This window comes from Triticum aestivum, chromosome 2D, assembly GCF_018294505.1.
Source record: "Triticum aestivum cultivar Chinese Spring chromosome 2D, IWGSC CS RefSeq v2.1, whole genome shotgun sequence".
Classification (NCBI taxonomy): domain Eukaryota; kingdom Viridiplantae; phylum Streptophyta; class Magnoliopsida; order Poales; family Poaceae; genus Triticum; species Triticum aestivum.
The window spans coordinates 404,527,746-404,599,834 of NC_057799.1; the positions used below are offsets into that span (position 1 = coordinate 404,527,746).

Consider the following 72,089-nt stretch of genomic DNA (forward strand, 5'->3'; position numbering starts at 1 on the left):
GAAGAAAAGTTTTTGCCTACAGTTTTTCTAGACTACAGGAGTATGGTTGCACATGATTTCATTGTTAAGAACAAGAAAAAGGAGCTTAACTATAGTTTGTTATTTGATAAAAATCACCCTGAGACTATTACTTTGCCTGCTCCTTCCTTGTTTGACTTATCTGCAGGCAAGTACCTAGTTCCGCTGGAGGCCATTCACGCCTACCGGAACCCCACCTCAGCTACAGAGCCAGATCCGGAACCACAATTTGTTCCTTCACGCCAGTTTGTTTACCAGTGCGATCCGGAGGAGATGGCCAGCCAGTGGCAACCTGAGGCTTCATCTCAGTACGACCCCAACTACAACTTTGGATATCCGCCAGGCCAGCCGTGGCAGTAGACCAACTTAGGCCAAAAGCCTAAGCTTGGGGGAGTACGTATTTCTCACCGACATTACATTCATGTTCACACACTCATGCTAGTTGTCGGTGCTCATACTTTTTCATTGTAATATCCATGCTAGTTTATTTTCCTTTTTGTGCTTTCTTCTTGTGTGTTTGAAAAACCTTAAGAAAACAAAAAAAGTTAGTTGTAGCTTTTAGCTAGTTTACTTTCTTGCTGTAGTAGTATTAATTAAAAGAAAACCCAAAAAGATTTCCTGTTCTTCTTTTGCTTGTTGGGAGCTTTCCCGTGTAAATAGTTTTACTTCTTTTCTTTGGGGGTCGATAGGAGAAGACCATGATAAAAATGTTGGAGTGGCTCTTATATGCATTATTGTTGATTTAACCAAGAGCCCATACTGCCTTGTCTTCTCCTGTTTATTGAATGCTCGCAGATTCCAGCTTAGTCCAATGCACGTGCACTATTATTATTATTCACATCGTTCGGTCGTGCAAGTGAAAGGCAATAATGACGATATATGATGGATTGATTGAGATGGGAGAAGCTGGTATGAACTCGACCTCTCTTGTTTTTGTAAATATGATTAGTTCATCGTTCCCGATTCAGCCTATTATGAATAAACATGTTGCAATGACAATTAGAGATTATAGTTACTTATGCCATGCTTAATTAGCTAGGAGTTTATAATGGTTTACCTTGCGTGCCAACATGCTATTAAAATGGTTGTGATGTGGTATGATAGGGTGGTATCCTCCTTTGAATGATTCGAGAGACTTGACTTGGCACATGTTCACACATGTAGTTGAAACAAAATCAACATAGCCTTCACAATATTTATGTTCATGGTGGATTATATCCTACTCATGCTTGCACTCAATGTTTATTAATTTTAATGCATGTTCATGACTGTTGTCGCTCTCTAGTTGGCCGCTTCCCAGTCTTTTGCTAGCCTTCACTTGTACTAAGCGGGAATACTGCTTGTGCATCCAATCCCTTAAACTCCAAAGTTATTCCATATGAGTCCACTATACCTTCCTATATATGCGGTATCTACCTGCCGTTCCAAGTAAATGTGTATGTTCCAAACTCTAAACCTTGAAATGAAATTCTGTTTTGCATGCTCGAATAGCTCATGTATCAACTAGGGCTGTCTGTATCTTCCATGCTAGACGGGTTATTCTTAAGAGGAGTGGACTCCGCTCCTCACTCACGAGAAAATGGCTGGTCACCGGGATGCCCAGTCCCATGCTTTATGCAAATCAAATTGAAATAATTGCAAACAAAAGTCCCCTAGGGCTGTTGTTAGTTGGAGGCACTCGTTGTTTCGAGCAAGCCATGGATTGATGCTTGTTGGTGGAGGGGGAGTATAAACTTTACCATTCTGTTTGGGAACCGCCTATAATGTGAGTAGCATGGAAGATATCGCCATCTCTTGGTTGTTATGTTGACAATGAAAGTATGCCGCTCAAAATATTATTTATCTCTTCTTTAAAATCGAGCTCTGGCACCTCTACAAATCCCTGCTTCCCTCTGCGAAGGGCCTATCTATTTACTTTTATGTTGAGTCATCACCCTCTTATTAAAAAGCACCAGCTGGAGAGCACCGCTGTCATTTGCATCCATTACTATTAATTTATATTGGGTATGACTATGACTGGATCTCTTTTACCATGAATTCAATGTTTAGTCAGTCCTTGATCTTTAAAGGTGCTCTGCATTTATGTTTTGCGGTCTCAGAAAGGGCTAGTGAGATACCATCTTGTTATATCATATCATGATTGTTTTGAGAAAGTGTTGTCATCCGAGATTTATTATTATTGCTCGCTAGTTGATTATGCCATAGACATGAGTAAACATGAGACCTAAGTGTTATTGTGAATATGGTTAGTTCATAATCTTTGCTGAAAACTTGAATGCTGGCTTTACATATTTACAACAACAAGAGCAAACAGAGTTTGTAATTTTTTTTCTTTATCTTTCAATTTATCAACTGAATTGCTCGAGGACAAGCAAAGGTTTAAGCTTTGGGGAGTTGATACGTCTCCGTCGTATCTACTTTTCCAAACACTTTTGCCCTTGTTTTGGACCCTAACTTGCATGATTTGAACGGAACTAACCCGGACTGACGCTGTTTTCAGCAGAATTGCTATGGTGTTATTTTTGTGCAGAAACAAAAGTTCTCGGAATGACCTGAAACTTCACGAAGATTATTTTTGGAAATAATAAAAAATACCGGCGAAAGAATCAAGGCCAGGGGCCCACTGAAGGAGTCCTGGACTAAGGGGTCCTCGGGCCTCCGGCCTGTTATCCATGGGCCAGACTGATGGGCTGCGAAGACACGAAGACCGAAGACCGAAGACTATACCCGTGTCCGGATTGGACTCTACTTGGCGTGGAAGGCAAGCTAGGCGACCTATTATGAAGATTCCCTCCTATGTAACCGACCTCATGTAACCCTAGATCTCTCCGGTGTCTATATAAATCAGAGAGCATAGTCCGGATAGGACAGATTCATTACCATATACTCATAGGCTAGACTTCTAGGGTTTAGCCATTACGATCTCGTGGTAGATCAACTCTTGTAACACTCATATTCATCAAGATCAATCAAGCAGGAAGTAGGGTATTACCTCCATAGAGAGGGCCTGAACCTGGGTAAACATTGTGTCCCCCGTCTCCTGTTACCATCGATCCTAGACGCACAGTTCGGGACCCCCTACCCGAGATCCGCCGGTTTTGACACCGACATTGGTGCTTTCATTGAGAGTTCCACTGTGCCGTCGCCAAGAGGGTTGATGGCTCGCCTTGTTGTCAAGGATAATATCATCTCCGGAGGAGCCCTGGCCCCAGGCCAGACCCTCCGACTCGGCGGCTTCGTCATGACCGCCGGCTCGGCCCTTAAGCCAACGATGACCTCTCAAGTCATCGAAAATCGCCTCCACGTTGATCCCGAATACTCCGCTCGCATGGATCCAAGGGAGTTATCGTCGTTGAACGAACTCCTGGATCACATGGCCGCCTTGGGGGTCGCTACAGACTACGATCGGGTCGAGCTTAAACCCGACCAGAGAGAAATTAAAACTCCACCGACCACCCATCAGATAGCGGTAGTCGAGGAGCGGAGCAACTCTTCCACTATATTGAAGACGAACTATGTTCGGATCGCCGATCTCGAAGAGCCAGATATTTTTCGGCAGAAGAGCATGTCTCTTCCTCCGAACATAGAGTTGGATGACGAGCCTAAAAAATCAGTCGATATCCCGGAGCCCGAACTGCCCGGCCCGGTAGACGTCCAAACTCCGGATCCAAAATCGGGTCAGGGTTTGGATTCAATTCCACCCACCCACCCGGACATATATGCTCTCAGGAGCATCAAACAACAGTCTCAGGAAACGGTCCACCACTTCTGGGCCAGATTCCTCCTTGCTAAAAACAAGGTAAAAGACTGCCGCGACGAAGACGCGATAACAGCATTCTCCAACAACTGCGCGGACGAAGGTATCCTTAACACCATCAATCGCCGCCGCATACCAAAGTTCGCTGACCTAGCGACTATCGTACAAAAGTACAGCGCGATGGGAAGCGTCTGGAAAACTTAGGCAGCTTGCTGGGAACCATCCCGGCTCCCCCTACAGACAAAAAGGACGCGCCCCCGTGGCTCGCCCAGCCGAACAGTCAAAAAACATAAACCTATTACATTGCACGGCACCGTTCTGGAGGGATGGCTCAGTGGCCCATGCAAAATACACACGACGCCGGATACCGTGGCAACCCACAGCCTTAGAGCATGTTGGATACTTCGGCAGGTAGCCAAGAGCGGCGAGGACATCCTTACCAAGGACACCCCAGAACAACACCCTCCAGAAAACGATGACAATAGAGTATTGGCAGTCTTCGAGACATTCGCTTCAAACAATAAGCGTAAAAGGGCCATGCGCGATCTCGCCGAAGTTTGCCAGGTCGTTGCAATTGACCCCTGTAACGACACGGCCATAACCTTCAACGCCAGTGACGAACCTAAATACAGAATAGTCCGAGCGCCAGCTGCCCTAGTCCTCAGTCCCATCGTGGACAACTTTCGACTCACAAAAGTCCTCATGGACAGCGGCAGCGGACTAAACCTCATTTACGAGGACACACTCCACAAGATGGAAATAGACAGGAGCCGCATCGAGAAAAGCAGCACAACCTTTCGAGGTATCATTCCTAGCCGGGAAGCTCGGTGTGCAGGAAAAATTACACTGGATGTGGTGTTCGGCACGCTGGAGAATTATCGGTCCGAAGAAATAACTTTCCAGGTGGCCCCTTTCAACAGTGGGTACCACGCCCTGCTAGGGCGAGAGGCCTTCATGCGCTTTCAAGCCATACCTCATTATGGGTATATGAAGCTAAAAATTCCCGGGCCTAATGGAATAATCACCCTAGTCAGCGATCCAGACATAGCCCTCCGCGCCGAGAATAAAACCGCATCCTTGGCCCTCGAGGCATTGTCTGAGGCCCTTGCGGCCGAAGAACTAAGCGCACTACGCTCCACCGTGGATAAGGACGATGTGATCCTGGACAAACGACCCAAATGCACTTCCTTCAAGCCAGCAGAAGAAATAGTCAAATTTCAGGTCCATCCAACAGACCCGAAGAAGACAGCGTCTATCGGAGCACAACTCAGCCCTGCAGTCGACGCCGCACTACGAGACTTCCTGCGCGAAAACTGGGATATATTCGCCTGGCATCCTTCCGATATGCCAGGAATCCCGCGCGAGGGCCAAACATAGCCTCAACATACTAAAGGGATATAAGCCGGTCAAGCAAACTCTGCGGCGCTTTTCCGAACCCAAACGACAAGCTATGGGGGAGGAGCTAGCCAAACTCATCGAGGCCGGATTCATCAAAGACATTAAACATCCGGACTGGCTGGCAAACTTGGTAATGGTACCAAAGAAGGATAAATCCTGGCGCCTATGCGTCGATTTTAAAGACCTTAACAAGGCTTGCCCTAAGGATCCCTTCCCTCTTCCCCGCATTGATCAAATCATTGACGCTACCACAGGTCACGACTCGCTGTGCTTCCTTGATGCATATTCCGGATACCATCAAATCAAAATGAAGGAGTCCGATCAAGCCGCAACAGCATTCATTACACCATACGGGCCGTTTTGCTTCAACACCATGCCTTTCGGGCACAAGAACGCCGGCGCCACCTACCAGCGCATGATCCAAACATGCCTCGAGAAACAGATCGGCAAAACAGTGGAGGCCTACGTGGATGACGTCGTCATCAAAACTAGACACGTCGAAATCAAAACTAGACACGTCGAAACACTAATAGACGACTTGCATCTCACATTCGACAACCTCCGCACATACGACATCAAGCTTAACCCAGAAAAGTGCGTCGTCGGCGTCCCCGCCGGTAAACTATTGGGCTTCATCATTTCCAATAGAGGAATTGAAGCAAATCCAGCCAAAATCCGAGCTCTGTCACAACTGGCTACGCCAACCGAACTCAAGCAGGTCCAAAAACTCACTGGGTGCATGGCAGCTTTAAGCCGCTTCATCTCCAGGTTGGGAGAAAAGGCGCTGCCGCTCTATTGCCTTCTAGGCGCACCGGTAACTTCGAGTGGACAGACGCGGCGACGGCCGGACTGGAAGAAATAAAAGCCCTTCTGGAAAGCAACCCAAGCCTGGCCGCGCCAAACGCCGGCGAACAAATGCTCTTATACATATCAGCAACACACCAGGTGGTGAGCACTGTACTCGTCGTCGAACGAGAACAGGACGGACACAAATTCCCGCTCCAGAAGCCGGCATACTACGTATCCACCGTCCTCACACCATGCAAATCCCGGTACCCTCATTATCAAAAAATAGCATATGCAGTCTTCATGGCATCTCGAAAATTGCGGCACTACTTTCAGGAGTGCTCTATCACGATGGCCTCCGAAGTGCCCCTCAATGATATAATTAACAACCGGGATGCAATGGGCCGGATTGCCAAATGGGCCATTGAGCTCCTGCCATTCGACATCATGTACAAACCACGTAGAGCCATCAAATCCCAGGTACTGGCCGACTTCGTCGCCGAATGGACAGAAGCCGAACTCCCTAAAGAGTACGGCGTGTATTCCAACTGGGTGATGCATTTTGACGGCTCCAAGATGTTGGCAGGGCTAGGGGCGGGCGTCGTATTAACGTCCCCCACAAGAGATATCGTCCAGTACGTACTCCAAATATTATACATAGACTCCAACAACGCAGCCGAATACGAGGCCTTGCTACATGGCCTCTGGATGGCCGTATTAATGGGCATACAACGCCTGGAGGTGCGCGGGGACTCAAACCTCGCAATATCCCAAATCAATGGAGACTTTGATGCCAAAGATCCAAAGATGGCAGCTTATCGCAATGCCGTTTTGAAGGTGTCGGCTCGGTTCGAGGGACTCGAATTTCATCACATCGCCCGCGAAAGTAACCAGGCGGCAGACGTCCTTGCTCGCATCGACGCTAAGCGCGACCCCGTCCCACCTAACATCTTCCTCGAAAGGCTCTTTAAGCCATCCGTGGAATGGCAAGGGGGAGATAGCAACGACAATCCCGCTCCGAACACAAACACAGATAACGAACACGCCGATATCATCGGAGGCTCAACCACCAAAGTAACACCATCGACCCACCTCATCATGGCAGTAATTGCCCCTTGGACCGAACCATTCTTGGCCTACTTTAATAGGAAGGAGCTCCCAGAAGATCAGAACGAGGCTCGCCGCATAGTCCGGCGCTCGAAGGCCTATAAAGTTCACGAAGGAGAGCTCTACAAGAAAAGCACTACCGGAGTCCTTCAAAGGTGTATCTCCGAGGAGGAGGGGCGGCAACTCTTGGCAGAAATTCACGCCGGTCCCGGTGGGCACCATGCCGCAGCCCGGGCACTTGTCAGCAAGGCCTTCCGTACAGGATTTTACTGGCCTACGGCCCGGGCAGACGCACAGGACCTTGTCCAACGCTGTGTCGGATGCCAACTCTTCGCCAACCAAAGCCATATGCCCCCAACCGCTCTACAAACAATCCCCATTACATGGCCCTTTGCAGTCTAGTGCTTGGACATGGTCGGACCCCTTAAAGGGGGAAGCCATAAGAAAAAATATCTGTTGGTCATGGTGGACAAATTTACCAAGTGGTTAGAGGCTAGACCAGTTAAAACGGCCGAGTCCAGACCGGTGATTGCATTTATATCCGATGTGGTACACCGTCACAACATCATCACCGATAACGGTTCGAATTTCATAGCTGATGAGGTGAAAACCTGGTGTGCTAATCTGGGCATTAAGCTCGATTACGCCTCTGTCTACCACCCGCAAACAAACGGTCAAGTCGAGCGAGCTGATGGTCTTATTATGAGCGGCATCAAACCCAGACTAGTGCGGTCTTTGAAAGAATCAGACAAGCACTGGGTCGAGGAGCTCGACTCCGTACTCTGGGGGCTGCGGACCACGCCCAACCGTACTACCGAATACACACCTTTCTTCATGGTGTACGGTGCAGAGGCTGTATTGCCCTGCGATATTATACACGACTCACCTCGAAAGCGTATGTACGAAGAGAAAGAGGCCGAGTTGGATCGGCAGGACAGCCTAGATGCCCTGGAGGAGGAGCGCGATGTCGCCAAAGCCCGTTCAGCATTTTATCAATAGCATGCTCGAAGATATCAAAGCAGAGAAGTACGGGCCAAGACTTACAACGTTGGCGAACTCGTTCTACGCTTGCCGGAGAAGAAAAAGGACAAACTCAAGCCCAAATGGGAGGGTCCCTTCATAATTGACGAAGTTCTTACCGGAGGAGCATACTGTCTTCGTGACGCATCAGACAATCGCCTAGAGCCGAACCCATGGAATGCGGCCAGACTCCGAAGGTTCTATGCCTAGCGCCGAACCCTTTGTTAGTCTCCTTCTCCCTTACAGTTTCCATAACTCTTTCGCCCTTTTTTCACATTTTTTTGCTCTAAAGCTATCATTCGGCTTGACCGAATACTGCTCACGTACACATTTTTACAAACGTACGTTCATTATACCTGGGGGCTTCTTTTAACAGAAGCTTGTTAATATTACTTGCCGAGCATTAAGCTCATCACACATACGCGTGTTCCCCGTATGTCTTTTCTTCACCATTATATGCATCGATATGACTTAAGTTTTTGCCAAGCTGGGTTGCCTGGCTCCTGTGCTTACCCCTACGTTCCCGATTGTTCGGCTAGGTGGTAAAGGGAGCACCTCTGCGATTGTTACTGCCGGGTCATCCGGATGTGTATCTTAGACTGGGTGAAGCCGAAAGCTAGCGTTCTTAAGGGAATATTTGGTCGGTGGATGGAAAATACCTTTTTGCACTCACTCTATTGTGAACCCCCAGAAGCTATACACTCTGTGATTTTCACATCACAATTCTGACATGTCTACTAATGCATGCATACCCAGGGAAAGGAACCCTTAACGGAACTATTCTCCCTGGAAGATGTTTCTTACAATCTCAATGTAATATAACAGAACTAGCCAGATACAACTTGTCTGTTCAAGCAACTATGACCCCTACGCTTAGTTTTCCACGCGTACCCCAGCCTATTCGGCCGTGACGGTATTCGGAAACACTCCGCACCTTCGGGTCCGGAGGTTGAAGCGAAAAGGTCTGCCATGACAAATGATATACAATTCAGCTAGAATTCCACACGGTGAGGAAAGTACATAGTCACTTGGACTCAAACACTTCCTCCTATATACCGTCCAACATGCGATCTAACTTACAATCCTGTTGGGAATATTTGGCGGCCAACTCTACTTGGTCATACACTAAACTAACGGGAATTTCTTCCCCATTCGGCCCTACCGGTCCGACCCGAGCCATGTGATTAGGATCAAGCTTGGTATACCGAGTCTTCACCATGGCCCAAGCCTCTCGCGCACCCTATCGACAGGCCGATATCTTCCATAGTCGGATACGCCGCTGCGCTCCTTTGAACCGCTCTACAAGCTCCTCCATACTTCTTGGAGGGGAGGCGGATGGCCATAGAGCCTTGGCAACACTCCGCATCGCCAGCCGCGCCTGTTCGTGCACTTGCGACAACTTTTGCAGCAGATCACTCGATGATCCGGACACCTCCTCTTCAGGACGGCCCGTCAATATACCTGCGATCATAGCTATATCAGTTTCTCCTCTCGCCGAACTACTCTCAACATAGTTCAGACACATACTGAATATGCTGCCCCGCAACTGCTTGTTCTCCTTCACGGAATCGGCTAGCTGGGCCCGCACATCTTTCAGCTCTTCGCCTAGCTGGGTCTTGCAATCCTGGAGTTGGTTTTTCTCAATAATGGCCTGCTTCAGCACACGATCGCCTGTAGCTTGTAGCCTTTTGGCTTCTTGCTCATTCGCTTGCGCGACTTCCAACGCCTCTTTGAGTCCCCCTGACCATTATGTCACGGTATAGGCAAGAATGTTAGTATTCGAGGCATATAAGTATATTTTCTCGTTGGAGGGGAATATTACCAGGTGACGCCTTGTTGGACTTTTCCATTTCGGCGGTAGCAGCATTTAGCTGCGTCTGACATTGTTCCAGCTCTTGGGATAGCAGGTTGTTCTTCTCTGTAAGAACCTGGCCATACAACGGTCCTTAAGTCAGTTGTACCAACTGCTTTCAGTCCCGGGGGCTACTGGCATATGGTTATCCTATTCGGACAAAGAAAACTTACCCGCACATCTGTTAAATACTGCTCCGTGGCTCTACTAAGCCCGTTTCGAGCAGTTCGGATGTACGCATCGTCCGAGCTGAAGGCATTGAATGCCTCTTCCGAAAACTCAGGGTCTCGTAAAACAGCCCTGCAGCGCCGATGGTTCATGGCGCTCTCCACTTCCGAGTTGGTGACGGACATATTCTCCGAACCCTCGGCCGAAGGACAGTCCGGCACTGTTCCTATGTTGGCTCCCGCCTTTCCAACGGGGTCTAAATCCCGGGCACGGGGAGTGCGGCTGGCCGGACCCTCGGATTTAGTCCGGTGAACCTTTTTCCTGGCGTCAAACAAGCGTACAAGTTACAGTTGGATGTGACTGTTGAAGTATACCTTTAAATCCTTACCTCTTTGACGAGGGACCGGTCGTGACTTCACCGACCTTCCTTTTAGAAGCCTTGATCGGCGCCGGAGCCGCTCTCTTTGGAGCCGCCCCTGGAGTAGTGTGACGCGCCGAACGTCTCCCCTGTGGAGCACGAGACAGTGCGAGGAAGCTCTTTCGAGAGAGGTTTTTTCTCAACAACTTACGTGGGAAGCCGGAAGAAGACCAGGGTAGTCAGCGATAATGGCCACTTCCGTGCCATCGTAGCTCGCCTGGTAAAACACCCCTTCCGCGAGTACAACGAATATATCCGTATCTTCTTCGAACCCGGGATCCAGCTCCCGGTTGTGGTCCTTAGGCTGTGGGGCGGGGCTGTAAAACCCCTCGGTGATTCTTCGCCAATGCTGTTATAAGCGGATTAGAAATTTGTCAGAGGTAATCCGGGAAGTGAAATGAGTAAAGCAGAAGGATTGGGGCTTACCCAACTGGGAGGATTATACATAGAATATCCATCTCTGCGATTGATTCGAAGAAATTTCTCTTCCTCCCCTTTGAACAGCTCGGCCAGTATTTTGGCCAGAGCGGCGGGGGTGCCCGGACCTTTTCGACCGCAGCGGGAGGCGTCGTCCTCCCCATTGTAGTGCCACATTGGGAGCCCTCTGTATTGAAGTGGCTGAACCCCTGGCGTTATGGAGGTCGCCATTACCTCAACCATTGTTAATCCGGACTGGGCGAGCATCTTTATCTCGCCCAAGAGTTGACGAACCTCCGCACTGTCATCCTCCTCAAGGCTCCGGGGGCGCCAACTGTGGCGTTTCTTTAGCGGAACGCTTGCGAATTCAGGGAGACCCTTTCGAACTGGGTCGGGAAGCGCAACGTCCTCGATGTAGAACCACTCGGAAAGCCATTCTTTAGATGCCTTCCTTGGTGTGCCGGAGGGGTAACCGGTATCGGCGATGCGCCACACTTCGGCTCCGCCCACTTCAAATATTGACCCCTCATGGTTACGCGGGACAAGACAGAACAATTTTCTCCACAGTTCGAAATGGGCTTCAACACCCAGAAATAGCTTGCATAAAACAACATAACCTGCGATGTGCAGGATAGAGGCGGGAGTGAAGTTATACAGCTGAAGGCCATAATACTCCAGAAGCCCTCGGAGGAACGGGTGGACTGGAAATCCGACGCCTCTTATCAGATAGGGTACGAAGCACACTCGCTCCCCCCCGAACAGATTGGGGGAGTCCTCCGCCTGAGTCACACCATTGAAGGAAGCCAGCCCTGCTCGAACAGGGACCAGATCCGCGGGAGGAAGAAATCCCCGTGTTTGCAACTTTGCTAACTGACTGTGAGACACAGAGCACTTCTCCCACTCGCTTTTCTTTGGGCTGGAACGGGAGGAGGAGCCGGGAATGCTAGCCATGTTGGAATGGTTTCTCCTAGCAGTCTCCAGGGATCTTCTCGGTGTGGTGTCGCATGGATCCGAGATCCAGTATCTTTAATAGGTGCGCTCCCTTGCATGGACGGGGTGTTATTTGAAAAAATACCCTGACTTTCCGCATTCGCTCGACACGTGGAAGACGAAGTTATTAGCGCGCAGAAGCCGAGGGGAACAATACTGAGTCAACAGCCGAATACATTACTTGGAGAAGGGAACCCGCCTTGCAATGCCGAAGACAATCCAAACGCCGAACACCTCCTCATTGAAGCCTGGTTCGAGGGCTACTGAAGGAGCCCTGGACTAAGGGGTCCTCGGGCGTCCGGCCTGTTATCCATGGGCCGGACTGATGGGCTGTGAAAACACGAAGACCGAAGACTATACCCGTGTCCGGATTGGACTCTACTTGGCGAGGAAGGCAAGCTAGGTGACCTATTATGAAGATTCCCTCCTATGTAACCGACCTCATGTAACCCTAGATCTCTCCGGTGTTTATATAAATCGGAGAGCATAGTCCGGATAGGACAGATTCATTACCTTATACTCATAGGCTAGACTTCTAGGGTTTAGCCATTACGATCTCATGGTAGATCAACTCTTGTAACACTCATATTCATCAAGATCAATCAAGCAGGAAGTAGGGTATTACCTCCATAGAGAGGGCCCGAACCTGGGTAAACATTGTGTCCCCTGTCTCCTGTTACCATCGATCCTAGACGCACAGTTCGGGACCCCCTACCCGAGATCCGCCGGTTTTGACACCGACACCCACACCCTGTCCACGAGGGTTGGGGGCGCGCCCCCTGCCTCGTGGGCCCCCTGGTGCTCCACCGACCTCAACTCCAACTCTATATATTTGTGTTCGGGGAGAAAAAAACAGAGAGAAGGATTCATCGCGTTTTACGATACAGAGCCGCCGCCAAGCCCTAATCTCTCTCGGGAGGGCTGATCTGGAGTCTGTCCGGGGCTCCGGAGAGGGGAATCCGTCGCCATCGTCATCATCAATCATCCTCCATCACCAATTTCATGATGCTCACCGCCGTGCGTGAGTAATTCCATCGTAGGCTTGCTGGACGGTGATGGGTTGGATGAGATTTATCATGTAATTGAGTTAGTTTTGTTAGGGTTTGATCCCTAGTATCCACTATGTTCTGAGATTGATGTTGCTATGACTTTGATATGCTTAATGCTTGTCACTAGGGCCCGAGTGCCATGATTTCAGATCTGAACCTATTATGTTTTCATGAATATATATGTGTTCTTGATCCTATCTTGCAAGTATATAGTCACCTACTATGTGTTATGATCCGGCAACCCCGAAGTGACAATAATCGGGACCACTCCCGGTGATGACCGTAGTTTGAGGAGTTAATGTATTCACTATGTGTTAATGCTTTGGTCCGGTACTCTATTAAAAGGAGGCCTTAATATCCCTTAGTTTCCAATAGGACCCCGCTGCCACGGGAGGGTAGGACAAAAGATGTCATGCAAGTTCTTTTCCATAAGCACGTATGACTATATTCGGAATACATGCCTACATTACATTGATGAGTTGGAGCTAGTTCTGTGTCACCCTATGTTATAACTGTTGTATGAATAATCGCATCCGACATAATTCTCCATCACCGATCTAATGCCTACGAGCTTTTCACATATTGTTCTTCGCTTATTTACTTTTCCGTTGCTGCTGTTACAATCACTACAAAACTGCTATCGTTACTTTTGCCACCGTTACCGTTACTTCCATACTACTTTACTACTAAATAAATTGCTCCAGATATTAAGTTATCCAGGTGTGGTTGAATTGACAACTCAACTGCTAATACTTGAGAATATTCTTTGGCTCCCCTTGTGTCGAATCAATAAATTTGGGTTGAATACTCTACCCTCGAAAACTGTAGCGATCCCCTATACTTGTGGGTTATCAGCGTGATGACGGTGATGATGAAGTTACCAGCGTAGGGCTTCGCCTAAGCACTACGACGATATGACCGAGGTGGATTATGGTGGAGGGGGGCACCGTACACGGCTAAGACAGTTGTCCGTTGTGTGTTCTAGGGTGCCCCCTGCACACGTATATAAAGGAGCAAGGGGGAGGCCGGCAGGCCCTAGGGCGCGCCAAGGAGGGGAGGAATCCTCCTCCTAGTAGGAGTAGGATTCCTCCTTTCCTAGTCCTACTAGGAGGGGGCAGGAAGGAGTGGGAGAGGGGAAGGAAAGGGGGCGCCACCCCCTCCTAGTCCAATTCGGACTCATGGGGGAGGGGGCACGCGGCCTGCCCTGGCAGCCTCTCTCTCTCTCTCTCTCCACTAAGGCCCATCTAGGTCCACTAGTTCCCCGGGGGGTTCCGGTAACCCTCCGGCACTCCGGTTTTCTCCGAAATCACCCGGAACACTTCTGGTGTCCAAATATAGCCGTCCAATATATCAATCTTTATGTCTCGACCATTTCGAGACTCCTCGTCATATCCGTGATCATATCCGGGACTCCGAACTACCTTCGGTACATCAAAACACATACACTCATAATACCGATCGTCACCGAACGTTAAGCGTGCGGACCCTACGGGTTCGAGAACTATGTAGACATGACCGAGACACGTCTCCGGTCAATAACCAATAGCGGAACCTGGATGTTCATATTGGCTCCCACATATTCTACGAAGATCTTTATCGGTCAAACCGCATAACAATATACGTTGTTCCCTTTGTCATCGGTATGTTACTTGCCCGAGATTCGATCGTCGGTATCTCAATATCTAGTTCAATCTCGTTACCGGCAAGTCTCTTTACTCGTTCTGTAATGCATCATCTCACAACTAACTCATTAGTCACATTGCTTGCAAGGCTTATAGTGATGTGCATTACCGAGAGGGCCCTGAGATACCTCTCCAACGATCGGAGTGACAAATCCTAATCTTGATCTATGCCAACTCAACAAACATCATTGGAGACACCTGTAGAGCACCTTTATAATCACCCAGTTACGTTGTGACGTTTGATAGCACACTAAGTGTTCCTCCGGTATTCGGGAGTTGCATAATCTCATAGTCATAGGAACATGTATAAGTCATGAAGAAAGCAATAGCAAATAAACTAAATGATCAAGTGCTAGGCTAACGGAATGGGTCAAGTCAATCACATCATTCTCTAATGATGTGATCCCGTTAATCAAATGACAACTCATGTCTATGGCTAGGAAACTTAACCATCTTTGATTCAACGAGCTAGTCAAGTAGAGGCATACTAGTGACACTCTGTTTTTCTATGTATTCACACATGTACTAAGTTTCCGGTTAATACAATTCTAGCATGAATAATAAACATTTATCACGATATAAGGAAATATAAATAACAACTTTATTATTGCCTCTAGGGCCTATTTCCTTCACATGCAAGATCTATCTAGGAGATGCATAGCAACGAGACGGGGAGAGTGTGTCCACGTACCCTCGTAGACCGAAAGCGGAAGCGTTATATTAACGTGGTTGATGTAGTCGAATGTCTTCACGATCCAACCGATCCAAGTACCGAACGTATGACACCTCCGTGTTTAGGACACGTTCAACTCGATGACGTCCCTCGAGCTCTTGATCCAGTAGAGGGTCGAGGGAGAGTTCTGTCAGCACGACGGTGTGGTGACGGTGATGGTGATGTGATCCGCGCAGGGCTTCGCCTAAGCACTACGACGCTATGACCGGAGGAGTAAACTGTGGAGGGGGGCACCGCACACGGCTAAGAGAACTCTTGGTGTGCCCCTGCCCACGTATATAAAGGAGGGGGAGAGAGGCCGGCGGCCAGGAGGGGCGCGCCATGGGGGGAGTCCTATTTGGACTCCTAGTCCAAGTAGGATTCGCCCCCCTTTCCTTTCTCCACCGGAGGGAATAGGAAGGAGAGGGAGAGGGAAAGGGAAAGGGGGCGCCGCCCCCTCCTCCTTGTCCTATTCGGACTCCCTAGGAGGGGGCGTGCGGCCACCCCCCGCGAGCTTCCCTCTCTCTCCCTTAGGCCCATGTTGGCCCAATACTTCCCCGGGGGGTTTCGGTAACCCCTCGGTACTCCGGTAAAATACCCGAATCACTCGGAACCATTCCGATGTCCGAATACAACCTTCCAATATATGAATCTTTACATCTCAACCATTTCGAGACTCCTCATCATGTCCGTGATCTCATCCGGCACTCCGAACAAACTTCGGTCACCAAAACACATAACTCATAATACAAATCGTCATCGAACGTTAAGCGTGCAGACCCTACGGGTTCGAGAACTATGTAGACATGACCGAGACACATCTCCGGTCAATAACCAATAGCGGAACCTGGATGCTCATATTGGCTCCTACATATTCTACGAAAAACTTTATCGGCCAAACCGCATAACAACATATGTCATTCCCTTTCTCATCGGTATGTTACTTGCCCGAGATTCGATCATCGGTATCATCATACCTAGTTCAATCTAGTTACCGGCAAGTCTCTTTACTCGTTCCGTAATGCGTCATCCCATAACTAACTCATTAGTCACATTGCTTGCAAGGCTTATAGTGATGTGCATTACTGAGAGGGCCCAGAGATACCTCTCCGATACACGGAGTGACAAATCCTAATCTTGACCTATGCCAACCCAACAAACACCTTCAGAGACACCTGTAGAGCATCTTTATAATCACCCAGTTATGTTGTGACGTTTGATAGGACACAAGGTGTTCCTCCGGTATTCGGGAGTTGCATAATCTCATAGTCAGAGGAATATGTATAAGTCATGAAGAAAGCAATAGCAATAAAACTAAATGATCATAATGCTAAGCTAACGGATGGGTCTTGTCCATCACATCATTCTCTAATGATGTGATCCCGTTCATCAAATGACAACACATGTCTATGGTCAGGAAACTTAACCATCTTTGATTAACGAGCTAGTCAAGTAGAGGCATACTAGGGACACTCAGTTTTGTCTATGTATTCACACATGTACTAAGTTTCCGGTTACTACAATTCTAGCATGAATAATAAACATTTATCATGATATAAGGAAAATATAAAAAACAACTTTATTATTGCCTCTAGGGCATATTTCCTTCATCTACCGGTCCGCGACCGAGTTCTACCCAAACATCAAGCCCTAGACTAGTTTAGATTTGGTTATCTACTACTCCATCCATCCAAACGTCTTACATTATGGGACAGAGGGAGTATATTTTTAAGTTTGTGTGTTTGAATGTATGAAGAACTTCGGTGAACTATCGTGGCGCGAAGTTTAAATTTAAATTGTGCAATATTTGTATACCGGATCTGTTCTGTTGTGCCTTCCGTGTTACCGCAAATTCACTTTACAGAATCCCGTAAACGAAATTTATGGTACCGCGTTTTACATGATCTACTAGAGTTGCTCTAAGAGCATCTAAAGTCGGACTCCTCAAACCGACCATATACATCCGGGGGGATGACCTGGTCTGACCGGTCACAAAAAAGACCCAGTCGGGCGCCTTAAACCGGCCATATACACCTGGGTTGTCCGACACCTCTCATATGCAGTCCAAATTTGGGACGGATATGGGGAGTCTCGAGCGCATCCGCCACGTTGAATCCGGCCCACGCTGGCCCACCCCAACCCTACATACATTCGTCCCCATCCGTGTTCCGGACCAAACCCTAGCCACTCCACTCTGCCCCCAATCTCCCTTCCGACGAACTCCGGCTTTCTCCAACAGGACGGGTAACCAATAATGAAGCCATAACAAGCCGATGTCCAAGACGAGCTGCTTAGCTACAGTATGCTACAATGTTCTATAGTGATATTTTTGCTACAATACACGAAGACACACTCCACCACGCCCGAGGCCTTGCCTGCCAGGGCCTGAAGCCGCCGCTGCGGGGTAGCGGGTCCGACTCCGAGCTCTCCCGTTCTGTGGACTGGGACGGTGGTCAAAGGATGGGATGGCCACCCGTGCGGTTCCACCGCTCCCGAGAAAAGTCCGTCCAACCGTGGCTGGACTCGATCCGGCGGAAATCCATTGCGTTCGCCCAAATGGTGCTTGGATCAGACGCGAGGCAACGGTGGCTGGCCGCGGTGCGGTCCATCCAGCGCCCCAACCCCGGCGCGACGACGCAACTCCTCTGGTGGAGCATCTTCCCCGTCTGGTCGGGCTCCGATTCGGACGTAAACGACGACATGCATTGTCTCGGGCCATCCCCTACTACGGCCCGCCGTGCTAGGCTGAGGGTGCGGGTCCCCATGTTCCAAGTGGGACTAGGTCATTTCCTTGAACTACCACAACATCGTCCCTCAGTTTCTTTTTAGTCTCTGTATAAAATTTGTCTTAAGTCAAAAATATTAACATTCACAATGTAAAATTGATATCATTAGATGCATCATTGAATTAACTTCCATATTGTATATCTTCAATATTGTAGATGTTGATAATTTTGTATATAAATCTGGTCAAACTTTATGAAATTTAACTTAAGACAAATCTTGTATGCGAAGTAAAAAGAAATAGAGGGAGTATGCTGCAAACTAAGAATGAAGCATTAGAGAGGTAGCAATGCTTTCCGGTGCAATCGATCAAAATTCTACCGCCCCAAATTGTCCATATGTAATCAGTTGTTGTCCATCTCAAACTGAATCTGTTACAACTTAGCTGGCCAGGTAGTGCAGCTACTAGAAAAACATCAGCATGGGTGGAATCTGAAGAATATTTTGGCATTTTCTTCTTCGGATGAATGTATCGCCATTGAAAACGAGTGGTTTCCCCACAAGAAAAGAAGAAAACGAGTGGCTCGTCGCAAGCAGCCCGAATCAATCTATCAACCTGAAGAACGAACCCAACCTTTCTGATCTGCCAGCCTAAAGAAGCCTGAATATGAGATTCCTCGGCAGTCGGGAAACCAAGGTATCTCTTCAGGTTAGCTCCTGGTTCTTGAAGCTGGCGACCTTGGCATTGTCTCTGTCGCGCTTGAACACAAGGTACAAAGGGCTGTAGAACAGGACACAGACTCCAAAAGGAACGATCATCATGGTGAGCAGTCCCCTTGACAACGCATACGCTCCTTCCGCCGATCCGTTGGCGATGTTCACAGTCTTGGCGTCGTAGCCGTATATCTTCTCGGTGACCAAGCCAACAGCAGGAGCGGCCAGTGAAGCGAACGAGCCCTCGAAGGCGCGGTCGAAGGCGTAGATCATGGTGCGGTGCTTGGGAGGGACCACCTCGGCGAACATGGGGTTGTTCGCCGAGGTGGCGCACCAGCTGATGGTGATGCCCATGAAGAAGAGCGTGACGGCGTAGGCGAGCCAGTAGTCGGTGGACTGAGGGATGGCCGTGAGGAGGATCCACGAGAACGGGATGCCCATGAAGGCGCTGAACTGGGCGCACATGATGCGCGCGGAATCGGGGTAGCGCCGCGACAGCCGGTCCGCTAGCACGCCGCCGAGGAAAGCTCCACTGGCGCACCCGATGGCGAATAGGCTGTTCAATGCTGCGGAGCTCCTGTTGTCAAAACCTAGGAGGCGTTAACACCGTCAATATTCAAGTTTCTTCTGGAGAGGAGAACTGCTACTATATCAGTTTAATGTAGCAGGAGCTTATCGGATTTTTTGCCATACCGATGAGTTCGAACCACATGGTGAAGAAAACTATGGCCGTCCAGGGCAACGAGCCGATTATCCCCTGCAGCACAATGATCTGAAATGTCTTCACTTTCATGACACTTCTCGTTGCTACCCAAGAATCCATCCAGATTGAGGGCGGAGGAAGAACGTCTTTGCTGGACAGATGTAACCTGGGAAAAGAGGATATCAATGTTTATGTTCATTCATCACCGTCCCACCTCTCTTTGCTAGTTTTGGCTCAATCACTACACATCTCAGTTAGAGCAAGAAGAAATCTATACTGTCTTTCAAGTTACAAGCTTCACTGACCATGGAAATCTTTTGTTTTTTTTTATCTGCAGTATCAAACTGAAAGGGACAAAGTAATGAAACAAGAGATATGCATCTCTAGAATCAGCCCCATCACATATTAACCACTGCCGAAAAAAAACATACAGCTCAAATTTAATTCCTGCAAGTAAATCAAAAAATCATGATGTCATCTTATCTAGCAGAATGGCTGCATGCATCGTCCTGATGCAGAGGCCGGAGGTTATCCTCCTTTAAAAAAAAATCTGGCAGAATCATAGGATCTATATGACCACCAAATCACTGTACTCAACTCATAAAGGTCTCTGTAAGACTCGTTTTAACAAGACTCAGGTAGTAGTTCTGATTTATTTTTTCCCGATAAAGATAGTAGTTCTGAATAATTTTTTCCGATGAAGATAGTAGTTCTGATTAACGAATCCTCGTAAATAAAATAAGATAAAATAAAATAAACAAGCACAAAACTGAAAAATCAGAAAGAAGAGGAATACCTCTCGTAGTCGTCGTCATCTAGAAGATGAGTGCCAGGGATTCTTCTCGGATCAGTGGAATACAGGTACACAAGAATGCCAATTATCAAGCTAAGAAGTGCAACTATAATAAACGCAAGACGCCACCCAGGCAACCCCCAGTAGTCCTTCCCAGCCATGAGTGTGGCCACAACACTGCCACCTATGCCCCCCACCGCACCGATGAGGCTTAACAGACCAAACCCAGCGCCGCGCGTACCGTCTTTGTAGCTATCTGCTATGAACGACTGAAGCGCCGGTATTACAATGGCAAGTCCAAGGCCGTTCACAGCTCTCCAGAATGCAAGCTGCCCAAAATGCTGGCTGACACCAACAGCCCCTGTTGATAAGGCCCAGAAGACAGTTCCTATTGCAAGCACCGCTGGCCGATCATAGTGAAGAGCAAGGATGCCTGCCAAGGGGGATGCTATCGACTTAAGAAAGTTCATTAGGAAATTAAGGTATCCCAGATCGGCGGGACCAACGTTGAAGGCTACACTGACTTCCTTGTAAACTGCTGGGAGAAGATTCTCATCAGCACGCTCCATAATAGAAGCCAGATTGATGAGGATGAGAGATACGGAGAAACCAAATATCTTCTTCGCTCTGCAAGGAAAAATGTGTAAATTGGTTATGGTATAGAATGCCGCGATGAACCCTCAAAAAAAAAAATGCAGCGATGCACGGTAAGTTCCCCTCTACACGGTCCACTAAATTTCATGAAATATTCTACCATTCAGTAAATACAACTCACACCAGTAATCAATAAAGTATACACTATTACACTCAGTTGCTGAAGACGATTGTAATTAAAATCCTTTTTGTCACCATCTTCCTTTCAGCTAATATAGTATTGTACGTTCTCACTGTGTAGTGCCTGATCACAGCTCAAATTTTTTGGGATCATGGAATGTGAGGAATAAAAGAAGTCTTCTGAGATAATTGTGCAACTCAAATATCTTTCTGTATATAACATTTGTGTGCCTCAATTTTCTCAGACTTCATTTAAATCAACTATACTGCATACCAAACCTCGCCATTTTCCATTTGAACCAAAGATAGAGGATGAGAAGCTTCTATTCCTTGACATGAAGGTAAAACGTAGGCATAACATTATAATTTGAGATCTCCGACACAAATGGAGCACTTGTCATAAATTTGGTGATTTGATCTTGCTCTAGATGAGTTTGAAAATAAATTAGTAGAGAAAACTAGTCCAAATAAATAGTATGTTGCTCAATGTTCAACTCATTTTAGACACGACTCAACAAATGATCAAGCAATCTGTTCTAACTCTTTCACAAAAAATAGCTGAAGTAATCGTAAGTGATGGTGATTAATTTGGTCATGCTAGGTGGATCTCCAGTCCGTTAATTGGGTAATAGTAGCGTGAGTTAACTAATTAGCACGGTAAAAAAATTACACTTAATTAGTCTGTTATTATAAAGTTTAACAAAGTCATGTTAGTCTGGCCATTTGTTATTACATTTACTGTTGCATCAACAGTGCTATGACAGCAACTCACACTTTATTTTCAGAAAGGAGGACAAGCCTCCCGGCCAGCAACCCACATAATAACAGTACTAGGTGCCTTGCCAGATCAAATCATCGATTTTCTAGCAGATGACAGATATCATGGCACGTTATCTGATGGCGGCAAAGAAACATTTCATTCGCTTCGGATCTTTCGCAATTAGGGACGGCTTAGAGATCCACTTATGAGAGGACAGGTAGCTAGGTAATGCCACGCTCCGGGAACAATACCCAGCCCTGTACCATATTGCTCCAGACAAAAGTGATACAATTGCACAAGTTATGAGCACGTCGCCGCCTAATACCTCCTCAGGCGGGATTTTGGTCGGGTCTCGCCATGTGTTATGGTATACCCTTTGGGGCCGGTTGGAATAAGTCTAGTTGATGGAAGGCCATCATCAAATTGGAAAGTGCACTAACATAAATACGGCAGTAAGCAGAGGCAGTACAAAGGCATGTAAATTATAAAAACGAGTCAAAATGGATTGACCCACACTAGCAGTTGCGCATGATGGGTGTCCCCCTCATAAAAAGGGGGTCGCAGTGACCAGGCATGGGCGATTGTTCACCAAAAACACATTCTCCACAAAGTCGTAAGACCATGTGTGGGGGCTGATGTCTGCCTAGTGCCGGAAGGTCAAGGAAGTTGGTGAACTGATGACGGCGAAGCCGGCGACCGAAGCCCCGGTGAACAGTGGCAGGATGAATTTCGCTGGAGTCTAACTCAGAGTGGGCTGGGAGGGGAATCCCGATGCCTCTGCTCCGGTTAGTGGTTTAGGTCAAGGTTTCTTAGTCCTCACAGGTGCGGCGCTCGGGCGGATGGTAGCGCTTCTTCTTCGAGTTTGTCTTCCGGACTCTGTTCCTCCTCGAGTTCGCCCGTCTGGAAGTAGTCGACGGAGCTCCGGCCTAGATTCCTGCCGTCTCCTTGGGGGCAGTGAAGTTAGGGTTTCTCTTCATGTGGCAAAATTTGGTGGTTCAATGGCGACGACTGCGGCTCCAAGGTGATGGTCCTTAGGGGCACGTGCACGAAAACTTTCCCGCTGTCATCGACAAGGTCAGGCCAGCTCCGGTATTGGGAGCGGCGACAACTGCGCGTCGGTAACTTGTTCTGGCGGTAGTAGTGGTTGTTCGGTGGTCTCATAGTCTCAATGTAATTTTTATTATGTTTGAGATGCTTTGTACTTCCGGTGAACTTTTACAATACATTTGATCTTTTTAGCAAAAAAAAAAAAAAAACGGGGTTAATGGGAACAGTCTCTATGTCAGCTAAAATTTTATCCCCGACACTAACCAATCGGGCAACCTGAAATGATCAAAATGGCTACAGAACAGACCTACATACAAGAAAAGATCAAACAAAGATCACAACTTTCTTGAGGAATGCAACGCCTTTGTATGGCTAGAGCCACGAGATTCTTGCTATTGACAAATCCTGGATATGGGGAAAATGGAGCAATCGAAATCAGAAGACTACTGTTCCCATCTTCTCCATTGATGAGAAGAATGTGGGTATCTATCCACTCAACATCCACTATATGCCAGCGTGATGGCCTGAGGCCTTGAACTCACAGGCAAGCTGATGTGCTGGGCATATCATCAACTCAAAGGCAAACTAAAGTGCTGAACACGTCATTAACACATTTTTTCTTATCCGAAACTGCGCCACGGGTAGAAGCGAAAAGTCAGTGCGCTGCGCCAAATGTCGACGCCAGGTCCACGAGTGCTCCATGTCGATGCCACCAGGCTCCATGACGCAGAGGCTCCGACCTCCGAGATCCCCTTGTGATGTGCTTTAACAAAAAATAAGGGAAGGGGGAACGGAGGCAGATTTGTGCAAATCTGCTCTTGTTCGATCGTCTCTCTCTTTCTCTCTCAATTGGAGTGATGATTCTGCAGTTACTTTTTGGCCAAAGACCGCCATTGCAATACACACATTACCAATCCATGTATCTGAAATCGAAGCAACACGCCCACCTTTTAGTTGACTTTGGCATTCTTCTTCTTTTTCTGCGCTTTTGTTCTAAAAGGTATTTCCCCAGATTTTTGTCTTGCTAAAAAGTACCAAAAAGGACTCCAAGATTCCTCGTTCTAAGTATTAGCTCATATTTTTAAGCATTGCTTTAAAAAAGAGTGAAAACCAAGGTAGCAAAAAAAAAACTTTCTAAGCCTGCTCCAGGCCATGGCCGCAGCTCCAGTGAGAACTTCCGGTGACACATATAAATTTGCTTGGAACATTCATCGCAAGAACCGACCAAGAAAACCCCGGAAGAAGAAGAGCTGAGGAAATGGATAGGTCACCTCGTGCTGGTGGATGGGGTGAGCGGGGAGCTGGGCGAAGAGCGAGCTCTGTGCCTCATCATGGCTGTCGATTCGGCCGCCGCCGCTGGATCTTTACCGCCACGAGCAGCGCGGCCACAGAGCCCCTTCTCTTGCGGTGTCCTTTCTTTCCCACTGCTCCCTGCTTCTTCCCGGTGGCTGGTGCTGGTGTTGGTTACTTGAACTGAATCGAGCAGCGCAGAAGCGGGATGGGGTGAGGGCGAATGACGCAACGCCGCACGCACACGGGAGGGAGAGAGCAAGCCGCAAGGTGCTAAATTAATTAAAGTCTCGTTTGGGTGACGTTATCATGGAATCATTTTGTTATTGTTTCTTCTTCTTCCTCCTCCTCCATTTTTGTAATTTTTTTTGGAAATGGAAGTTAAACCGCCGGCCTCTGCATCAATCGATGCATGCAGCCATCTTTATTAATTATTCCACGAGGGTCTGACAAGAACATACATCAAGCCACCCGAAGCCACCACTCACACCTACAAACTTGATAATGTGGAGTGCTCTCACTCCCCATATCTAAAGCCGATGCCGTCGCCGATCCATCCATCTAACGTATCGGAACAAACAACCGGTGCAGCAAACCTAAAGCGTACACCCCTTGCACACGTTTTAGAGGCCGCCATCATCATCGAACCGCTGTCCCATCTTCAGGAGAGAGATCCGCATCATTCTTGCCAGTCCGGCCATCCGTCGACGCCACCACGGCGCCCAACGACTCCATCGCTCTGCGCTCGTCCATCCCGACGCGGACACTCTGAAAGATCTGTCGTGCGTAGCACCTGCTGACTAGGCATGTGTGACGCCCCCGATTTGACCGTACACTAATCATGCACGCAAATGTGTACGATCAAGATCAAGGACTCACGGGAAGATATCACAACACAACTCTACAACAAAAATAAGTCATACAAGCATTATAATACAAGCCAGGGGCCTCGAGGGCTCGAATACAAGTGCTTGATCATAGACGAGTCAGCGGAAACAACAATATCTGAGTACAGACATAAGTTAAACAAGTTTGCCTTAAGAAGGCTAGCACAAAAGTAGCAACGATCGAAAAGGCAAGGCCTCCTGCCTGGGATCCTCCTAACTACTCCTGGTCGTCGTCAGCGGCCTGCACGTAGTAGTAGGCACCTCCAGTGTCGTAGGAGTCGTCGTCGACGGTGGCGTATGGCTCCTGGACTCCAGCATCTGGTTGCGACAACCAGATAGAAAGGAAAGGGGGAAAAGAGGGAGAGAAGCAACCGTGAGTACTCATCCAAAGTACTCGCAAGCAAGGAGCTACACTACATATGCATGGGTATATGTGTAAAGGGCCATATCAGTGGACTGAACTGCAGAATGCCAGAATAAGAGGGGGATAGCTAATCCTGTCGAAGACTACGCTTCTGGCCATCTCCATCTTGCAGCATGTAGAAGAGAGTAGATTGAAGTCCTCCAAGTCGCATCGCATAGCATAAACCTACCCGGCGATCCCCTCCTCGTCGCCCTGTTAGAGAGCGATCACTGGGTTGTATCTGGCACTTGTAAGGGTGTATTTTATTCAGTATCCAGTTCTAGTTGTCATAAGGTCAAGGTACAACTCCGGGTCGTCCTTTTACCGAGGGACACGGCTATTCGAATAGATAAACTTTCCTGCAGGGGTGCACCACATAACCCAACACGCTCGATCCCATTTGGCCGGACACACTTTTCTGGGTCATGCCCGGCCTCGTAAGATCAACGCGTCGCAGCCCCACCTAAGCACAACAGAGCGGTCAGCACGCCGGTCTAATCCTAAGCGCGCAGGGGTCTGGGCCCTTCGCCCTATGCACACCTGCACGTTGCGAACGCGGCCGCGAGCAGACCTAGCAACCCACACGATCACGGCGGTTACGTCAAAGCGGTCCAACACGGCGCGCGCCACTCAGTCGCTGACGTCACGAAGACTTCGGCTGATACCACGACGCCGGGATACCCATAACTACTCCCGCGTAGATGGCTAGTGCGTATAGACCAAATGGCCAGACTCAGATCAAATACCCAGAACTCGTTAAGCGTGTTAAGTATCTGCGAACGCCGATCAGGGCCAGGCCCACCTCTCTCCTAGGTGGTCTCAACCTGCCCTGTCGCTTCGCCTCAAGGCAACAGTCGGGGGCCGTCAGGAACCCAGGCCAACCTCTACCGGGATGGAACCACCTGTCCTTTCAGCCCCCTCATCAGAACCACTTGCGGGTACTCCTTGAGCCGACCCGACTTTAGTCACCACATGTGTCATGTATATAATGTATATAGTATATACCCGTGATCACCGCCCAGGTGATCACGGCCCGATAGTATAGCACAGCAGACGGACAAGAGTGTAGGGCCACTGATGGAAAACTAGCATCCTATACTAAGCATGTAGGATTGCAGGTAAAGGTAACAACAGTAGTAGCAAGGATAGGCTATGCATCAGGATAGGATATCGGAAAGCAGTAACATGCTACACTACTCTAATGCAAGCAGTATAGAGAAGAATAGGCGATATCTGGTGATCAAGGGGGGGGGCTTGCCTGGTTGCTCTGGCAAGAAGGAGGGGTCGTCAACTCCGTAGTCGAACTGGGTACCAGCAGCGTCGGTCTCGTAGTCTACCGGAGAAGGAGAGGGGGAAGAAACAGTAAACACGGAGCAAACAAAGCATCACAAAACATAAGGAGGCAAAACGCGGTGCTAGGTATGCCCTAACGCGGAAGTAAGCGATACCGGCGAAGGGCGGGAACATCCGGGAAAGTATTCCCGATGTTTCGCATTTTCGGACAGATGAAACGGAGGGGGAAAGTTGCGTGTTCGATAGGTTAGGGAGGTGTGGTGGACGAACGGGCTACGTATTCGGATTCGCCTCGTCGTTCTGAGCAACTTTCATGTACAAAGTATTTTCATCCGACTTATAGATTATTTTATATGATTTTCCAAAGTTTTTAAACATTTTCTGAAATTCCTGGAATTAAATTAATTCGAAAATAATTTAAACGCTAAATGCTATGGGTACACAGAAGTGTACCCAGAGATGTTCATGTGTGGCTGACAAGGGGGCCCAGTTGACTGGGTCAACTGCCCAGTCGGCAGAGGCTGACTGGTGGGGCCAGGGGGCTGAGTCAGCATGTACAGTCAGCAATTTACCAGTCAACGTTGACTGGTCAACAGGGTCAGCGGGGCCCACATGTCATTGACTCCTACCTTTTAACAGGGTCTTGTTTTAATTTAATTTATCCTAATTAGTAGGTGGGGCCCTGCTGTTAGTGTCTATTAGAGGTTAGCTAGTTTGGTTAATTAGATTAGTTCCTAATCTAATCTGCTGGGGCCCGCGTGTCGGTGGCACGTGCTGCTCACGCACGAGCACACCCAGAGGCGGGGCGCCGGCGGTTGGCGAACGTGGCCTACGGCCACGGCGGAACGGCTCCGGTGAACCACGGCGGAGGGGCTCCGGGAAGCTACGAGAGCGGCGGCGGCTGGAGTCGTCGCGGGCGGGGCCAGCGGCAGGCAACACGGCCGGGCGGCACGGGCGGAGGCGGGGGCCCGACGGGAGCGGCGGCGGTGGGCACGCACAAGGATGGTGCGCGGGTCTGCGGGGACCGAGCGCGGCCACGGCGTTGGGACGGAGGGGGGAAGACGGACGGGGCCCGACGGGGAGCTCACCCCCGTTGAAGAGAAGAGGGCGGTGAGGCGCGGGGAGGACCGACGAAGGAGAGGCGGGGACGACGCGGTCCGGCGAGGGAGGTCCGAGAGGTGACGGGGTTCGGCGTCGATCGGCGCAGGTGGCGGCGGGACGCGCCGGGCGGCGGCGTCGCGACGTCGGGAGTGAGCGATGTGCGCCTGCGTCGTGGAGGGCGGCGGCGCTAAGGGAGAGCGAGGGGAAGGGAGGTCCGGCGTGGAGGCGCCTGGCGGCGGGGGGAGGCGCCAGGGGCGCGATCCAGATGTGGATCGTGGGGGGGGGGGGGAACGGGGACCATGGGGGAACGAGGTGGGAGTGGGGGTAGGTCGTGTGGGTAGTTAGGGTTTGGGGGGTGGGGGTTATCTAGCCGGGGTGGGCCAGCTGGGCCGCGTGGGTGGCCAGCTGGGCCTGTTGGCCCAGTTGGCCGGGGGGTCCTTTTCTTTTCTTTTCTTTTTTGTCTTTCTCTTTTCTTATTTTTGCTTTTTTTTAGTTTCCTTTTATTTTAGTTTTAGTAAATTACCAAAGTGGCACCTAAATAGATTTTACAAATTATGCCACTGCCACAATAGTTTAATACTTATAACAATTTAGTTTTGAAAATGTTTATTATTTTTAAAGCATTTAAATAATTGTATTTGCTACTGTTTTATTCATTTTAGAGTATTTAAACATTTTATAAAAGTGTGGTTTCTCCACCATAATTACCTATGCAATATTTGGTTCACTCCGAACATTTTAGTTTTAATATTTGAAAACTTTTATTGTTTGCTTTTATTTAAATTTTGAATTTGTTTCAGTTCTGAACTATCGAGAGTTTATCAACAGTAAACGCGGTGACATGGCATCATTAGCGGGGGATCACTGTAGCTTAATTATCCGGGCGTCACAATTCTCCTCCACTACAAGAAATCTCGTCCCGAGATTTAAGAGGGGAGTAAGGGGGGAAGGTTTGGTAACGAATCTAGCGGGTCTTCTCATCCTGGCTTGCACTTCTGGAAGAGGCTGGTCCAATACATTGATGTCTTCATTTCTCTGCTTCGGTCATCATGATGAAGTCGGTGTCCTTTCTTCAGGAACTCCATCGTACTTACGAAAGAATAAGGGGTGGGCATTCTGGGAGAACGGGCCTCGACAAGGTTGTCTATCGGGTCGACAACATCGAGGAAGGTGGCGAAAGTAACCCTCGAATCGAAACTTAAGAAAATATCGAGAGCAAAGTAAGGAGGTAACCTGGGAAGTTTCGAGCGGGCAGGCAATCGTTCGATGCCTGTTATAGGGCGTGAAAGGGTCAAAGCAACGGGAATAAGTATTGTGTCCGATATCAGACCTGAAGGTGGCTCGTGAATTACATACGAGGCCAGGTGCGAGGAACAACCTTGGAAACAGGGGGTGTACATAAGAGTCAGGTTTCGATCCTGTGGAACTGTGGGTTATGGGCCCACCATGTGGGTTAAAAGTAGGAAGGGCGGTGACATCTTGCACGATCATGATAGCAAGGCATGGCAGAGGGTAGCCTGTCAGTTATATGTCAGCAACATCGTCGGTACCAAGGGCGAGGGACGAAGAGAACCATTTTCCTGCTCGTTGAAACGAGGCGGACCATTAGGCAAAGTTCTCGTCCATCGGTGGTTACCGAAATGTCACCAACAATAATAACAGGGTCTTACTGACAGAGTTGTACACCGAGGTGTTTACATAAGCAGGAGAATATTACTGCTTAGATCATATAGTTCACCAGAAAGGTTAAACCACACAATGGAAAGGAAAATATGATTATCAGATTAAACAGAAGAATGGAAAGGAAAATGTGTTTAAACACATATTTCAAGGTTATATCCTTCCCAAGGACAAGCTGAGCATGATATTCATGACAGGATATAATGTAGAAAACTCTTTAGGTAGGGGAGAGAAATTTCATGACATTACCCATACAACGGTGTTTGGATAATTGAGCAGGAAACATTTAGCATTGGGCTTCAAATGTTCCTGTTGAAAATCGGAGTACCATAGACATGCTTCGAGATAGCATTGACATGGTCAACAGGGGAAGATCAGACTTTGGAAACAAAAAGGATCCATCAGGAACAACTTATAGAATAAGTCTTACAATTTCCTCATGGAAGAACAGCTAACCTTGCTAAAAGGAAAAACTTATAACAATAGGGCCTCCCGCCAGGTGTGCTGGGTATCATCACCTTACCGGGTCATAAATAGGCCAATGTTATAACTCTTGGAAATATGTTCCAACCATCATATCTGACCGAGATTCAGATCTGATTGGTGTCAGGATAACTCAGACTTAGGAGGCCTGAGAAGAAAAGGTGCAACACAAATTGTCGAAACGACATCGAAGATTCTCGGGAGATGAACTATGGAAGCGAGTTCCGAACAAGGGTTCATAATTAAATCAAGGAGAGGTGAGGAGGTGACTGCTTGACTCAGCGACAATCCATTGAGATTTCCAAAAGATGGATTTCCACCACTATGTGAACAAGGAGATAACATTAGCTAGATCGAATGACTTAATGATGTATGCTCGAGGAAAACATACACAGTTAAACATTGGTTGAAATGTGCACCCGAAATATGGGCTAGGTAGCACAATCAATGTTCGAATGATGATTCATTAAGCCATAGACGTAGAATGAAACTATAGACCAATGACTTCAAAGCAATAGGGTTGCTAGAAGTTTAGAATTTACACATCACAGACCATTTGTTGGTATTCCTTTTAGAAACAACACGGGGACCAAGAAGAATGGTGATGGGGAGAAGTATCACTGTACCAAGATGTCATGCGAGGTGGTGAAATTCTTACGACATACTTGACATAAAAGATGGTAATACTCCAAGGTAAAGAAGAACAATTGCTGGATAGCAAGGAACTCAAGGTATAACACCAAACACGAACAAGCTTGTGTTGGTGGGAAGGCAATAAAGTGGTCGATGATAACACAGATCATCGAGGGCAAGGATGGTATTTCTCATCATGAACTCAATCGATATCCTGGAAGAGCGCATAAGGTTGATGATGATCACGACACATTTGTCGAGAGATTTCATGAAGATGTAATCAATCAGCGACGACATCAAGTCAAAGGAATGATGAAGCAGACGGTTATTGGAACCATGGGTAGGACACACGCTTGAAATCAAGCTTGTTGTTCCAGGTGAAATGGTATGAGAGGAAGATCGGCGTAAGCTTAGCTCATCATCGAAAGTTGTGCTCCGGGGTTAAGGACCAGGTAGCACAGTTAAAATTTAGCACGCTAATGATATAGCCGATCAGGCTAGGAATGACTTAATGATTATTAAACTCGTAAGCAACGAAAATTACCTAGAGTTATTGAATCGGAGTGCGGACTTGATTCACTATTCGGTGTTCTCGGTTGACAAACAACCCAGAGCCCATGAAGTGACAAAGACAAGGTAAGGTAGTACTTCATCAAAGTTTATAAGATGTAGTGCAATGGTAAGATATCCCCGAGATACCAGGGGTAATACTCAAAGGTAGATCATAATAGAGGTTGGGCAGGCGTATTGACCTGCAGAAGACAAGTGATTTAACTTGTCCAAGAAATGGTATTTAAAGGAGAACATGGTCGGAACCACGATTGCAAAAGGCCAGATCCCAGATATAAGATGAACTTATACCAAGGGAATAATTAATTTAAGAGAAGCTTTTAATGATAAGATCTACATCGTGTCCATGGGCATGAACACAAAGTTCAAGGTCGACTCCCACTTCTTCAATGCATAACCTTCCCTTCGCCTCTCGTATTTTGATAATGACATTAGTTGTCGAAAGTTTTACCTGGTGCAATACCAGATAAGTATGTCCCGCGAAATCTTTCGGGTTCACACAGATTAAGGAAGGCATAGGTTCAACCCATCGGGGCATCGAAGAAAGATATACTACAAACTTCAGGAGTAAATAACACAAGCTCAGAAGTAGAGCATGGTCGACAAAGCAGAGGATACAATTTACCAAAGGCATCATGTATCCGAGGAAAAGCTCACAAGCTTATTTAATATGGAGGACATTGTCGGATAAAATCCGACAAAAGGGTCTGGTGGTCCACAAGGGATCTGATGTGAGCATCAGTACTCAACCAGAGGAAGAAAGAATGCAAGGAGATCTGATTAAAGAAACAACTGACTAACTCAAAGTTCAAATGCAAAAGAATTATGATTTCCAAATCATGGGGTCAGAAGCAACGCTCTGATCAAGGATGGATAAGTTGAGTAGGCTTAGGGGTACAATCGATGGCAATTTGATAGGTCGAGATCCAGCTCACGTTTAAAATGTCGTCTGAGCCGGAAGAATGAATTCTAGGGTATGATTGAGGATTGCGAGCATTCGCAACAAATTGAATCAACGGACTCAAAATGATAATGACAAGAGATGCCAATAAGATTACGAGACTTATGGGATTAACCATAAAGCAAGCAAACAAGAATTTCAAGAGCAATAGGCTCCTGAGGATTTTCGAAAGATCGAATAGTATTTTGAAGACTATTGTGGAATACTTGAATCAACTGGGGATGACCGGATACTCGGTAAGTGCTAGAAATTATCCGTAGTGGTATTCATGTGGCAAAGAACAGCAAGGCAGTAAGCTCAAAAGATTCTCGGAGCAGCAAAGAGAATTTCGGGGTATCTTGTAATAACAAGATCAACTGGGAAACATTGTATGAGTGGCGAGTATACGTGGTTATCCATAGGAGTTTATCGATGAAAGGGAATTGCAAAAGCGATAAACACAAGTTCTCGGGTTATCAGCAGAGAGTATCTTCAGGGTCTTCACGTGCAGCAGACGATCATCAGTAATAAGGGGCTCTCCGGGTGAAGTGATAACGAGATCCTAATGTTAGATTTAGCAAAATTTCACTTAACCCGAATAGAAGAGAGATCAGAGTCCCAGAGTATAGGCAAGGAGTAAAAGATCCTAATACCACCCAATGGCGACGTGGGCCCGTAAGCCACACAGCCATGTTAGTAAAACAGTTTTCACTGACTAGACTCGACTTCGGCCAAGGAGTGTGGAGAGGGGGTTCCTACAGGCAGTCGGCTCTGATACCAACTTGTGACGCCCCCGATTTGACCGTACACTAATCATGCACGCAAATGTGTACGATCAAGATCAGGGACTCACGGGAAGATATCACAACACAACTCTACAACAAAAATAAGTCATACAAGCATTATAATACAAGCCAGGGGCCTCGAGGGCTCGAATACAAGTGCTCGATCATAGACGAGTCAGCGGAAGCAACAATATCTGAGTACAGACATAAGTTAAACAAGTTTGCCTTAAGAAGGCTAGCACAAAAGTAGCAACGATCGAAAAGGCAAGGCCTCCTGCCTGGGATCCTCCTAACTACTCCTGGTCGTCGTCAGCGGCCTGCACGTAGTAGTAGGCACCTCCAGTGTCGTAGGAGTCGTCGTCGACGGTGGCATCTGGCTCCTGGACTCCAGCATCTGGTTGCGACAACCAGATAGAAAGGAAAGGGGGAAAAGAGGGAGAGAAGCAACCGTGAGTACTCATCCAAAGTACTCGCAAGCAAGGAGCTACACTACATATGCATGGGTATATGTGTAAAGGGCCATATCAGTGGACTGAACTGCAGAATGCCAGAATAAGAGGGGGATAGCTAATCCTGTCGAAGACTACGCTTCTGGCCATCTCCATCTTGCAGCATGTAGAAGAGAGTAGATTGAAGTCCTCCAAGTCGCATCGCATAGCATAAACCTACCCGGCGATCCCCTCCTCGTCGCCCTGTTAGAGAGCGATCACCGGGTTGTATCTGGCACTTGTAAGGGTGTATTTTATTCAGTATCCAGTTCTAGTTGTCATAAGGTCAAGGTACAACTCCGGGTCGTCCTTTTACCGAGGGACACGGCTATTCGAATAGATAAACTTCCCTGCAGGGGTGCACCACATAACCCAACACGCTCGATCCCATTTGGCCGGACACACTTTTCTGGGTCATGCCCGGCCTCGTAAGATCAACGCGTCGCAGCCCCACCTAAGCACAACAGAGCGGTCAGCACGCCGGTCTAATCCTAAGCGCGCAGGGGTCTGGGCCCATCGCCCTATGCACACCTGCACGTTGCGAACGCGGCCGCGAGCAGACCTAGCAACCCACACGATCACGGCGGTTACGTCAAAGCGGTCCAACACGGCGCGCGCCACTCAGTCACTGACGTCACGAAGGCTTCGGCTGATACCACGACGCCGGGATACCCATAACTACTCCCGCGTAGATGGCTAGTGCGTATAGACCAAATGGCCAGACTCAGATCAAATACCCAGAACTCGTTAAGCGTGTTAAGTATCTGCGAACGCCGATCAGGGCCAGGCCCACCTCTCTCCTAGGTGGTCTCAACCTGCCCTGTCGCTTCGCCTCAAGGCAACAGTCGGGGGCCGTCAGGAACCCAGGCCCACCTCTACCGGGATGGAACCACCTGTCCTTTCAGCCCCCTCATCAGAACCACTTGCGGGTACTCCTCGAGCCGACCCGACTTTAGTCACCACATGTGTCATGTATATAATGTATATAGTATATACCCGTGATCACCGCCCAGGTGATCACGGCCCGATAGTATAGCACAGCAGACGGACAAGAATGTAGGGCCACTGATGGAAAACTAGCATCCTATACTAAGCATGTAGGATTGCAGGTAAAGGTAACAACAGTAGTAGCAAGGATAGGCTATGCATCAGGATAGGATATCGGAAAGCAGTAACATGCTACACTACTCTAATGCAAGCAGTATAGAGAAGAATAGGCGATATCTGGTGATCAAGGGGGGGGGGGGCTTGCCTGGTTGCTCTGGCAAGAAGGAGGGGTCGTCAACTCCGTAGTCGAACTGGGTACCAGCAGCGTCGGTCTCGTAGTCTACCGGAGAAGGAGAGGGGGAAGAAACAGTAAATACGGAGCAAACAAAGCATCACAAAACATAAGGAGGCAAAACGCGGTGCTAGGTATGCCCTAACGCGGTAGTAAGCGATACCGGCGAAGGGGGGGGGAACATCCGGGAAAGTATTCCCGATGTTTCGCATTTTCGGACAGATGAAACGGAGGGGGAAAGTTGCGTGTTCGATAGGTTAGGGAGGTGTGGTGGACGAACGGGCTACGTATTCGGATTCGCCTCGTCGTTCTGAGCAACTTTCATGTACAAAGTATTTTCATCCGACTTATAGATTATTTTATATGATTTTCCAAATTTTTAAACATTTTCTGAAATTCCTGGAATTAAATTAATTCAAAAATAATTTAAACGCTAAATGCTATGGGTACACAGAAGTGTACCCAGAGATGTTCATGTGTGGCTGACAAGGGGGGCCCAGTTGACTGGGTCAACTTCCCAGTCGGCAGAGGCTGACTGGTGGGGCCAGGGGGCTGAGTCAGCATGTACAGTCAGCAATTTACCAGTCAACGTTGACTGGTCAATAGGGTCAGCGGGGCCCACATGTCATTGACTCCTACCTTTTAACAGGGTCTTGTTTTAATTTAATTTATCCTAATTAGTAGGTGGGGCCCTGCTGTTAGTGTCTATTAGAGGTTAGCTAGTTTGGCTAATTAGATTAGTTCCTAATCTAATCTGCTGGGGCCCGCGTGTCGGTGGCACGTGCTGCTCATGCACGAGCACACCCAGAGGCGGGGCGCCGGCGGTTGGCGAACGTGGCCTACGGCCACGGCGGAACGGCTCCGGTGAACCACGGCGGAGGGGCTCCGGGAAGCTACGAGAGCAGGGGCGGCTGGAGTCATCGCGGGCGGGGCCAGCGGCAGGCAACACGGCCGGGCGGCACGGGCGGAGGCGGGGGCCCGACGGGAGCGGCGGCGGTGGGCACGCACAAGGATGGTGCGCGGGTCTGCGGGGACCGAGCGCGGCCACGGCATTGGGACGGAGGGGGGAAGACGGATGGGGCCCGACGGGGAGCTCACCTCCGTTGAAGAGAAGAGGGCGGCGTGGCGCGGGGAGGACCGACGAAGGAGAGGCGGGGACGACGCGGTCCGGCGAGGGAGGTCCGAGAGGTGACGGGGTTCGGCGTCGATCGGCGCAGGTGGCGGCGGGACGCGCCGGGCGGCGGCGTCGCGACGTCGGGAGTGAGCGATGTGCGCCTGCGTCGTGGAGGGCGGCGGCGCTAAGGGAGAGCGAGGGGAAGGGAGGTCGGGCGTGGAGGCCGGCGGGGGGCCAGGGGCGCGATCCAGATGTGGATCGTGGGGGGGGGGGGGGAACGGGGACCGTGGGGGAACGAGGTGGGAGTGGGGGTAGGTCGTGTGGGTAGTTAGGGTTTGGGGGTGGGGGTTATCCAGCCGGGGTGGGCCAGCTGGGCCGCGTGGGTGGCCAGCTGGGCCTGTTGGCCCAGTTGGCCGGGGGGGTCCTTTTCTTTTCTTTCTTTTTGTTTTGTCTTTCTCTTTTCTTATTTTTGCTTCTTTTTTTTAGTTTCCTTTTAGTTTAGTTTTAGTAAATTACCAAAGTGGCACCTAAATAGATTTTACAAATTATGCCACTGCCACAATAGTTTAATACTTATAACAATTTAGTTTTGAAAATGTTTATTATTTTTAAGGCATTTAAATAATTGTATTTGCTACTGTTTTATTCATTTTAGAGTATTTAAAATTTTTATAAAAGTGTGGTTTCTCCACCATAATTACCTATGCAATATTTGGTTCACTCCGAACATTTTAGTTTTAATATTTGAAAACTTTTATTGTTTGCTTTTATTTAAATTTTGAATTTGTTTCAGTTCTGAACTATCGACAGTTTATCAACAGTAACCGCGGTGACATGGCATCATTAGCGGGGGATCACTGTAGCTTAATTATCCGGGCGTCACAGCATGACTCAGCGTAGCACCTGTCTGCCAGGCATGACTTGACATCTCTTACCAGACGCATCTGACGCGGTTAGAACGTCGCTCCTCCTGCCAACCTCCACACCATTGCCGCTGCTGGATCTGACACGCGAAGTCCTTCGCCCATAGCAACTCTCCCCCGAACGCCCAAGCCTCCCAAGACGGCGCCTCCATGGAGGTTACTACGCGAAGGGCGCCGCCGCCGTCCAATCCAAGACGGATTTTGGACTTTCGTTCGGGAAGGGGACAGAGGTGGATAGGAGGGACCTCGACTTCGCCTTCAAGAAGGGTAACGACGTCAAAGCCGTCGCCGATGCCGGGCCGAGCTAGCCGACCAAAGTTTCCTCCGGTCCTTATCCTGTACCACCAATCTCCATCTGCTCCGGATCTGGCAGAAGCCAAGACACGAAAACTCCAGAGATGGAAGCACCATAAGGCTCAACACCTCCGGCGTAGATCCATCCAGGCGCCGGATCAATGAAGATCCGACCTGGTCAGCGATGAAAACCACCATCCTGCGCTGGCCGACGGCGTTCAGGCACCGGATCCAGAAGGATCTGACCCGAGACCGACGACGCACGCGACCACCAGATCCAGCGGCCGTACCACGCCGCAAGCACGAACCCCATCCGCCGACGCGCTGCGCACGTCGCGGCCAGGATCCATATGCAGCGCCGCCGCACCCCGCAAAAGTCCACGCCTCCTCTCGAACGGCCGTCCCGCGCCAGCCTATTCGCGCGAAGGGGAGGGGAGCCCCGCCGCCGCCCCTGCCGGCCAGGCTTCGCCCGGCGGCGCTGCGGGCGGCGACGAGGATGAAGGAGATGCGGGGGAGTACGGGCGCCGGCGGCTAGGGTTTCCCCCTGGTCGCCCACGGGGGCGACATGAGGGGGCACGAGCTCCACTGCTGGCTGGCTCTTGTCAATTTTTTACTTCTTGTCATTTATTTATATTTCTTTCACTTTTGCTACACATTACTTGTACTGCCATGGGGTGAGGACAATCGTTTTAACCATCCACACAAGAAAGCTAGATAGATAGAAGAAGAAGGGTGGTTGTCTTTGGTGGATACGCTCGGATATGATCTTTGTTTGTTTTCGTTCATATGTTCGATTCTCCGTCCAGTCCCCGGCAACGATGGCGGCGGTTCGTGTACAAGTTGCTTGATCGAGGTCTTCTGTTCAGATCCGGGTGAAAACCTGGCCAAGGCCGGCGGTGACGGCGCTGTGAGGCGGCGTTTCCTTCTTAAAGGCATCGCCAAGGAGAATTTCAAGACAGCTATCTGCTACCTCCGGGGAAAACCCTAGATCAGTAGATCGGATGACGGCGGCGCTCTTGTGTCATTTCCCCCTTGGGGGCGTCGTTCTTGGAGGTGTGCACGGGCTCGAGGGACCAGTGGACCGCAACTTTGGTGGAGCGGTGCTTCATACTACACATTGATGGCGACGGATCTCGACGGTGTGGCGCAGTGCAGATTCGGTGTCCGATGTGCGAGAATGGACTCGCGCAGGAGGACGACGCTATCTGGCGTCGTGGTGGCGTCGATGGCAGAGAGACCTGGCACGGTAGATGCAACAGTACAACTCTGAAGATGGTTTGGTGGCAAGTGGCTGCGGCGGCCTCATACCCGGCAGGCGTCCTGGTTGAGGAGTGCGCCGGACTGGTAGGTGCCCCATACCCGGCAGGCGTCCTGGTTGGGACCTCAGGTTTTAGATGTTTTGGTTTGGCTGCGAGGTCTGTTTGGTATTAGGCCCAGACTATCAGCATCCTTCATCAACTGGATAGGAGTAGCGACAGGTGTTGCCTAGACGGTGGCTTTAGTCTTACTGTTGTATGACTTTGTAAGGTTTTGTGTGAATAATTAATAAAGTGGATGCATGCATCGTCCAGATGGAGAGGCCGGGGGTCCTCCTCCATTTCCAAAAAAAAATGTTTTCAGGTTGGATATTTTCGATCTAAGTTTTTTCTTCATCACCAGCAGTTGTTGTTCTGGTGCGTTGGTCATATGGGGCATTAGCACGACGACTTTCCGACTGTCTACTACAACAAGTTGTGCCCGGCTTCGGCGAGGGAGGGGCGATGACGGCGGTGCGCCCTTGGCTCACTTCAGTGCTTGTAGTCGTCGCTAGGTGGTCTACAAATCTAGATGTAAGTTTTATTATTTCTTGTGTTTGATGTATTGCCATGATTGAAGATGAATAGATCGAAAGTTTCCCAAAAAAGGGTGCTTGAGGCGGCCCACTATAGCCCTAGAGTCCTCCCGAACACCACCCAGATTAACCGAGAAAGCTCATTTTGAGCTTGTAACACATCAGATCATCATCCATCAATAACACATAAAGGAGGAGTAGGGTATTACACCTTCGGGTGGCCTAAACCTGGGTAATTGCGACCATCTTGGACTTCGTTGTTCCGTAGATTTTTGGAGTGTTTAGCCCCTGGCCGAATCACAAAAGGGGGGTCGACTTGATCTCTAATATCGAGGGTTTCACCGTCGACGTGCCCGTTTGGCCATGCCCCTCTAACCGGCATGAATGCGGCGAGGGTTCTGAAGCGAGCGAATGCAGAGGGTTTGGTGTGTGTTCGCATTGTTGGAGTCCTATATGGCGGACATCCATACTCCCACACACCTCCCTCAGTTTGGTGCCAGATTGGGATATTTTAGATGTCTGAACCGACCGGAATAATTTTCATGACCACCGTTGGACGGCTAAAGCTGTCTATATTGTTCGGTCCGACATTTGAGTTCGATTTGGTGATTCGCATTGGAGTTGGCATATTTATTGAGCCGAGTTGGGCATGGTCAGACGCCGTCTCCACAGACCAGGCAGTCAGTTACCGTTTCGTATCAATTTTTTACGACTGAGTTCACCTGCCTTCCGAACACGCATGCACGAAACTAATGAGCCGTCTTTGTACCAAGGCCGGATAACACCGACCCGCAGAGACGGAGCGACTCTTATTTCTATCCTGATCCTAGTCTGTAGATTCCTCAGATTACAAAGGATGGCTTTATGATATACTATCTCTATTCCTATTTCTAAGACGTCTTGGTGGTTCAATATGCTTTGTTGTATTCTTTGTTTAGCATGCCATCACCATTAGAAAAAACACTACAGTGATAATATATGTTTATCACAGTAGGTCATGTTTTCTGTCATGCATGTACATCCGTGATGATGTTATAACAGAATCAAGATAGTCATGCCTGTGTTGTCATTTAAGTGTTCCATGACAATACTCAAATCATCATCATGAAAATGTCCACATTCATGATGATAAATGATGCGTCATGAAGTGTTTTTGTTAAGGGTAATCGACACGTGGCATCCACCGTAACGGGTCGCCATTGAGTTATCGGATCCGGTTTTGGATCTGATAACCCGTTAACAATCAGGACCAATGACGATTTTCCACGTGTCAAATTGTTATTTGTCAAAGGAACCACGTGTCAGATCGACGTTGCGGCAGATGTCATCCGTCTAATGGACGAGGCCCCGTCGACACGTGGAACGGCCCAACAGTGACCCATTTAGGTTAAAAAGGCCGACCTAGTCAAAATAAGCGGGCCGACCCATTTACGGCCTACTTGCTACTGTCTCATTTACAACCATGGCCCATACAAGTTTTGCCATTACGGCCCATCAAAGGCCCGTTAATGATTTGACACCATTGCGACCCATCGTCAGTTCTTGCCCGTTAACAGCCCACTTTGTCTTTGGGCTCATTTGTGGCCCGATCTTCTTTTGGCCTGTTAGTGGCCCATTCTACGGATGGGCCAATTTCCAGGCGATACGTCTTTCGGCCTTTTTTAGCTGCCCATTCTGTAGTTGGGCCAATTTCCATGTGGTATGTATTTCGGCCTTTTTATGGCCCGTTCTGTAGTTGGGCCAATTTCCAACCCGGTGTGTCTTTTGGCCTATTAACGGCCGCACCACAGTTGGGCCATTTACGATCCAACCTGATGTTGGGTCCATTAGCGGCCCATGTTCTCCATGGCACAATTCCAGCTCGACCTAACTTTCGGCTTGTTAAAGGCCCGTGTTGTACACCGGCCTACTTATGGCCCAATAGGATTACGACTTGTTAACGGCCTGACATGGAAATGGGCCAAGCATTAACCGAGGTCCAGTTTGGCCCACCAGTGGCCTGTGGGCTTGTTTCCATTATTGTGGCTCATCCGAGCTTTCAGCCTCGTAACTGCCTGATAAGAGCCTTGTTAGTATGGGCCCACATTCGAGACCGAATCCATTTCTGTCGAAAACCATGGGGAAGAAATCCCCGTGGTTACAGAAGATGGGCCGAGCCGAGGTGAATTCTCGGCTCAAATGACTCCGAAGCTGCCACAACAGCCGGAGGTCTCCACCCCTGCCACCATGGCGGGTGGAACAAAGGTGGCTCCGCCTACCCCTCCTGCCCCAGGACTGGTCCACAAGGGGTGGCCGAGGAGATGGAGGTTGTCGTAGCGAGCTCCTCCATCACGGAAGAGCGTCGTGCCAGGGGAGCTTCCGGTACATAGAGGCCGGCATGCACGAGATCTTCAAGGGTCTCCTCAAAGGCTTCGAGGTATGTCTCATATAACCTGACTTTCCTATATCATATGTTAGCTTAGTTTGATATTGATGACCCACAAGTATAGGGGATCAATCGTAGTCCTTTTGATAAGTAAGAGTGTCGAACCCAACGAGGAGCAGAAGGAAATGACAAGCGGTTTTCATCAAGGTATTTTCTGCAGGCACTGAAATTGTCAGTAACAGATAGTTTGGTAGCAAGATAATTTGTAACGAGAAAATAATAGTAAAGGTAACAAAGGTGCAGCAAGATAGACCAATCCTTTTTGTAGTAAAGGACAGGCTGGAACAGTCTCTTATACTAAGCAAAGCGTTCTTGAGGACACACGAGAATTTCATCTAGTCACTTTCATCATGTTTGTTTGATTCACTTTCGTTACTTTGATAATTTGATATGTGGGTGGACCGGTGCTTGAGTGCTGTTCTGACTTGAACAAGCCTCCCAGTTATGATTACCCCCTCTCGCAAGCATCCGCAACTATGGAAGAAGAATTATTAAGATAAATTTAACCATAGCATGAAACATATGGATCCAAATCAGCCCCTTATGGAATAGCGCATAAACTAGTGTTTAAGCTTCTGTTGCTCTAGCAACCCGTCATCTAATTACTACTCCACAATGCATTCCCTTAGGCCCAAAGATGGTGAAGTGTCATGTAGTCAACGTTCACATAACAACACTAAGGGAAACAACAACATACATATCATCAAAATATCGAACGAATGCCAAATTCACATGATTACTTCTGAAAAGACTTCTCGCATGTTCTCAAGAACAAAAGTAACTACTCAAAAATCATATTCATGTTCAAGATCAGAGGGGTATTGAATAGCATAATGGATCTGAACATATAATCTTCCACCAAATAAACCAACTAGCATCGATTACGAGATGTAATCAGCACCACTAGCATCCCACAGGTACCAATCTAAGGTTTTGATACAAAGATTGAATACAAAAGATGAACTAGGGTTAGAGATGAGATGGTGCTGGTGAAGATGTTGATGAAGATTGGTCCTCCCACGATGAGAGGGTTGTCGGCGATGACGATGGCTTCGATTTCCCCCTCTCGGAGGGAGGTATCCCCGGCGGAATCGCTCCGCCGAGAGCAAAAGTGCTCCTGCCAAAGTTCCGCCTCGAGACGATGGCGTTCCATCCCAAAAGTCCTCTATCTATTTTTCTAGGGCAAATGGGCTTATATAACAGAAGATGGGCACCGGAGGCTGACCAGGGGCCCCACAAGCCACCAGGGCGCGCCCTGGGCCTCGTGGGCACCTGGGTGCCTCCTTTTGGTACTTCTTTTCTCCAATGTTTTATATTTATTCCAAAATAAATCTCCGTGAAATTTCAGCTCATTTGGAGATGTGCAGAATAGATATCTCTCACATAGCTTTTTCAGGTCCAGAATTTCAGCTGTCGGTGTGACACCCCTATGTAATGAGCAACAATAACCCTCTTTGTTTAAGCTAAGTCATTTGCTAAACAGTGCTTGATCTACTTTTGATCCTAATCTCATTTCAAATTCCACTTGAAATTCAATTCAAATTATAAGTGAAATAAAGAAATTCGCAAACATGAAAACTAAAATGTTCATAATGTGGCAAATAATCCATAGATAATTATGGTGGAGAAACCAGCATTTTATGAAATGTTTAAATTGCCCTAAAATAATTAAGACAGGGGCTAAAATAATAATTTAAATGCTTTTTAAATTATAAAAAATGCAAACTATTATATTTAAGTGCCAAACTTTTTTGGCAATGACCTAATTTACAACACTAATTAAGGTGCTAGTTTTGTATTTTATAAAACTAAATTCCTTTTGGAAATAAAAGAAAAACAAAACTTAAACTAAAAAGAAAAAAAGGGGTGCTGGGCCTAAGTGCATAGTGCACCGGCCCAGCCCACCTCACCTTCTCCCCCTCCACCTGTCGATCCGCACCGCTACAGTGTGCGCGGTGCAGCGCGTCCCCGCTGGACCGCCTCTCCGGCGCCTCGGGCTCCTTGGCCACCTCACCCCCCACTCGCTCGCCCCTACTCTCCCCTCTCGCCCAGCTCCTCTCCACCCGAGCACGCACCCAAGCCGCCTCCTCGCCATGACCGACGTCGACCTCGCGCCCGCCGTCACCCCCGCGCCCTGAGGAGGTGTCCACAAGCTCCTCGGTAGTCCACCTCGTCGACCCCGACCACCGGTTCAAGCTCATCGCCCGTGCATCAACGTCGAGGCCATCATCTTCTTCCTAGGATCCCCGCCGCCGTCCGTGACGATTCTGGCGCCCCTGCTGCTCCTAAACCACCATCGGGCCCTAGTGCGCCCTATCGGTGAGCTCACCCTCTAATCCCCTCCATTTGCGCCATCTCTTGTAACCCGTAGACATCCCGCCGCGGTGCCGTGCTCCGTCGTCCACCATGGCCGGTGAACAGCGTGCTCCCGTGCCCCTCGAGCTCGTCCGAGCATGCCGTCACGCTCTTAGTGCTGCGTAGGTGCGGCCTGTGCGCTTAGATCTTCGAATGCACGGCCGTAGCACCGAAACCGTTGAGGCCCGAACGTCGCCGCTGCCTGCCGTCGTTGCAGCGGCCATCTCCGGCCACCTTAGCCCACAACACCGCCACCATCCGACACAACATTGAGCACGTGTCCGAACGGTGCCTTCGGCGCGCCAAACGGCCCGCCTTGGGCGAATCCCGGCCACTCCCGACATGTGCCGCCGCGGATTCGGTCACCGGAGTTGTCCTCCAGCGCTGCCGCCAGCTGGCGCTGCTGGGGCCCACCTCCTAGGTCGCTGGCAGTTGGGTCCGCGGGCCCAGTTGACCAGTTGACCTGGTCGACATGCTGATTGGGCAGAGCCTAGTCACTGACCAGCGGATCCCGGTTGACTGGTCAATGGGTCAACTGCTGACCTGCTGACTCAGCTGGCCGGGCCCACTATCAGCCTCTGAGTGCATAGGTGGGTGCACTGCACCGAGTGCACCTAGCAATTTTCCATTTATTTTCGAAATTTAGATAAATCTAAAAATTTCAGAAAATGTTTAAATCTTTCAAAAATCGTATAAATTAAGTTATAATTGAGATGAAAATAATTTATATATGAATATTGCTCAGAAAAATGTAACAAATCCGAATATGCAATCCGTTCATCTGTCACATGCCTCTAACATGATGAACATGAATTCTTCCCCTCCAATTCATCTGTCCAGAAATTGACCAACACCGGGAAAACATTCCGCTTCGTCTGTATCGTGTAGCACTGCGTTAGGTTACCCTGAGCACTGCATATTGCCATGTCATGCATCATGATGCATTTGTTTGCATTATATTTAGTTTCTTCCTCCTCTTCTCTCCGGTAGACACCAAGACTGACTTCTGCTGCCTTGTATGACTACGCCCCTGACGTCCAACCACTCTCACCAGAGCTTCCAAGCAAGCAAACCCCCTTGATAATTCCGATATCGCCTATTTCTTTCTCTCTCATGCTTGCATTAGAATTGCTACTGTATTTGATTGCTCATATTCTAATGCATAGCTTGATTTTGTAACCTTCTATTGTTACCTACTTGTTTATCCTATATGCTTGGTATAGGTTGGTTAGTGATCCACCAGTGACCCTCACCTTGTCCATGTTGCCCCCGCTTTATTAACAGATGCTTCGATCAACGTGATCGAGAGCAGAGACCCTCACATCACCGACACCCCTTTACTTGTACGACTCTACAGAGCTATATCGAGTGCCGAGGTGATATCTCGTAACGCACTTCTGATGATATCTTGATGTCTACTACACATCTTGTTCTTGTAGACTCGTGTTGGGCCTCCAAGCGCAGAGTTTTGTAGGACAGTAGCAATTTTCCCTCAAGTGGATGACCTAAGGTTTATCAATCCGTGGGAGGCGTAGGATGAAGATGGTCTCGCTCAAACAACCCTGCAACCAAATGATAAAAAGTCTCTTGTGTCCCCAACACACCAAATACAATGGTAAATTGTATATGTGCACTAGTTCGGCAAAGAAATGGTGATACAAGTGTAGTAATTATAGTAGATATTGATTTTTGTAATAGGAACAATAAAAAAACAGTAAGGTAGCAAGTAACAAAATTGAGCACAAACGGTATTGCAATGCTGGAAAATGAGGCCTAGGGTTCGTACTTTCGCTAGTGCAATCTCATTGAATCATATAACCATCCTTCAACATGCGATGAAGAATCACTCAAGTTCCTATCTAGCGGAGAACATAAGAAGAAATTGTTTGTAGGGTACGAAACCACCTCAAAGCTATTCTTTCTGATCAATCTATCCTAGAGTTCGTACTAAAATAACACCAAGCTATTCTTTCCGATCGATCTAGCCAAGAGTTCGTACTGAAATAACACCATATAATACACATCAACAAACTCTAATGTCACCTAGATACTCCATTGTCACCGCGAGTATCCGTGAGTTAATTATACGATATGCATCAAACAATTTCAGATTCATAATACTCAATCAAACACAAAGAACCTCAAAGAGTGCCCCAAGATTCTACCGGAGAAACAAAGATGAGAACGTGCATCAAACCCTATGCATAGATTACTCCGATGTCACCTCGGGAATCCGCGAGTTGAGTGCCAAAACACATATCAAGTGAATCAATATAATACCCCATTGTCACCATGGGTATTCATATGCAAGACATATATCAAGTGCTCTCAAATCCATGAAAATATTCAATCCGATAAAATGAAATTTCAAAGGGAAAACTCAATTCATCACAACAATATAGAGAGGGAGAAACACCATATGATCCAACTATATTAACAGAGCCCGTGATACATCAAGATCGTGCCATCAAGAACACGAGAGAGAGAGAGAGAGAGATTAAACACATAGCTACTGATACAAACCCTCAGCCCTAAGGGTGGACTACTCCCTCCTCATCATGGAGACCATAGGGATGATGAAGATGGCCTCCGGTGATGATCTCCCCCTCCGGCAGGGTGCTGGAACGGGGTCTAGATTGGTTTTTTGTGGCTACAGAGGCTTGCGGCGGCGGAACTTCTGATCTAGGATTATTTCTGATGGTTTCTCTATTTATAGGATTTTTCAGCGTTGGAATCACGTGAAGATGGGCCTCAAGGTGGGCACAACCCACCTGGGCGCGCCTAGGCCTCCTGGCACGCCCAGGTGTCTTGTGCTCACCTCCTTCACCTTCTGGTCCTCCCACGAAGCTTCTAGTGCCTCTTTTGTTCCAAAAATCATCAAAAAGTTTCGTTGCATTTGGAGAACTTTTATTTCTACACAAAAAACAACACCACGGTAGTTCTGCTGAAAACAACGTTAGTCCGGGTTAGTTCCATCCAAATCATACCAAAACCATATAAAATTGTTGTAAACATGGCATGAATAGTTCATAAATTGTAGATACGTTGGAGACGTATCATATCTCTGTAGTGTAGCTAATCGGTCGTGGTTTACGGAGGGTGGTTCCTCCTTCACCACTCCCGATAACGACTCTGGAGTACAACACCTCGAGTGTGAACCTCGAGGGTGATTCCTCCAAGTTCACCTTGACAGTCACATCGAGTAGGAATCCATCGAGGGTGATTCCTCGGGTTCCCCCCTTGATGTTATGGACACATGGTTACTTTGACTTTACTTCAGAACCATATTGATTTCGGTCGGCCCCGAGGGGTGCCGCGAGAGTTACTGCAGTCGGGTTGACCATGAGGGTACCTGCGAGATAATTATGCGGCATGGCCGGACATTCTTAGCCCTTGCCTTAAGTCCGTGAGACGGGGCAATGGGACCACATATCATGGATCATTAATCGTCTCCGCGCGCTCCCAAGACACTAACGGTTTGGATATGTGATCCAAGTAGGCCTTTGGCCTTGTCGCACTAACCACCACGCAGGAATAAGTATGGGTACTCTGCGTCGTACGTTTCTTCCGAAAGCTTTCAGACGTCAGCAATGGAGCGACATGCGCCCGGGTGGTCCGTGTAAGCATATGCTTTGTATAAAGAGGTAGCCAGGACTGATCCCGGCCGTCCTCCCAAAGCGCAGGATTGCAAAGGATGATTGGCCCATGACCCCCTTCGCATTTAGGATGTAGACCAGCGTGTTGGACACTCTGTTGAGCCTAGGTAGGGCTACAGTGTGTCGATCAGCCGAGGCCAGGCATGACCCAGGAAAGTGTGTTCGGCCAGAGTTAATCGAGCGTGTTGAGTAAGTTTGTGCACCCCCGCAGGGAAGTTAATCTATTAGAATAGCCGTGTCCACGGTAACATACGCTCGGAGTTGTATACCGATCTATACTAGAACTGGATACTGGAGACATGAAGTGGATATGATGGCTCCGAGATTGCTTTCTCTCAGGGAGTCGAGGAAGGATCTCTGGGTGTTACTACAATATACTTGCTACTTATAATATGCTAATCTGCGCTCTTCTAATGCTATAAGATGCTTCAAGATGCTAGTCTTTGATAGGCTAGGCTTTCCCTCTATTCTAGCATTTCTGCAGTCAGTCCAAAGATATAGCCCCAATCCTTTGATATTGATGCATACTTAGTATAGATCTCAATTAAGTCTTGCGAGTACTTTGGATGAGTACTCACAGTTTCTTTACTACCTCTTTTCCCCCTGTACCCAATTTTTGCGATCAGATGATGGATCCCAGGAGCCAGCCGACACCGCCAACGACTACTATTACCCTGACGGAGCCTACTACTATGTGGAGGCCGTCGATGACCAGGAGTAGATAGGAGGCTCCCAGGCAGGAGGCCTTGCTTTTTTGATCGATGTTGATGTTTTGCTAGCCTTCTTAAGGCAAACTTGTTTGCTTCTTGTCTATACTTAGATATTGTTGCTTCCGCTGAATCATTTGTATTCGAGTCCTCGAGGCACCCAGCTTGTAATATAAAGCTTATATGACTTTAATTTGTGTTTAGAGTTGTGTTGTGATATCTTCCCGTGAGTCTCTGATCTTGATCATGCGCATTTGCGTGCATGATTAAGTCGGGGCGTCACAGCCGGCAATCTCCCTCATGTAAATCTTGCATATTAAGAGAGAAAAGGCATTAGAATTGCTCCACAAAGTGTTATATTGATTAAAAACACTATAAATAACAGTAGAAAAACATGATGCAAAAATGGTCGTATCAAATATCTGCTCCCTCCAGTAGCCCTCTTCGGACGTGATTATAAGGCAATGTCCAAGGACTAAAACTGGCCCAGTTGGAAATATGCCCTAGAGGCAATAATAAAATGGTTATTATTATATTTCCTTGTTCATGATAATTGTCTATTGTTCATGCTTTAATTGTGTTATCCGGAAATCATAATACATGTGTGAATACATAGACCATAACATGTCCCTAGTGAGCCTCTAGTTAACTAGCTCGTTGATCAATAGATGGTTACGGTTTCCTGACCATGGACATTGGATGTCATTGATAACGAGATCACATCATTAGGAGAATGATGTGATGGACAAGACCCAATCTTAAGCATAGCACTAGATCGTGTAGTTCGTTTGCTAAAGCGTTTCTAATGTCAAGTATCATTTCCTTAGACCATGAGATCGTGCAACTCCCGGATACCGTAGGAATGCTTTGGGTGTACCAAATGTCACAACGTAACTGGGTGGCTATAAAGGTGCACTACAGGTATCTCCGAAGTGTCTGTTGGGTTGGCTCGGATCGAGACTGGGATTTGTCACTCCGTATGATGGAGAGGTATCTCTGGGCCCACTCGGTATTGCATCATCATAATGAGCTCAATGTGACTAAGTAGTTAGTCACGGGATCATGCATTACGGAACGAGTAAAGTGACTTGCCGGTAACGAGATTGAACGAGGTATTGGGATACCGACGATCGAATCTCGGGCAAGTAAAGTACCGATTGACAAAGGGAATTGTATACGGGATTGCTTGAATCCTCGACATCGTGGTTCATCCGATGAGATCATCGTCGAACATGTGGGAGCCAACATGGGTATCCAGATCCCGCTGTTGGTTATTGTCTAGAGAGGTGTCTCGGTCATGTCTGCATGATTCCCGAACCCGTAGGGTCTACACACTTAAGGTTCGATGACGCTAGGGTTATAAGGAAGGTTTGTATGTGATTACTGAATGTTGTTCGGAGTCCCGGATGAGATACCGGACGTCACGAGGAGTTCCGGAATGGTCCGGAGGTAAAGATTTATATATGGGAAGTCACCATACGGTCACCGGAAGTGTTCGGGGGTATGCCGGTATTGTACCGGGACCACCGGAGGGGTTCCGAGGGTCCACCGGGAGGGTCCACCTGCCCCGGAGGGCCTTATGGGCTGTAGGTGGAAGGGAACCAGACCTAAGTGGGCTGGGCGCCAACCCCCCCAGGGCCCATGCGCCTAGGGTTTGGGGGAACCCTAAAGGGGGGCGCCCCCTTGCTTGGGGGGCAAGCTCCCTCCCCCTTGGCCGCCCCCTCTAGATCTCATCTAGAGGGGCCGGCCCCCTTACCCCTTCTCCCTATAAATAGAGGGGTGAGGGGAGGGCTGCAGCACCACATCCAAGGCGCAGCCCCTCCCCTCCCCAACACCTCTCCTCCTCCGCGTGTGCTTGGCGAAGCCCTGCCGGAGAACTGTCACTCCACCACCACCACGCCGTCGTGCTGCTGTTGGAGCCTTCTTCCTCAACCTCTCCCTCCTCCTTGCTGGATCAAGGCGTGGGAGACGTCACCGCTCCGTACGTGTGTTGAACGCGGAGGTGCCGTCCGTTCGGCGCTTGGATCATCGGTGATTTGGATCACGACGAGTACGACTCCATCAACCCCGTTCTCTTGAACGCTTCCGCTCGCGATCTACAAGGGTATGTAGATGCACTCCTCCCCTCTCGTTGCTAGTAAACTCCATAGATTGATCTTGGTGATGCGTAGAAAATTTTAAATTTCTGCTACGATCCCCAACAGTGGCATCATGAGCTAGGTCTATGCGTAGTTTCTATGCACGAGTAGAACACAAGTTGTTGTGGGCGTCGATTTTGTCAATTTACTTGCCGTTACTAGTCTTATCTTGATTCGGCGGCATCGTGGGATGAAGCGGCCCGGACCGACCTTACACGTACGCTTACGTGAGACAGGTTCCACCGACTGACATGCACTAGTTGCATAAGGTGGCTAGCGGGTGTCTGTCTCTCCCACTTTAGTCGGATCGGATTCGATGAAAAGGGTCCTTATGAAGGGTAAATAGAAATTGGCATATCACGTTGTGGTTTTGGCGTAGGTAAGAAACGTTCTTGCTAGAAACCTATAGCAGCCACGTAAAAGTTTGCAACAACAATTAGAGGACGTCTAACTTGTTTTTGCAGCAAGTGTCATGTGATGTGATATGGCCAGAAGGATGTGATGAATGATATATGTGATGTATGAGATTGATCATGTTCTTGTAATAGGAATCACGACTTGCATGTCGATGAGTATGACAACCGGCAGGAGCCATAGGAGTTGTCTTAATTTATTTATGACCTGCGTGTCAACTGGAAACGTCATGTAATTACTTTACTTTATTGCTAACCGTTAGCCATAGTAGTAGAAGTAATAGTTGGCGAGACAACTTCATGAAGACACGATGATGGAGATCATGGTGTCATGTCGGTGACGATGATGAACATGGCGCCTCGAAGATGGAGATCAAAAGGAGCAAAATGATATTGGCCATATCATGTCACTATTTGATTGCATGTGATGTTTATCATGTTTTATATCTTATTTGCTTAGAACGACGGTAGCATAAATAAGATGATCCCTCGCTAAAATTTCAAGAAAGTGTTCCCCCTAACTGTGCACCGTTGCGAAGGTTCGTTGTTCCGAAGCACCACGTGATGATCGGGTGTGATAGGTTCTAACGTTCGCATACAACGGGTGTAAGCCAGATTTACACACGCAATACACTTAGGTTGACTTGACGAGCCTAGCATGTACAGACATGGCCTCGGAACACAAGAGACCGAAAGGTCGAGCATGAGTCGTATAGCAGATACGATCAACATGAAGATGTTCACCGATGATGACTAGTCCGTCTCACGTGATGATCGGACACGGCCTAGTTGACTCGGATCATGTATCACTTAGATGACTAGAGGGATGTCTGTCTGAGTGGGAGTTCATTAATAATTTGATTAGATGAACTTAATTATCATGAACTTAGTCTAAAATCTTTACAATATGTCTTGTAGATCAAATGGCCCACGCTAATGTCAACCTCAACTTCAACGCGTTCCTAGAGAAAACCAAGCTGAAAGACGATGGTAGCAACTATACGGACTGGGTCCGGAACTTGAGGATCATCCTCATAGCTGCCAAGAAAGCATATGTCCTTGAAGCACCGCTAGGTGAAGCACCCGTCCCAGCAAACCAAGACGTTATGAACGCCTGGCAAACACGTGTTGATGATTACTCCCTGGTTCAGTGCGGCATGCTTTACAGCTTAGAACCGGGGCTCCAAAAGCGTTTCGAGCAGCACGGAGCATATGAGATGTTCCAAGAGCTGAAAATGGTTTTCCAAGCTCATGCCCGGGTCGAGAGATATGAAGTCTCCGACAAGTTCTACAGTTGTAAGATGGAGGAGAATAGTTCCGTCAGCGAACACATACTCAAAATGTCTGGGTTGCACAACCGCTTGTCTCAGCTGGGAGTTAATCTCCCGGATGACGCGGTCGTTGACAGAATCCTTCAGTCGCTCCCACCTAGCTACAAGAGCTTTGTGATGAACTTCAATATGCAGGGGATGGAAAAGACCATTCCTGAGGTATATTCAATGCTGAAATCAGCGGAGGTGGAGATCAAAAAGGAACATCAAGTGTTGATGGTGAATAAAACCACTAAGTTCAAGAAAGGCAAGGGTAAGAAGAACTTCAAGAAAGACGGCAAGGGAGTTGCCGCGCCCGGTAAGCAAGCTGCCGGGAAGAAGACAAAGAATGGACCCAAGCCTGAGACTGAGTGCTTTTATTGCAAGGGAAACGGTCACTGGAAGCGGAACTGCCCCAAGTACTTAGCGGATAAGAAGGCCGGCAATACCAAAGGTATATGTGATATACATGTTATTGATGTGTACCTAACCAGCGCTCGTAGTAGCTCCTGGGTATTTGATACCGGTGCGGTTGCTCATATTTGTAACTCAAAGCAGGAGCTGCGGAATAAGCGGAGACTGGCAAAGGACGAGGTGACGATGCGCGTCGGGAATGGTTCCAAGGTCGATGTGATCGCCGTCGGCACGCTACCTCTACATTTACCTACGGGATTAGTTTTAAACCTCAATAATTGTTATTTAGTGCCAGCTTTGAGCATGAACATTGTATCTGGATCTCGTTTAATGCGAGATGGCTACTCATTTAAATCCGAGAATAATGGTTGTTCTATTTATATGAGAGATATGTTTTATGGTCATGCCCCGCTGGTCAATGGTTTATTCTTAATGAATCTCGAACGTGATGTTACACATATTCATAGTGTGAATGCCAAGAAATGTAAGGTTGATAATGATAGTCCCACATACTTGTGGCACTGCCGCCTTGGTCACATTGGTGTCAAACGCATGAAGAAACTCCATGCAGATGGACTTTTGGAGTCTCTTGATTATGAATCATTTGACACGTGCGAACCATGCCTCATGGGCAAAATGACCAAGACTCCGTTCTCCGGAACAATGGAGCGAGCAACCAACTTATTGGAAATCATACATACTGATGTGTGCGGTCCAATGAGCGTTGAGGCTCGCGGTGGCTATCGTTATGTTCTCACCCTCACTGATGACTTGAGTAGATATGGGTATGTCTACTTAATGAAACACAAGTCTGAGACCTTTGAAAAGTTCAAGGAATTTCAGAGTGAGGTTGAGAATCAACGTGACAGGAAAATAAAGTTCTTACGATCAGATCGTGGAGGGGAATATTTGAGTCACGAATTTGGCACACACTTAAGGAAATGTGGAATTGTTTCACAACTCACGCCGCCTGGAACACCTCAGCGTAATGGTGTGTCCGAACGTCGTAATCGCACTCTATTGGATATGGTGCGATCTATGATGTCTCTTACCGATCTACCGCTATCATTCTGGGGTTATGCTTTAGAGACTGCCGCATTCACTTTAAATAGGGCTCCGTCGAAATCCGTTGAGACGACACCGTATGAATTATGGTTTGGAAAGAAACCTAAGCTGTCGTTTCTTAAAGTTTGGGGATGCGATGCTTATGTCAAGAAACTTCAACCTGAAAAGCTCGAACCCAAGTCGGAAAAATGCGTCTTCATAGGATACCCTAAGGAAACCATTGGGTATACCTTCTACCTCAGATCCGAAGGCAAGATCTTCGTTGCCAAGAACGGGTCCTTTCTGGAGAAAGAGTTTCTCTCGAAAGAAGTAAGTGGGAGGAAAGTGGAACTTGATGAGATGACCCCTCTCGAACCAGAAAGTAGCGCAGCACAAGAAAATGTTTCTGTGGTGCCTGCACCGACTAGAGAGGAAGTTAATGATGACGATCATGATCAAGTTACCACTGAACTTCGTAGGTCCACAAGGACACGTTCCGCACCAGAGTGGTATGGCAACCCTGTCCTGGAAATCATGTTGTTGGACAACGGTGAACCTTCGAACTATGAAGAAGCAATGGCGGGCCCAGATTCCAACAAATGGCTTGAAGCCATGCAATCCGAGATAGGATCCATGTATGAAAACAAAGTATGGACTTTGACAAACTTGCCCGATGATCGGCGAGCGATAGAAAATAAATGGATCTTTAAGAAGAAGACGGACGCGGATGGAAATGTTACCATCTATAAAGCTCGACTTGTCGCTAAGGGTTATCGACAAGTTCAAGGAGTTGACTACGATGAGACCTTCTCACTCGTAGAAAAGCTGAAGTCCGTCCGAATCATGTTAGCAATTGCCGCATTCTACGATTACGAAATATGGCAAATGGACGTCAAAACGGCATTCCTTAACGGCTTCCTTAAGGAAGAATTGTATATGATGCAGCCGGAAGGTTTTGTCGATCCTAAGAATGCTGACAAAGTATGCAAGCTCCAGCGCTCAATCTATGGGCTGGTGCAGGCATCTCGGAGTTGGAACATTCGCTTTGATGAGATGATCAAAGCGTTTGGGTTTACACAGACTTATGGAGAAGCCTGTGTTTACAAGAAAGTGAGTGGGAGCTCAGTAGCATTTCTCATATTATATGTGGATGACATACTATTGATGGGAAATGATATAGAATTCTTGGAAAGTATAAATGCCTACTTGAATAAGTGTTTTTCAATGAAGGACCTTGGAGAAGCTGCTTACATATTAGGCATCAAGATCTATAGAGAGAGATCGAGACGCTTCATAGGTCTTTCACAAAGCACATACCTTGACAAGATATTGAAGAAGTTCAATATGGATCAGTCCAAGAAGGGGTTCTTGCCTGTATTGCAAGGTGTGAGATTGAGCACGGCTCAATGCCCGACCACGGCAGAAGATAGAGAAAAGATGAGTGTCGTCCCCAATGCCTCGGCCATAGGGTCTATTATGTATGCCATGCTGTGTACCAGACCTGATGTAAACCTTGCCGTAAGTTTGGTAGGAAGGTACCAAAGTAATCCCGGCATGGAACACTGGACATCGGTCAAGAACATCCTGAAGTACCTGAAAAGGACTAAGGATATGTTTCTCGTTTATGGAGGTGACGAAGAGCTCGTCGTAAAGGGTTACATCGATGCTAGCTTCGACACAGATCTGGATGACTCTAAGTCACAAACCGGATACCTGTACATTTTGAATGGTGGGGCAGTCAGCTGATGCAGTTGCAAGCAAAGCATCGTGGTGGGATCTACATGTGAAGTAGAGTACATGGCAGCCTCGGAGGCAGCACATGAAGCAATCTGGATGAAGGAGTTCATTGCCGACCTAGGAGTTATTCCCAATGCATCGGGGCCGATCACTCTCTTCTGTGACAACACTGGAGCTATTGCCCTTGCCAAGGAGCCCAGGTTTCACAAGAAGACCAGGCACATCAAGCGTCGCTTCAACTCCATTCATGAAAATGTTCAAAATGGAGACATAGATATTTGTAAAGTGCATACGGATTTGAATGTCGCAGATTCGTTGACTAAACCTCTTCCACGAGCGAAACATGATCAACACCAGAACTCTATGGGTGTACGATTCATCACAATGTAACTAGATTATTGACTCTAATGCAAGTGGGAGACTGTTGGAAATATGCCCTAGAGGCAATAATAAAATGGTTATTATTATATTTCCTTGTTCATGATAATTGTCTATTGTTCATGCTTTAATTGTGTTATCCGGAAATCGTAATACATGTGTGAATACATAGACCATAACATGTCCCTAGTGAGCCTCTAGTTGACTAGCTCGTTGATCAATAGATGGTTACGGTTTCCTGACCATGGACATTGGATGTCATTGATAACGAGATCACATCACTAGGAGAATGATGTGATGGACAAGACCCAATCCTAAGCATAGCACTAGATCGTGTAGTTCGTTTGCTAAAGCTTTTCTAATGTCAAGTATCATTTCCTTAGACCATGATATCGTGCAACTCCCGGATACCGTAGGAATGCTTTGGGTGTACCAAACGTCACAACGTAACTGGGTGGCTATAAAGGTGCACTACAGGTATCTCCGAAAGTGTCTGTTGGGTTGGCTCGGATCGAGACTGGGATTTGTCACTTCGTATGACAGAGAGGTATCTCTGGGCCCACTCGGTATTGCATCATCATAATGAGCTCAATGTGACTAAGTAGTTAGTCACGGGATCATGCATTACGGAACGAGTAAAGTGACTTGCCGGTAACGAGATTGAACGAGGTATTGGGATACCGACGATCGAATCTCGGGCAAGTAAAGTACCGATTGACAAAGGGAATTGTATACGGGATTGCTTGAATCCTCGACATCGTGGTTCATCCGATGAGATCATCGTGGAACATGTGGCAGCCAACATGGGTATCCAGATCCCGTTGTTGGTTATTGGCTAGAGAGGTGTCTCAGTCATGTTTGCATGATTCCCGAACCCGTAGGGTCTACACACTTAAGGTTCGATGACGCTAGGGTTATAAGGAAGGTTTGTATGTGATTACCGAATGTTGTTCGGAGTCCCGGATGAGATCCCGGATGTCACGAGGAGTTCCGTAATGGTCCGGAGGTAAAGATTTATATATGGGAAGTCACCATACGGTCATCGGAAGTGTTCGGGGGTATGCCGGTATTGTACCGGGACCACCGGAGGGGTCCAGGGGTCCACCGGGAGGGTCCACCTGCCCCGGAGGGCCTTATGGGCTGTAGGTGGAAGGGAACCAGCCCTAAGTGGGCTTGGCGCCAACCCCCCCTAGGGCCCATGCGCCTAGGGTGTGGGGGGAACCCTAAAGGGGGGCGCCCCCTTGCTTGGGGGGCAAGCTCCCTCCCCCTTGGCCGCCGCCCCCCCTCTAGATCTCATCTAGAGGGGCCGGCCCCCTTCCCCCTTCTCCCTATAAATAGAGGGGTGAGGGGAGGGCTGCAGCACCACATCCAAGGCGCAGCCCCTCCCCTCCCCAACACCTCTCCTCCTCCGCGTGTGCTTGGCGAAGCCCTGCCGGAGAATTGTCACTCCACCACCACCACGCCGTCGTGCTGCTGTTGGAGCCTTCTTCCTCAACCTCTTCCTCCTCCTTGCTGGATCAAGGCGTGGGAGACGTCACCGCTCCGTACGTGTGTTGAACGCGGAGGTGCCGTCCGTTCGGCGCTTGGATCATCGGTGATTTGGATCACGACGAGTACGACTCCATCAACCCCGTTCCCTTGAACGCTTCCGCTCGTGATCTACAAGGGTATGTAGATGCACTCCTCCCCTCTTGTTGCTAGTAAACTCCATAGATTGATCTTGGTGATGCGTAGAAAATTTTAATTTCTGCAACGATCCCCAACAGGCCCCACGTATGAATGCATAGCGAGTGGTAGCCCCTAGGCCCCAAGTTAGTTTCAAAGAACTGACTTGGGGGTCGATATGGATGTTTTAGAAAATCGAAGATGCAGTAGCCCCTGAGGCTCTGGTAGGGTTTGAAAAAGCCGAAGAGAGGGTCCAAATTGGTGCCTAGAGGCTAATAATTAATTTTTTGTGCCGGCCTCGTCCTCGGCTCTGAACTCCATCTCCGAAGAGATAGCGGAGATGAAGTGGAAGCTGAAGCGGTCCGAAGAGGACCTCGATCTGACACAAAAGCAAATCGAAAGTGCCCAAGGCAAACGAAGAGCTCAACATGTCGAAAATTTAGCTTTCGTATTTGTTTCAGCTGGTTTTAATGTCGAGCCTGTGTAATGACAGCTGCGACTATGTAGCTTGAGGCTGTTAGGGCATATTTCTCCCTTAGTGGTTTTGGTGATTGATGACAATACTTTTGTGGACTAATCATGTGCATTGAGCATTTCAGAGAAACCGCCATTTGGCACAAGATGACTGGAACCCCCTCTGGGCTTTCGTGAAGATGGCGCTTTTCTTGCGTTCATTTTCGGTGGACTTGAGTCGTAGGAACACCGTACTATTAAGAGGGGGCCCGCTTCGGAAAGGTTTCGGTGGAATCAACACGTACACTGTGTCCTTGCACCATCCTTCTTTCCCGACTCTTGAGCTTGTCCCTCCTATCTTTCCTAGACCCTGTCAGAACCTCTTAAGCGGTAGTACCACTCTGCTCTGCAGTAGTACCGCTCCTGTGGTACTGCCACTATGCAGTGCGGCTCCCACTTCCGCTTGTCTTTAGGGTCCAGTAAATGGGCGGTAGTGTAGAGCGGAAGTTATGTGCGGTAGTACCGCTCCAGCGGTACTGTGGGCATAACTACCACCCTACTACCGCGGGTTTACTGTGCTCTCTACCGTTAAGCATAAGTACCGCTGCTTGCCGTGGTAGTACCACTCTGACGGAACTACCCCTGGCTACTGTCGCGGGGATTACCGCTTAATTCTTATGTTCTGGACTGGTCTGTCCCACGGACGGAAGTAGAGAGGCAGTTCCTAGCGGTAGTCCGCCCTTGGCGGCACTACCGCCATGCCTCCCTCTACTACCGCGGTTTGCGGCTACTGAACAACACCAAGCAAAAGTACCACTGGTGGGAGCGGTAGTACCGCTCTTGCGGAACTACCGCATCCCTGACATGCTCAGTTGTACACAACGGCTAGAACTTCCGTGCCAGCGGAAGTACCGCTCCCCTGAGCGGTACTACCGTTTGTGCACGGGCTGTGGGTGCATAACGGTTGGATTTCTTTTCCCACTATATAAGGGGGTCATCCTCCCCAAGTTGACTTACCTCTTCCTCCCCAAGCTCCATTGTTGCTCACAAGCTCATTTCCTCCCGATCTCTCTCCCTAGCCAATCAAACTTGTTGATTCTTTAGGGATTGGTTGAGAAGGCCTAGATATACACTTCCACCAAGAGAAACTTGATTCCCCCCACTAATCCCTTGTGGATCTTGTTACTCTTGGGGGTTTGAGCACCCTAAACGGTTGAGATCACCTCAGAGCCACATTCCATTGTGGTGAAGCTTCGTGGTGTTGTTGGGAGCCTCCAATTCGGTTGTGGAGAGAGCCCCAACCTTGTTTGTAAAGGTCTGGTTGCCGCCTTCAAGGGCACCACTAGTGGAATCACGGCATCTTGCATTGTGTGAGGGCGTGAGGAGAATAGGGTGGCCCTAGTGGCTTCTTGGGGAGCATTGTGCCTCCACACCACTCCAACGGAGATGTACTTTGTCAGGGAACACAAACAGGGGTGTATGTTTTCCCCTGACTTGTGCATGGTCAGTCCATCACCGAGCCAGCAAGGTTACAACATCCAAGACAAGGCTAAGATAAAGAAGGAAAGCTCTTTGAGAAATCAAACTGCAGAATGAGAAGGCCAAGTCATGCCGAGAAGCAAGAAACCACTAAGGAGGAACATCCCTTGCCGGGCAGGCAAGCCTGGCGAGGGCCGAGGTTGCTCCCGAAGACAAGTCTCAGGATTGCCCGGTAGGCTTGCCGGGGACGCCAAGAGCAGACCACCCCGCCAAGGCTCCACCGCTCCACCTCACAGCGACGCAAGTCATCGATCAGTGCGGTGGCAAGCCCTCAAGTGACTAAGTGGCAGCTATTTAACACATGGCAACCACTTCCTGTGGAAATCACCCTAAATGACACCCGTCCAGAGACGTGTCTAGAAGATAGGTGAAGAGGTGGCGAAGCAGCCCAGCAAGGCTTGCCGGGCACTCTATGATGTGACACAATGCGGCACATTTAATGCGCTCTGCCTTGTCTGCAGAGTTAGGTATGATATCACTGTTGCTATCTAATCAGTACATAATGATTGATTTGCCATTGTGGTGACCCCTTGATCTATAAAAGGAGTGCCAAGGCTACCATAGAAAGGATTCGGACCTTTGTACACCCACACGCGCATAGCAGCTCTCACCCTGAGGCAACCTTGTCGGGCTAGAGCACTGCGTCTCACCACGGTCCTCCCATCAATTCACCAAAGCAGGAGTAGGGTTTTATGCCTCATGGCGGCCCGAACCTGGGTAAAATCGCCCGTGTGATCTCTGTCTTGCTGTGCTATGCTTCTCTGCTCTTTGTGCAACGTGCTCAAACCCCCGCCAAACCAAAAGGAGTCAATGGCTCCATAGGTGGCCGTGGTTCCCCACGACATCTTTGGCGCGCCAGGTAGGGGGATCACTTGCGCGAACCCAAGAGCGTACGCAGCGCGTCATCTTCATCATCGTTTTCTTCAACGACTCCATCAACCATGGCTCTCAAGAGAAGGCGAAGAACGACAGGGATGGAGAGGGAGAGCAACATCGCTCCCCCACCGACCCTGTCCAAATCTCCATCGCCTCCTTCCGCCGTGGTCACAGCAGCAGCGGAAACCAGACCATCCCGGACGGATCAGGCAGCATGGATGCACTGTGGACCCTGTTCGGGAAGGGGAGCGATGTGCAAAGGTACATGATTTCTCTCTCTCTCTCTCTCTCTGCTACTCTCACTTATCAACAATCGAGCTACTCTGGGTTTTAGCATCGTCAGCGTCGATGAGCCCGCGCAATGTCGGTCCAGCATTTACCCTACTTAGGGAAATCTTGAGTGAAGCGCCGGTGCGAATTCGTTGATCGACGCCCCGGCAAGGCCGTCCGTGTTGGCGTGACTTTTGTGCCAGTCGGAGTTTGATTGTTTCGAAAATGTGAAGAGGAGGAGAGAGAAACCAGCTATGCCCAACATCGCGCCCTGCCACGCACAAGATACATATGATTTTGGGCCGACCCCTGCCGGGAGCCGGAAATCGATACACGTATGGCACCATCCTTCCTGAAGCATACGAGCTAAACAAGCAGCTGCTGCTGAGAGGAGTAGATGGAAGCACAGATAAAAGCTAAGTTTACCCTATCCTTACGTTACTACGGACTCTGAATTCGCATTTGTTTATCCCTTGAGTGCTGAAGTGTTCGTGTGATGAAATCTTTCACAAGATGGTGCCTTTGCTAGAATCTTGTCTACACCCTCGTTCCGTTTAGAGCCTGCTCGTGGAATGGGTGGCTGCATCGGAGACTACTAAGGAAAAACCTGCCGGGACGCATCCACGCCAAGATAAATGTTAAGGGCCAGACCCTTACGACCATCGCGGCAATATGATACCGGCATGCAACCAGAATGTGCATGGAGATTAATCACGCAAACACTGGTGGATAGAACTCAAAAATGGATAAACGTGCAAATTTAAATTACGTAAAAGCATCAAGTTCCACACAAAGCGTAAATAGGACGGAGTCTAAACACAGGACATGCATCATTGTTTTGTTACAGAACAGCACAACAGCGAGCATGATTCAAGACCGGTCTTTACGACCACGTGGGACAACAGGAACGTCAAGAACCTTGTCAGCGAAAGGGGTGGCCTTCTCCTCAGTAGCAGAAACATCTGCGCCCGCCGGCGGCTTTTTGAAGCCATCGTCAAGGTCGAGGTCTGGATGCCGGCAGACGATATTTCTCAAGACCATGAAGAGGGAATTGCGGGCGAGCTTTCGAGATTCTCTCTCGAAGAGGCCGACCCTTCCCTCTTCGTGTGGCTTCAGCTTCTCGATCAATTTGTTGAAGAATACCCCTAGCTTAGCGCTGGGGGCCTCCTGCTTGCTGGCCGAGTAGACCGGGCCTTCCATACCCATAGCTGTAGTTTGGACAGTGAGGCGCTCAGCGATGTCAATCAAGCTCTTGGTGCAGAGGTCGATCTGCCTGGGGTGGTTCGCTAGCTTGTCCTCCGCATCCTTCTGGAGGCGCCTTACGGTATCCAGATCCTTTGAGAACTACTTCTCGCGAGCCTCAATGGACTCCGTTGAGCTCTCCAAGGAGCCGATCCTGGCCTTCAGATCTTCGATGGTGTTGTTGGCAGTTTCAAGGCCTTGGTTTTTGGAGGAGAGCTGCGATTGTGTATCCTTCAGAAGGGTCTCCGCTTTCTGCACCGCCTCCTTGAGGGTCAAGACCTCCTTGGCGCTCCCGGCAAGCCCTTCATTCAACTTGGCCACATGTTGGTCGAGGTCAGTCTTGGCAGAGGAGGCAGCGGCAAGATCATCAGCAAGCTTCTTTAGCCGAGCGGCAGAATCAGCAGTGAGAGCATCCAGGGCGACCTTATGCTTGTCCTCCAGCTCTTTGGTGCGCTGCTGCACAAGGGCCTCCATATCATCATCCTTGGCGCGGAGAGTGGCTTCGAGCTTTTCCTCCCGGAGGGAGATGTTCTAATCCCTGGCGTCCAGAAGCACTTTGCGGTCCACCAGGCGCACCTCCCGGGCTATGACGTCCTCCCTCGTCATCAAGATCATCTCCTGCTACCTCAAGAGGACCTGGAACCGCTTGCCTTACCAGTCACGCAGCTCCATCCCCTTGCTCTTCAGCTTCAGGTCCACCTCATTGGCGGACTTATGCTGTTTCTTAAGCTCCTGTCATTTCTGATGGTGCCAATCCCGCATCTCTTTGATGCCTGCTGCTATGGACTCCATGAAAGACAAATCCATGGCGACTGTAATGGAGTCATCCACCTCCTCGACCCCTTGGTACAGCGACGCCAGTATGCGCTGAAGCTATTCATCAAGTTCCGTGCTCGTCGCCATTGACGAGCTGGGGGCTCCAAGTCTAGGCTGCGCGAGCACCAATGCCAAGGTTCTCAAAGATGGTGGCGAGACCACCGCCGGGGTGCCAAAAGAGGGAAGGGGGCCCATGGTTTGGAGAGGTATCTTCTCTTCGACCACAACCCCCACCCTGACGTGGAGCTGAGGGTTTTCTCGGGCTCCTTCAAGGGCCCCAGGGCATCCCCGACAGCATGTTCTTGCCCCTCCGTGGCAGCAATCTTGGCGGCCTCCTCCGCGGCATCCTTCCCTATGCTGGCCACCTCATCCAGTAAATATGTCTCTTCGCTTAAAGGGGCTACAAGCAGATCCAATAATCAAATGGCGGAGATACAAAATTATTGACAAGTCAGGAATACGAAGCAAGATAATAAGAGAGAACAGGAGGAGAAAAGCAGATAAGTTATCCGGAGAGGTTTGCCGGGCAGGCGCTTCAGTTTTCCCGGCAACATCAGCTGTCGGGTCAAGTTCGCCATCCCTCCTTCGGTAACCACGGTGTCGCCCTGGGGGGACTCTTCCTTGGAAACCCTTGGCGGGGATCCATCGACTCTATCAGCGGGCGGGGTGGGCCCTTCCTGGAAGGACGCGCCGTGAGCGGTCCCCTCTCCTCCTTTGACCTCAATGGTGGGGAGCTCTCCACCATCACTCCCGACAGGAGGAATACCTTCTGCACTTTTGGGCTGGGGGCTTGGTGTTGGGACGCTCGTGCCGCTCCCTGCCGGGCCCGTCCCTTCCGCTGTCGTCGATGGCTCCGCGTATCTGAGCCGCTTGGTCCGGTGGATGAGGGTCTCCGTATCCTCCTCCTCCTCCCTGTTGACAACAAGTAAGCAAGATCGATCAACAGATGCAAGCAAGCATACGAAAACTACTACAAGAGAAGAAGAGAAGGGGGAGGGGTCTCCCTTACTCTTCATCAATGAGCATGGAGCTCAGCGCAAAATCAATGGGCGGAGAAGGCGCCCTGCTCCTCTTCTGGGGATTAGGAACGGAGCTCTCCGGCAACTTCGAGCACTGCCGGGGCGCAGGGGATTCCGACGAGGACGAGTTCTGCAAAGAGCTTGGGCCGGACTCGGAACTAGAGTCAACTCCCGCGGCCGCAGATTGCTTGGCGGGTGGGGTTTTACCCCCAGCAAGACAGGAGGATTGCCGGCGCACCACGTCTTGCTTGTTGCTCTTGGTGGCAATCTTCTTCACCTTCTTGGTGGCAGGCTCAAGATCGGGAACCACCGCTCCTCGATTGGCAGCACGCCTGCGAGGGCGATGATCTAAGACTGGCTCGGGGGCTTGAGGGCCTGCCGTGAGCCACTCCTCTTAGGGCTCCCCTGCCTTTTCAACCTCCTCCTCCTGGACCTCTGCTGCCGCGGTGGCCAGAGCCTCAATCCCGAAGAGCTCATCCCCAGCAGGCTCATCCCTGGCAGGATCCTCCCTGGCAACCTCTTCCGTGGCTAGCGCCTCGCTGCCATAGTGGGAGAAACCTTCATCCTCAGCCTTCTCCTTTCCCTTCGCTGCCTTTTCGGCCTTCGCCATCGCGGCAACACGAAATGCCCTGTCTTCCTCTAGCCTCTTCCTGATGTATGCATCCTCCACTTTGGAGGTGCGCTTGTACATTTTTGTCTCCACCCTGGTAGCTCTTTCCACCAAAGTTCCAGTCACCCGCAACTCCATGAGCATTGCAATCCGGTATCCACTCTAGGATTTGGTCCCTAGCAGAGTTGATGTTCATTGGGATGACAGTTGTGGGAAACTTCAACAGCCCGAAGCGGCCAAACAGTTGATCACACAACCAAGCATGGCCATAGACTGTCAGGTTGTTGGCCAAGCCAGGGAGCAATCTCATCCTATCCGCAGCATCTCCATACTCCCAGGCAAACCTATCCCTCTTCTGTAGTGGGGAGATGCGACGAAGGAGAAAGTCGGCCCCCACATGCTCAATAGTTAGCCCGACAACCTTTAAACATGTGATCCTGTTTATGGCCGGGTGGAGCCTGTCGTCGGTAAGACCGACTTCCCTCCAGTCATTGTCGCGCTCGACACATACCGCCCGCGCTTGGCAGAAATCTGTAGCCTTCTTGTCCTGGATCCAGCACCAATCTCCCCTCCACTCTTCCCATCTATCATGCTGCAGGCCAGGGATGTAATCCCAATTCTTCCTCGCTACTCGTGGCATCCAGCTTATGTTCCCTGAGCGGTGAGTTTTGTTCTCCACCCGCGAAACAAAGTAGTGCCCGAACAAATCAACATTGGGGGCAACTCCAACAAAATTCTCGCACAAGTGGGCGAAGATCGCCATGCACGCCATTGCATTTGGCATGAAATCCAGGAATGGAATCTGTAGATCACCATCATCACCTCGAGGAAATCCGGAAAAGTGGGGCAGAGACCGCAAATGAAATATGCACAGAAGAATCGATATGAATCTGGTGGTTCCTCTTCCCCCTCCGCCAGCACCTTGGGTGCACCATGCCATTTTCGGGACTTCCCTCCCCCACAGATATCCATACCTTGCTTGCAGCAATTCACCGTCCAGATTCAACGGGAAGAAGACGATGTCTCCCCTCCGCCTCCTGTCTAGCTCTGTCGCTCTCTTGATCCCCTCAGCAGCCGCTTCCTCATGGTGGTCGTCCACTTCCCCTTTGCGGTTGCCTTCTTCCCCATTCCTTCGAGTTCCGATGCGGATGGCAGAAGAAGTTGGGTGGGGAGGCGGCGGAGGGTGCGGGCGAGGAGGGAGCACGGTTGTTTGGCTTGCAGAGGAAGATGAAGGAAGGGCGGAATGAGTAGTACCCTTCCGTGTTTCTTTCTTAAGTAAAGGACGTGAGGGAGGGCGTGACTCTTCAGAAATTTACCGTTTCACATTAATTGTTGCGGCCCCAACCCCAGGACCCACGATAATTATGTGAAGTGGACGTTGGATTGACTGGTCATCATGACAAACCGTTGTGCGGGCAGCATTTGCCCACCACGTGTCCGTGCACTGTTTGGGGCCTAACCCAACGTGCCTAGTGACACATATGGCTCAGGCCCAGGGGCTACTGTCGAGGAACACAAATAGGGGTGAATGTTTTCCCCTGACTTGTGCACAGACAGTCGATCACCGGGCCAGCAAGGTTACAACATCCAAGACAAGGCTAAGATAAATAAGGAAACCACTTTGAGAAAACAAAGGGCAGAACGAGAAGGCCAAGTCAAGCCGATAAGCAAGACACCACTAAGGAGGAACCTCCTTGCCGGGCAGGCGAGCCTGGCGAGGGCGGAGGTTGCTCCTGAAGAAAAGTCCCAGGATTGCCCCGGTAGGCTTGCCGGGGACGCCAAGAGCAGACCACCCCGCCAAGGCTCCACCGCTCCACCTCGCAGCAACGCAAGTCATCGATCAGTGCAGTGGCAAGCCCTGAAGTGACTAAGTGGCAGCTATTTAACACATGGCAGCCACTTCCTATGGAAATCACCCCCAAATGACACCCGTCCAGAGACGTGTCAAGCAGACATGTGAAGAGGTGGCGAAGCAGCCCGGCAAGGCTTGCCGGGCACTCTACGATGTGACACAAAGCAGCACATTTAATGCGTATGTCCTGTCTGCAGAGTTAGGTATGATAGCACTGTTGCTGTCTACTCAGTACACAATGACTAATTTGCTATTGTGGTGACCCCTTGATCTATAAAAGGAGGGCCAAGGCTACCATAGAAAGGATTTGGACCTTTGTACACCCACACGCGCGTAGCAGCTCTCACCCCGAGGCAACCTTGCCGGGCTAGAGCACTGCGTCTCACCATAGTCCTCCCATCAATCCACCAAAGCAGGAGTAGGGTTTTACGCCTCACGGCGTCCCAAACCTGGGTAAAATCACCTGTGTGATCTTTGTCGTGCTGTGCTACGCTTCTCCGCTCTTTGTGCAACGTGCTCACCCCCCCGCCGAACCAAAAGGAGCTGATGGCTCCATAGGTGGTTGTGGTTCCCCACGACATACTTCCTCTCAAAGGGAAGGAACTTTGGTAACACATCCTTATCTCCACTGTCTCCACTTGTGGTTATCTCTTACCTTTACTTTGTGCAAGCTTTACTTGTGTTTTATCCTTTGCTTGTTTGTGTTGCTAGCATCATATAGGTTGCTCACCTAGTTGCATATGTAGACAACCTATTTGTTGCTAACCCTAATTTGTTAAGAAAAGTTAAAAATTGGTAGTTGCCTATTCACCCCCTCTAGTCAACCATATCGATCCTTTCAATTGGTATCAGAGCCTCGTCTCTTTATTAAGGGTTTCAACACCTAAAGAGTATGGTTGACAAAGAGGAGGAAGTGCCCGAGGCCATGGAGTTGAACTCGATCACCCTAGATGACTTTGAATCTATGGCCTCACTTAAGATATCTCTGACGGTCTAGGTCGAGTCCATGCTTAAAGAATTACTTGAGGGATTGAAAACTACTCCCGGTCTGTTGCTTGTGGTTAATCCCACCGCATCGGAGTCGGAGGCCAATTCTGGCAAGGAAGCGGCTAAAGGTGCTCAAACCTTCTCCCCTCAAAACAAGAATGGGACGGGAACCTTTGCCTCGGTTCCCCTGGTCTATGGAGGACCGGTACCTACACTCCATATTAACAACCTTGGTCCTCCTCCTAAGCTTGTAAAGGGTGATTTTGCTATTTGGGTTTTTCGTATCAAGTCTCATTTGAATCACAGCTCCACAAACCTTTGGAGAATCATCGAGCAAGGTTTCTACCCGCATGATCCAAACAATCTTACTCTGAGAGAAGAAGTGGACAATCAATACAATCACTCTGCATTGTTCATCCTTCAATCCGCGGTGCCTCCCGAAGATCTATCTCACTTGTGCCCGTTTTCCCGTGCAAAGAATTGTTGGGAACACATCATATCTTTGTACAAGGGGAGCTCAAGCATTCAACGGTCCAACTTTGAGGTGGTTGTCGATGTGGCTGATGAATTTGTGATGAATGAAGATGAGGATGTCATGATCTCTACCAGAGGTGAGAAATCTTGCGGTCACTCTTCAAGATCATGGGAGCAAGGATATGGATGACAATTGGATCAAGTGCAAGTTCCTCAAGGCCATAATGCCTTTCAACAAGGCAAAGTCCTCCGTGATTCGACAAAGATCGGATTTACACACCCTGTCTTCAAGTGAAGTGTTGGATGAGTTTATTGCCATGAACATCGTGAACAAGACCACCAACAATGCACTAGCTCGTGGATGGTCAAAGAAAGCAGCTCCCAACCTTGCCTTGACGGACAAGGCCATTCTGGGAGAGGAAGAGGGGGAAGAAGAGAGCTGCCCCGAAGACACCAAATATGCTTACCATGAGCACATGGCTCTTGCGTCAAGGCAATTCTGGGGCAACAAGAGAAACTCATGGCCCAACTTCTCCAAGAACAACTCAAGTGGCCCAAAGAACAGCAAGGAGTGAGGACTTGCTACAATTGCGACAATGTGAGTCACTTTGTGGTGGATTGTTCTTATGAGAAGAGGGAAGACAATGGTGGCAAACTCATTCGCAAAGAAAAAGCCAAGTCCTTCCCAAACAAGAACAACTTCACCAAGAAGATACCTCAAACGGGCTTGGTGGCACAAGAAGAGTACATCTCCGATGATGATGATGAAGATACAAGTGGTGAAGGAATGACAATGACAACTGTGGCCATTGCCACCTCTTCCCCGACCAAGGTGTCTCTCTTTGGCGCCCCTAATGAGAATCTCATCGCCAAGTGCCCCATGGCCAAAGGTATCAACAAGGTAACCCCCAACATCAAAACCACCATCACTACTACTCCTTCTTTTTTGGATTGTGTAGATGATAGTGAGGTGGTAAAGGTTGATGAGAATGAGTTTGACAAGCTCTTGAGCAAGCTCAAGGGTGAGACCAAGAAGCACTTTGTTGCTCTCTTGGAACAACTTGGTGAGGCTAATGATATTATTGAATATCATGAGGACACGGTCTCTAAGTTGGAGGGGCATAGTTGTGACTATGCTAATGAGATTGTAGATCTTTCTATTGCTCTTGAGGAAGAGCGAAGTCTTTGTTTGGCTCTTGAGGAGTCACACAATGTTGATCGTGCTAAATTGCAAAAAGATCTTGATCATGCTATTGTTCTTTCTTGTGTGCTTAAATCTGAGAAAGTCGCACTTGGGGTTGGCCATGATAGACTCAAAGAGGAGTTTGACATACTCGACAAGGCTCAATAGGTCTTGAAGAATGCTCATTCTTCCCTCAAGGAGTCTCATGATCAAATCCAAGTGAAACTAACCAAGGAGATAGAAACTTGTCCTCCTTTCATTTTGATTGATAATGCAAATGCTACTAATCCGTGTAGTGATCATGAGAATCTTGTGGAGGAGAATGCCAAGTTGACAGAGCAACTTGCGTAAGGCCTTCTGCACGTGCATACAAGGTGAGAAGAATCTCAATGACCTTTTGAGCAAACAAAAGGAGGTTGTGGCCAAGGAAGGAGTTGGGTTTGTACCCAAGTCGAAGAAGAAGAAGAATAAGACCAAGCAACCCCTCCCACTCAAGGAATTCTTCGTAAAGGCGGGAGAGGGAACTCATGAGAAGATGAAGGACATGGGTATGGGTGGTAATGCCAAGAAGGACAAGACCACCCCTTCTAACCAAACTAGCGACTTTAATCCTTCCTATGTTTTGTGTCGCGCTAGTGATGGGCATGTTTATGCCAAATTTGTTGGTTCTTCTTATGAGTATATTAATGGTCTATTTGGGTTCCTAAGACCCTGTTGATAACCTCAAAGTACCCAATCAAAAATGGGTACCTAAATCCAAGCATTGATTTCTTGTAGGAGTTTGCTTCCGGTGGGGTGTCATGTTTACTCGATAGTGGAGCAACAAATCATAGGACCGGAAGCAAGGACTTGGTGGAGGATGTTCAACCTATTCCATCTATGCCCACTCATGTCCAATTCGGTGATGCTTCAACTTCTAAGGTATTGGGCCTGGCAAGCTGGTCATCTCTCAAGATTTATCTATTGAGAAGGTCATGCTTGTTGAATCCCTAGCATACAATCTACTTTCTGTTCGTCAACTTGCACTTATGGGATTTGCAACATTCTTTGATCTTGATACCGTGGCCCTTTTGTGGAGCAAGACTCTTCAAGTAGCTTTTGTTGGGCATGTCGAGAATGGTCTCTATGTGGTTAACTTCTCGAAGCGACCCACTAAGATAGCGACTTGCCTAATGGCTAAAGTTGATGTGGGTTGGCTTTGGCACCACCAACTAGCCCATTTCAATATGATATCTTTGCAAAGTCTCCTCAAGGGGGACCAAGTTCGTGGACTAACAAATGTGAGTTTTGCCAAAGACCGTGCTTACAGTGCTTGTATTGAAGGAAAGTTACATGAGACGGCTCACCGACCCTCAACTATCATCTACTCAAAGAGGCCCTTGGAGCTCCTCCACATGGATCTCTACGGTCCTAGATACGATAGTCTTGGAGGGAGAAAGTATTGCTTGGTGATTCTGGATGATTACTCAAGATATACATGGGTATACTTCTTCAAGAAGAAGAGTGATACTCAACAAACCATCATTGACTTTGCAAATGAAGCTCAACATCAATATGAAGCAAAGATTTTGATCATACGAAGTGACAACGACACCGAGTTCAAGAACTACACCTTGGATGAGTTTCTTAGTGATGAGGGGATCAAGCATCAATACTCCGCACCATATACCCCTCAACAAAATGGTGTAGCGGAGAGGAAGAACCGGACGTTGATGGACGCGGCAAGGACCATGATGGTAGAATTCGAATCTCCGTACAACTTTTGGGCTGAAGCCATAAACACCGCATGTCATGCATCCAATTGGCTCTACCTCCGCAAAGGCCTGAACAAGACTCCATATGAGATACACTACAAAAAAAGACACATCCATGACATTTTGGGCCGAACAATTTTTTTTTCTGTCATGCTTATGACACTTCTATGACGATAATTGTGACAAAACCATTTATCATCATAGATGTGGTGGGCTCCTACTTCTATGACAAAAAATCATGACAGAAAATGGGCTTTTCATCCTGGGCAAGCCGGAGACGCAGCTGCATGTCATTCTTTGGGCTGTCCATGATGGAAAAAATCATGGTAGAAGCGAGGGCGAGGAAAATATCAGGGAGTTCCTGGTTACGGTGGGTGGTCGGGGCCGAGCGATGCACTGTGGTTTGCGTGTTTCTTTCGTGTACGCGCGTGTGTGTGAGGCGTTGGCTAACTGGACCCGAGCGATCGCACGTTACGGAACCCGAGCGATCGATCCCTTGGCTGTTAACTGAACCTGAGCGATTCATTCGCTGCTGACTAAACCCGAGCGATTCCTTCACTACTGCTGCTAACTGAACCCGAGCGATCAATCACTATTGCTACCTACTGAAGCAGATCGAGCCCCCGTGCGAGACGTAGCCAGCCGGTGTTGGGTTGCCTCTCGATGAACAGTGATCATTGATACGTCCATTTTGCATCATGTTTTCTTACTGTTATTTATAATGGTTTAATCCATAATAATGCTTTTTGGAGCAATTCTAATGCCTTTTCTCTCATAATATGCAAGGTTTACACAAAGAGGGAGAATTCCGGCAGCTGGAAATCTGGACCTGGAAAAGCTACGTCAGCCTACCTATTCTGCACAACTCCAAACAAGCTGAAACTTCATGGAGATTTTTTATAGAATATTTGAGGAATATTGGAGCAAATAACTACCAGAGGGGCCCACCAGGTGGGCACAACCCACCTGGGAACGCCAGCGAGCCCAGGCGCGCCCTGGTGGGTTGTGCTCAGCTAGGCCCACCTCCGGTGCCCATCTTCTGGTATATAGGTCATTTTGACCTAGAAAAAATAAGGAGAGGACTTTCAGGACGGAGCGCCGCCGTCTTGAGGCGGAACTTGGGCAGGAGCACTTTTGCCCTCCAGTGAAGCGATTATGTCGGGGGAACTTCCCTCCCGGAGGGGGAAATCATCGTCATCATCATCACCAACAACTCTCCCATCTTGGGGAGGGCAATATCCATCAACATCTTCAAAAACACCATCTCATCTCAAACCCTAGTTCATCTCTTGTGTTCAATCTTGTTACCGGAACTATAGATTGGTGCTTGTGGGTGACTAGTAGTGTTGATTACATCTTGTAGTTGATTACTATATGGTTTATTTGGTGGAAGATTATATGTTCAGATCCATTATGCTATTTAATACTCCTCTGATCATGAGCATGATTATCATTTGGGAGTAGTTACTTTTGCTCTTGAGGTCACCGGAGAAATCATGTTGCAAGTAATCATGTGAGTTTGATATGTGTTCGATATTTTGGTAGTATATATGTTGTGATTCCCTTAGTGGTGTCATGTGAACATCGACTACATGACACTTCACCATATTTGGGCCTAAGGGAATGCATTGTGGAGTAGCAATTAGATGATGGGTTGCGAGAGTGACAGAAGCTTAAACCCCACTTTATGCGCTATTCTGTAAGGGACCGATTGGATCCAAAAGTTTAATGCTATGGTTAGAATTTATTCTTAATACTTTTCTCGTAGTTGCGGATGCTTGCGGGAGGGTTAATCATAAGTAGGAGATTTGTTCAAGTAAGAACAGCACCTAAGCACTGGTCCACACACATATCAAATTATCAAAGTAGCGAACACGAATTAAACCAAA

General features: G+C 48.7%; 1 protein-coding gene across 1 annotated transcript; it reads right to left on the minus strand.

Annotated features, from left to right (window-relative positions):
- Window positions 1-18,410: 18,410 nt before the first annotated feature.
- On the minus strand, window positions 18,411-24,435 carry LOC123053426 (uncharacterized). Its single transcript, XM_044476905.1, has 4 exons — window positions 24,161-24,435; window positions 20,312-20,935; window positions 19,506-19,681; window positions 18,411-19,402 (listed from the first exon to the last, which is right to left on the minus strand). The coding sequence occupies exons 1-4, from the start codon at window positions 24,220-24,222 to the stop codon at window positions 18,804-18,806; spliced, it is 1,461 nt and encodes a 486-aa protein (XP_044332840.1). The 5' UTR covers window positions 24,223-24,435; the 3' UTR covers window positions 18,411-18,803.
- Between the last annotated feature and the right edge of the window lie 47,654 nt (window positions 24,436-72,089).

Excerpts from the sequence above, each read along its gene's own strand:
- LOC123053426 (XM_044476905.1), bottom strand. The coding sequence starts at position 24,222 with ATGATGAGGCACAGAGCTCGCTCTTCGCCCAGCTCCCCGCTCACCCCA. Across the intron at positions 20,936-24,160 it reads ACCCCATCCACCAGCACGAG|AGCGAAGAAGATATTTGGTT; the intron begins GTGACCTATCCA and ends TTTTCCTTGCAG. Across the intron at positions 19,682-20,311 it reads GATGACGACGACTACGAGAG|GTTACATCTGTCCAGCAAAG; the intron begins GTATTCCTCTTC and ends CTCTTTTCCCAG.